Source organism: Muscardinus avellanarius (assembly GCF_963383645.1).
Source record: "Muscardinus avellanarius genome assembly, chromosome: 3".
Lineage (NCBI taxonomy): Eukaryota > Metazoa > Chordata > Mammalia > Rodentia > Gliridae > Muscardinus > Muscardinus avellanarius.
In genome coordinates, this window is record NC_137788.1 from 133,623,354 (window position 1) to 133,692,635 (window position 69,282).

Genomic DNA, 69,282 nt, shown 5'->3' on the forward strand with positions numbered 1-69,282 from the left:
TTCAGGATTTTCAAACTAAGTGAGATAATTACCTTTTTTCATATTTAACTTGATGTCTCTGTTTTAAAAACACGTATTATTGTCAGTGCCTCCTAATATTTACCATATAAGGCACCAGTGGTTCTATGCAGGTATGCATATATCTTTTCCTAACAAGAATCCATCTGTCTTCAGACATGCAGACCTTATTGGAGAAAGCATGCAAGTTTTGTGAAATTATGGTTTACCGAAACTCATCAAAAATTGTTTGTTTGTTTGTTTGTTTGTTTAAGTAGAAATTGGCCTATTTCTGAAAATTAGATTGAATTTCAGTCATGGTCCATCATACCTATTTTCTTGCTTTAAGAATAGATCTGAAAAAGAATGGAATATATTTATCAATACTGTTATAATTTAGAGGTTGCTGGGCGTGGTGGCGCACGCTTGTAATCCCAGCATTCGGGAGGCTGAGACCGGAGGATCGCGGTTCGTGGACAGCCTCAGCTACTTAGTGAGGCCCTCTGCAACTCAGTGAGACCCAGTTTCAAAATAAAAAATTTAAAAAAGGGCAGGGGGTGTAGCTCAGAGTCAAATGCCCCTGGGTTCCATCTCCAGACCTGCAAAAAAACCAAACAAACAAAAAAAAAAACAATTTAGAGGTTTGTCTTTGTTTTGTTTTTGTATTGGGGAGTGAACCCAGAGGCATTCTACCTCTGAGCTACATACCCAGCCCCTATTTTATTAATTAATTTATTTATTTATTCATTCATTTTGGTGGTACTGGGAAGGGAACCCAGGGGCATTCTGTCTCGAGCTATACTCCTAAACCTGTTTTATTCTTTTATTTGGAAACAAGATTTCACTAAGTTGCAGGTGACCTCACTGAGATGCTGAGGCTGGCTGCAAACTTGCAATTTTTCTGTCTCATCTTCCCAAGTACTGGGATTCCAAGCGTGTTCCACCACACCCAGCTTATTTTTTATTTTTGAAACTGGGTCTTCCTGAGTTACTGAGGGTCTCACTAAACTACTGAAGCTGGCCTTCAACCTGTGAGCCTCCCGTCTCAGCTTTCCAAGTGCTGGAATGACCACACTTAGTTTAACTTGGAGTCTTAAAGATGTCAGTCATGGGAAAAATAAGTATGTAACATAAATGATTTTATGTTTTAATCTTTCAGAAATAACAACAATTACTAGTAAATCTGAATTGAATCGTGTGTGTGTGTGTGTGTGTGTGTGTGTGTGTGTGTGTGTGTGTGTGTGTCTGGAGATTGAACCCAGGGGCATTCTGTCCCCAGCTACACCCAACCTGATTTTTATTTTGAAAACAGAGTCTCACTAGGTTGATGGGAGTTTTACTATTTCCTGAGGCTGTCCTCAAACCTTCAGTTCTCCTGTCTCAGCCTCCCAAGTACTGGGATTACAATCATGATACTTTTCCAACTTTGTGTGTTATATAGCTTTAGGTTTCCCTTTTCTTTCTTGTAAAGGTCATATGCACACATACTCTTTTTTTTTTTTTTTCCCAGTACTGGGGATGGAACCCAGGGACATTTTACCTCCAAGCTACACCCCCAGACTGAATTTTTATTCTTTATTTTGAAACAGGGTCTCACTAAGTTGCAGAGGGCCTCCCTAAGTAGCTGAGGCTGTCTGTGAACAGTGATCCTCCTGTCTCAGCCTCTTGAATGCTGGGATTACAAGCATGCGCTGCCAAGCCCTGCTACACATACTCTTTTAAAAGAAATATTGCAAAACACAAGAAGTAGCTTTTTTGGTGTATAGTTTTATATTTTCCCCATATAATTGTGACTATGCACAGTTAATCATTTTTATTCTTTGGTTTCATTTAATATTATAACCTAAGAGTTTGATCACCATTAATTTTATACATTTCTTATAAGTATCATTTTTAATGTCTAGATGATATTTTATCAAGGAAACAACAGTTATCTATTTTTATATGTATTGCTTCAGTTTATTCAAATAATAAGTGCTTATTGTAGGCAATTTGGAATGTACACAAAAAGTATAAAAAATAAATACACATAGAGTTACTGCCCAGAGATAACCTTTTCTTTGTGTGTACTGGAGATTTAACCCAGGGGCATTCTACCTCTGCACTCTGAGCTACACCCCCAACCCTATTTTTTATTTTTTATTTTGAAACAGACTCTTAAGTTGAAGAGGGCCTCACTTACTGAGGTTCCCACAAACCACAGTCTTCCCATCTCAGCCTCCCAAATACTGGGATTACAAGCATTCACCAGCACCTCCCAACCTTTTTTTTTTTTTTTGGTGGTACTGGGGTTCCTAGAAGCCCTTCTACCTTCGGGCTACACTCCCAGACCTATTTTATTTTTGGAAACAGGGTCTCTTAAGCCAGCACAGCTCTCTTCGAACCCTCGCGATCCTCCCTTCTCCACCTCCCAAGCACGGGGATTACAAGCGTGCGCCACCACGCCCATCTTTTTTTTAAATAGGACCTTACTAAGTTACTGAAACTGAAGGTTTTGCTAAGTTGCTGAGGCTGACTTCAAACCTGTGATACTTCTCTACTGAGATGAAGGGCATGCACCATCATACCCAGCCCCTTTCTCCTATGTTTTTTAAAACCTATAATGATGTCATTTTTCATGGCTAAATGATATTTCTGTACATTCGTATATCACAGTTTAGATAATTATGTTTCTCTTTAGCACCAAGTTTTGAGACATGCTGTAATTTTCCTGTTGTACTTTGTGGTCTGAGTGTTGGAACCGCATTATTTCTAATATGCCTTCATTAAAATGTGATAACCTACCTCGGTGTGGTGGTACACACCTGCAATCCCAGTACTTGGGAGGCTGAGACAAGAGAATCACAGGTTCAAAGCCAGCTTCACCAAATAAGAAATAAAAATTGGGACTGGTGGTATAACTTGGAGGTAGAATACCTCTAGGCTCAATCTCTAGCACCACAAAAATAAATAAATAAATAAATAAATAAATAAATAAATAAATAAATGTGATGACCTAAGGACAAACTTTCTTTTTGTAGCTTGTTTATGGAAATCTTAAAGTATTGTACAGACTGTGATGAAATACAGTTTAAGGAGGATGGCTCTTGGGCACCAATGAGATCGAAAAAGGAAGTCCAGGAAGTGTCTGCCTCTTACAATGGAGTTGACGGTAAGTGGTAGTTTTTGTTTTGTTTTGTAGTAGTGGGGATTGAACCCAGAGGCATTCTACCTCCGAGCCCTGTTTTATTCTTTATTTTGAAACAGGGTCTCATTAAGTTTCAGAGGGCCTCATTAAGTAGCTGAGGCTGGCCACAAACCTGTGATCCTCCAGTCCCAGCCTCCCAAGTACTAGGATTACAAACATGTGCCACCACTCCCAGCTTAGCCATGGTTTTCAATATTAAAATGCATATATTTATTTTTAAAAAACACTGAGCAATTTATAGATAGCTCAGTAATTACTTTTTTTTGTGTGTGTGTGGTACTGGAGATGGAACCCAGGGGTATTCTATCTCCGAGCTATACCCCCAGCCCTATTTTTTATTTTTGAAACAGTGTCTCACTGAGTTGCAAAGGGCCTCACTAAGTAGTGGAGTCTGTCCTCAAATGCCATCCTCCTGTCTCATCCTCCCAATTGCTAGGATTACAAGCGTGTGCCACCACACCTGGCTTATACTAAATTATTGATTAAATGTTTAGAAGTAGTAGAACTCCTTTTAAGTTCACATTTTGGACAGTTTTAAAATGTTTCCAGTATTAGGCTTTAAGTAGTATAATCTGATAAGTCATTTGTAAAGTCATACTTGTGGAATAGTATCTTTTTAAAAATTTTAACAGACTTGATATAGAGTAATAAATGCTCCTTATTTATGTATTTTGTATTTTTTGCTGGAAGTAATCTAGGAGGTCTTTTTTTTAATGTTAACATAATATTTCCTAAGTATGTGAGGTACTATACAGATAAACATAGATAATACATAGACTCCAAGCTCAAACTACTTTTATCCTGATGTGGACATCAGAGTTTTAACTGTCCTAATCTAGAATTATTTTTCAAAAATAATTCTTTAGCAGCCAATAATGAGTAGTAGTTTTAAAGTAGAACAGAACTGCTGTTGGGGTTCCACTCTCTGGCCGGCAGTGTGGAGTTGAAAGCGGTAGGTTACCCCACGAGGACTAAGAGAAGAAAAGAGTCGTCACAGGCTACTTTGCCTCGCGTGTCGTCGTCCCACACAGGGTGCTTGAGCTCTGCCTTGGAGCATCAGGTGGCTTCTCACAACCAGTCCTCCAGTAAAAACAAGAAAGTAGAGGTGATCGACCTGACCATAGACAGTTCTTCTGACGAAGACGAGGACGAGCCTTCTGCCAAGAGGACGTGTCCTTCCCTCTCTCCCACGTCACCACTGAATAATAAAGGGTAAGTGCTGAGGCCCTGCAAAACCATTGCCAAAGGATGGTAAGTGGGGTTTCAAGACCCGCCAAACAAAGTTGTTATGCTTGATTTTAAAATTTAGGTTGAGCCGGGCGTGGTGGCGCACGCTTGTAATCCCTGCGCTTGGGAGGCAGAGACAGGAGGATCGCGCAGGTTCGAAGCCAGCCTCGCGCGCTGGCTGAGGAGACCCTGTTTCCAAATAAAAATATAAAAATAGGTCTGGGAGAGTAGCCCGGAGGTAGAAGGGCTTCCAGGAACCCCAGTACCACCAAAAAAAAATAATAATAATAAAATTTAGGTTGAAATTTTCCAGTTATGTAATATTGTTGAGGGATAGGGTAGTATATTGAAAAGGGTCACATGCATATAGTATTCATCATATCAAAAGATATTCTGTTACATAAACGTGCATCATAATAATCATCAGAGCATATCAAAACACACATTACTCTTCGTGTCTAAGTCAGTAGTAGGGACTGAGAAAATCTGTATTCATAGTAATTTCTCAGGTGATCCTGATACCACACATAGGATTTAGAACATTTGCTGAAAACAGGAAAATGTGTACCATAAAATTAACCACAGTTGAGTGTTTCTCGTGAAAGCTGAGAAAGACCAGATGATTTAAACCTGCCTTGCGATGTGACTGGCAAGGAGAGAAGTCAGAGATGACTTGGGTTTCAGAACGCAGTAGTGTCTGCTTTGCAGACTTGTTCCCCACATTCCCATTAGCACATATCAGTCATAGGTACCTTGCTTATGCTTCAGTTCAGTTCGTGCAACACTGTTACTTACCATGTGGAAAATACCCCGTGCCAGCATGGATGATGAGCAGAAGAGTGAGTCCAGCCCAACCTTAAAGAGCGTCAGGGTTTCCCAGGGCTGGTAAAACAAGTAGCAAACTCTGGCTGTCTTAGACTGTGTCCCATAAACATGCCAGTGATTCTCAGCAGAAAGAGTTCATGTTTGGCTGAGGCGTGATTTTAGAACAGTCACAGGCTAGAAAAAAATGCGCCCCTGCTTAGGTGTATATCAAGAGAGTCATGTGGCCTTTTATAACTGAATAAGAGCTCTTCAAAAAGAATCCCCAAGAAGTAGTAGCACCTAGAGAAGGAATACAAGAGAGATAAAGAACGGCCATAAATGGCGCTGTTGGTTTCCAAGGTTCAAGGGGGAAAGCAGGCACAGACCCAGAGCAGGCATTTCAGTGCATGGTCACATTATTTTCACGGTCAATATTTTATGATGACAGTGAAAGATTTTAATCAAATACATATGCAGTTTGGTATTTTCATTCTAGAGTAGCTTATCTCAGCATGCAGACAGATACGAAGACTTGAAAAGCAGTGTCTTTATTCAACTCTGAAGGAAAAAATAATCAGGCTGCATGAAGCTGTCTAATTAGAACATGCACATATATACAGCCCTTACATTGTATTAAGCATTCTGTGGAATGTGGACATAATTTAATGTGTACAAGAGGGTGTGTTCGTTTATATACAAGTGCTATGATATCTTTTATAAGGGATGTAAGCATCCTTGGGTTTTGGTAGCTTCAGGAGGGTCCTAGAACCAGTCCCCTGCAGATACTGAGGGACAAATGTATCATTATATGTTTTCCTTAGTGTCATATCATTAAAATATTTAATAGAAATGACTGTAGTAGTACATACCTATAATCCCAGTTCTTGGAAGGCTGAGACAGGAGGATTGCAGATTTGAGGCCAGGCTCAGCTATGTAGTGAGTCTCTCAGCAACTTAGATGTCTCAAAAGAAAAATTAAAATAGGACTGGGGGTCCTATTTTCTGTCAATTTCCAAGAGATTATAAGATTATAAGAGAGAAGAAAGTAGCTGAAGCATTAGTCTTTGAAAACGTCTGGGTATACCAAATACCATGGGGAGATTTCCATATAAACTCAGTTGTTGAAGAGAACATGATTTACACTTTAGTGGCGCTTCCTCTTTCTAATTCCTGAATGGCTGTTTTTCTTTTAATTTATGATAATGCTTTAAAATATACTTCCAACTTTACACTGCACAGAAACAAACAATACGCTGTGTTTATGTTTCTATTTGACTGGTCATTACTGTAAGATGGCTGTCAGTACTGACACCACAGTAGGACTCTCCTGCTAAAGACGTTGAAAACTTTTCTTGTTTTTATCTGAAGGGGGGGAGAAGAGGAAAGAGGGAAGGGAGGGAAGGAGGGAGAGGAGGAGAGAGAGAAAGAGAGGAGAGGAAGAAGCTCAGAGGTAGAATACCCCCTGGGTTTCATCGTCAGTGCCACACACAAATAATCATCATCCTAATAAAACAGTGTATAAATATTTTTTATTTATTTTGACTTTGGTGGATTAAACCTAGGCGTTCTGCCTCTGAGCTACAATCCCAGTCCTTTTTATTTTTTGTTCTGAAACAGGGTCTCACTAGGTTACTTAAGATCTTACTACATTGCTGAGGTTGTCCTTGAACCTGCGATCCTGTTTCGGCCTCCCAAGTACTGGGATTACAGGCAGGCCCCACAGCACAGCATGTGTTTGGCCTAATTGCATTATTTTCTATGTTCTACTCATTAGACTATTAGTAGCAGTCATATGTATAGACATAAACTATACAATAGTTTTATTATGTATCTATGTATTTTTTACTTTAAAACTTTTGAGTGTTTAGAAACCTAACACTTTTTCTTTGAATATTTGCTTTGCTTATTTCCCAAAAAATAACTGTTTTTTGTTTGGAAAATTACATTAGATGCATTAACTACTTCCCGAGTTTCCCAGAGACTAATTGAACCCAGATACAGTATGGCAAATGCCAGAGCCTCCCTTCCTCTCCTCTCTTCCTCTCTCTCCTCCTCTCCCTCCTTCCCTCCCTTCCCTCTTTCCTCTTTTCCCCCCACCCCTCCTCCCTTCTCCCCCCCTTCAGATAAAAACAAGAAAAGTTTTCAATGTCTTTAGCAGGAGAGTACTACTGTGGTGTCAGTACTGACAGCCATCTTACAGTAATGACCAGTCAAATAGAAACATAAACACAGCGTATTGTTTGTTTCTGTGCAGTGTAAAGTTGGAAGTATATTTTAAAGCATTATCATAAAATTAAAAGAAAAGCAGCCATTCAGGAATTAGAAAGAGGCAAGCGCCACTAAAATGTAAATCATGTTCTCTTCAACAACTGAGTTTATATGAAAATTTCCCCATGGTATTTGGTATACCCAGACGTTTTCAAAGACTAATGTTTCAGCTACTTTCTTCTCTCTTATAATCTTATAATCTCTTGGAAATTGACAGAGGACATAGCTAATAGAACATAGTACTTTTTTTGTGTGTGGTGCTGGGGACTGAACCCAGGGGCCATTCCACCTCTGAGCTATTTTTTTTTTTTAAACAGGATCTCACTAAGTTGCAGAAGGCCTCACTAAGTAGCTGAGGCTGGCCTCCACCCTGCACTCCTCCTGTCTCAGCCTCCGAAGTACTAGGATTCCAAGCGTGTGCCACACGCCTGGCCATAGTTCTTTTATAGATGTGAGACATTTGAGTTCCCACTAGATGGAACACTTTTATGAGGCAGAACAGAGTGTTTTATGCTTCATCCCATTCAGAAAATTGTAGTAGGTGATTGTAAGTAACACATTTTTCCTGGAAATCTTTTGAAATATCCCCTACCACTGAAACTTTGCATCCTCTCATCCAGGTACTTCCCATGACATAGCAAAAGCAAAAGTTAGTCACTTTATTTCCTCATTTCTAATTATTTTCTATAATTTATATGCTTACTAGGTTCATACACAGTTGGTGTAACATATAACCCTTATGTTTTTACCTAGGAGTGTCATAATTCTTTCATATTCTGTTTAAAAATCAGTTAACTTCTTCCTTTTATTTTCCCTCTTTACTTCTCTTAATTTTTGGTAAAGAAAAAAATTTCAAGACTTAATATCCCACTTATTTGAATATTTCATTTTTTTCTAGAGTCCCTCTTTTTCTGTTTCTAATTACACTATCTTCCTTTTGAAAAAAACTCTCTCCTGCCCTTTTTTTTTTTTTTTTTTTTTTTTTTTTGGCGGGGGGGTGGTGGTACTGGGGATGGGACCCAGGGGCCTTCTACGTTCAGGCTACACTCCCAGATCTATTTTATATTTTATTTGGAAACCGGGTCTCTTAAACCAGCTGAGGCTGGCTTCGAACCTGCACGATCCTCCTGTCTCAGCCTCCCAAGCGTGGGGATTACAAGCGTGCGCCACCACGCCCGGCTCTGTTGCCTATTTACTTTGGAGCAATTCTCTACTCTGTTTCACTGCCTTCATTGGATTTAGCAGGTCTTTCATGCAACAGAATGCTGATGATTGCTGTATTGCTTTGCTTATTTTTCCTTTCCCGTTTAAAAGCTAGGGCTTATTGTGAGCTGCAGCTCCTTTATTTGTTAAACTTAAAAGTTAAACTGGCTCATGAAAATTAAGTCAACATTTCCTTTTTACAGCATTTTAAGTCTTCCACATCAAGCATCTCCAGTGTCCCGTACCCCAAGCCTTCCTGCTGTAGACACAAGCTACATTAACACCTCCCTCATCCAAGACTACAGGCATCCTTTCCACATGACACACATGCCTTATGACCTACAAGGTGAGTCACTGGTTCTGTATTGTCATAGTGTTACGAATGTCTTTGATCTGTGTAGCCCTCTTGTGGGTGAGGGTAAGGAAGAGTTGGGAGATTGTGAGAATAGGGAATTGAGAGAAAGAATATACTGTTGTCATAAAAACAGACCCAGTTCCTTGACTGTGGCTTCATCACTAGCCAGTGTTGGCCAGGCATGATGGCACATGCCTGTGATCCCAGAAGTTTGAGGCCAGCCTCAGCAACTTAGTGAGGTTCTCAGCAACTTACTGAGACTCTGTTTCCAAATAAAAATAAAATGGACCTCAGGATTTAGCTCAGAGATAGAATGCTGCTGGATTCAACCCTGAGCACTGAGAAAAAGAAGAAGAAGAAGAAAAAGCCAGTGTTCTACTAGTGGTAAAACTAATGCAATGATCTTTAGATTTTATTAACTTCAAAGTATTTCATAGTTTTGTGTGTGTGTGTCTGTGGGTGGGTCTGAGGATGGAACCCAGGGGCATTCAACCTCCAAGCTACACCCTCTGCCCTATTTTTTATTCTTTATTTTGAAACAGGGTTTCACTGAGTTGCGGAGGGCCTCACTCAGTAGCTGAGGCTGTCCGCGAACCGCGATCCTCAGGTCTCAGCCTCCCGAATGCTGGGATTACAAGCGTGCGCCACCATGCCCGGCTCATAGTTGTTTTTGATGACTTCCAGTAATTGAGACGTTTGAAGGCTTTAATTTTGGTTCTGCTGAACCTTTTTTTTTAGTCATTTACAAGCCAGGTGTGGTGGCATATACCTCTAAACTTGGGAGGTTGAGACAGGAGGATCACAGGACTAAGGAGAGCCTCAGAAAGTAGTGAGGCTCTCATCAACCTATTGATGCCATTTCAAAATAAAAATAAAATATCTTAAAAATAAAATAGTTTAGAGGTAGAATGTCCTCAGATTCAGTCCCCAGCACACCACACACACACACACACACACACACACACACACACACACACACACAATAAGAAGGGCTGGAGGTGTGGCTCCTTAGTAGAGTATCTGTAGGTTCAACCCCAGGACTCCCTTCTGTCTCACACACATACACACGTGTGTGCAAAAGAGGAGCCAGAGAGTGAGCCAGGGATTGACGCTCAGGACAGTGGTGGCCCATGGCCTTCGGTGGAGTCACAGGGGAGGAAATCCTTGCTGAGACTCAGAGATAGAGATACCGCAGATCTCTACCTACCTTCATAGAGAGATAGGAGAGAGAGGCGACACTCAGCTTAGCTCTTCATGTTTAAATAACATTCCAAATGTAATAGGATCTAAGAACTATGTTTTGTTTTTGTAGTATTGGGAAATTTGGAAAGGTGTTTTTTTCTTTTTGGTATTTTCCCAAACTAAAATAATTTTTTCTCCCACAGGATTAGATTTCTTCCCCTTCTTATCAGGAGACAATCAGGTATGTTATGTGAAAAAATATACTGTTATTTAATTGTATATTTAAGAATATAAAATATATCCAGGAAAAAGAATAAATGTCTTGAAACTCCAGAGTGAGCATACCTGTTGTTGCTATGGCTTTAAGAATTTTAATTAAAAGCCTTAGTTTTAGCAGTGTCTGAGCATGTGGTAAGAATAACGTCTGCTTGTTGGTTTCCAGTATTGTTTTAACAACAGAGAGCAGATTGACTGATAGGTTTCTTGCCCAAATACAGTCGTGCACCACATACTGGTGCTTCATGTGAGGACAAACCGCAGACACGACAGCGGTCTCATAAGATTACAATGAAGCTGAAAGATTTCTGCCACTTAATGACTTTATAGTCAGTGTCACATCATAACTACCACATTCCACGTGCTTGTGGTGATAATGGCGTAAACAAGTGTTAGTGTACCAGGGCAACAGATTGGTATAAAAGCATAGCACATATAATTCTGTAAGGCACATAATACCTGATAATGATAATAAATGACTGCACTAAATTCTACTGTAAAATAGCTTGCTGTGAGCCTGGCATGGTGGTGCACACTTGTAATCCCAGCATTTGGGAGGCTGAGACAGGAGGATCACAAGTTCTAGGCCTCAGCTACTTAGTGAGACTCCTTACAACTCAATGAGACCCTGTTTCAAAATAAACAATAAAACACAGGGCTAGGGGTGTAGCTAGGAGGTAGAATGCCCCTGGGTTCCATCCCCGGTACCCCACACACAAAAGTCTGAGGTGTTGTGTTGGTAGCATCTTGTTTACTGCATCTCTTGATTGTATCACTTTGTGCTTGATTAATTTCCTGATACTTTAATCATCATGACCCCTAGCCACACAGTACTACTTCTAGTCACATCAGGGACTGACCTAGAGGTGAAAGGAGAAGTGGTTGAGATGGCTGGGTGGGGTGTAGTTGAGTGCTAGAGCAGTTGCCTAGCATACACAGGCCCTGGGTTCAGTCTCCAGCACTGCAGCAGCAGCCAAAAAAGTAATGATGATGGCAGACATCAGAGATGGTGTTGCCGGCCAGCCAGGTGCACCCTTGGCACCATATCTGTGGGCTTGAAGAACAGGAACAGACAGACACAAGCTGGGAAACGGACCTGTTTATCAGGGACAGCAAGATTAACGGAAATGTGAGAAGGGCCAGTACCAGACATGTAGAAGCATCTAAGGACACTGACTGAGGACCAGACACCGACAAGCTCCCTCTCAGCACCGCAGCGATCGCTGCCAAAGTCAAAGCGCGTTTGCAAAGTAGAAAGGGAAGGCTGGCCCCAGTCGCCACATTGAGTTCACTGCCAGCCCAGCTCTGGGTGGTTTAAAGGCTTCGAGGATCACTGTTGATTACATCCTGTGAACGTGAGTAGTGTCTGAGTGCTGATGTGGAGCGGCCGAAGAACTTTGGAAGCTCTGGGTAAGCTAATTGTGGAAGGAAATTACTTGCCAGAGCAAATCTTTAGTGTGGATGAAGGCACCCTATCATGGAAGCGGGTGCCTGAGAGGACTTTCATCCGTAAGGAGGCTGAGTCACTGCAAGATGTGGTGGCATACCCTTGTAATCCAGTACTTTGGGAGACTGAGGCAGAAGGATCACAGGTTTAAGACTGGCCTCAGCAACTTAATGTAACCCTATTTCAAAATACAAAAATAAGCTGGGTATGGTGGTGCTCACTTGTAATCGCTGTACTTGGGAGGCTGAGACAGGAGGATCACAGGTTCAGAGACAGCCTCAACAAGTAGTGAGATTCTCATCAACCTAGTAAGACTTTGTTTCTAAATAAGAAAATCAGGCTGGAGGTGTTGCTCAAAGGTAGAATGCCTCTGGGTTCCACCCTAGTACCACAAAAAATAAATAAAAAGTAAAATAGGATCCAGGCATAATGGCATATGTGTGTAATTCCAGTACTGTTGGGAGGCTGAGGCAGGAGGATCGCGGGTTCATAGCCAGCTTCAGCAATTTAAAGTGAGGCCTTCCAATACTTAGGGAGATCCTGTCTCATTTATTTTTTAAGGGGGGGTATTGGGGATGGAACCCAGGGGCATTCTCCCTCCGAGTGACACCCCAGCCCTATATTTATTTATTTATTTATTTATTTATTTATTTATTTATTTATTTATTTGTACTGGGAATGGAACCCAAGGGCATTATGCCTTCAAGCTACACCCCCAAGCCTATTTTTTAGTCTTTTTTAATTTTTGCAACAGGGTCTCACTGAGTTGCATAGGGTCTCACTAAGTAGCTGAAGCTGTCCACACCACAATCTTCCTGTCTCAGCCTCCCAAATGCTGGGATTACAAGCGTGTGCCACCACGCCCAGCTCAAGATCCTGTTTTGAAATAAAAGATAAAATAGGGCTGGAGGTGTAGCTCAGAGGTACAATGTCCCTGAGCTCAATCTCCAGTACCACAAAAAAATAAAATAAAATAGGGCTGAGATGTAGTTCAGAAGCAGAACTCCTCTAGGGCTGGGATGTAGTTCAGATCAGTACCACCAAAGTGTTTCTGCCTCTGAACATCGCCTCTTTAATCCAACCAGTGGGTCAAGGAGTCGCGGCAGTTTTTATGGCCTGCTGCCTGAGGAGGGCCTTTGCCCAGGCTCGTGCTTGAGGAGGATACTGAGAAGATGCCGATGCCATTCTGAAAGAGTTATATTAGTAAGTCAAGAACCTTGCTGCAGATTGGGCTAGATTCACCAGAGAGAGAGGATGAATGGCATCTAGAAAAAGCAGTTCGTTGATGACCGCAAAGGGCTTGCTGCCAAGGATGAGGAAGTTAGAAAAACTCCCACGAGGCTGCAATGGGGCGGCAGCTCTAACCTGGGCGTCGGTGAGGTGAGCCCTGAGGAGCCGGCTAGTCAGCGGTGGACCCTGAGGAGCCGGCTAGTCAGCGGTGGACACTGAGGAGCCGGCTAATCCGGAGCTGGAACAGGAAGCATGGTTGAGGAGAGGCGAGACAAAAGGAGACTGGAAAAGGCAGAGTCCCAAGAAGATTCTCAGCAAAGAGTGTGGAAGCTTTTGCAGACCTCAGCAAAATTATTACAAAGTTTGAAGACATGAGCTGGATCTGGTGGCGTGTACACACCTGTAATCCCAGTACTTGGGAGGCTGAGACAGGAGGATCACAAGTTCAAGGCCAGCCTCGGCTACTTAGTGAAGCCCTCCACAACTTAGTGAGACCCTGTTTCAAAATAAAGAATTAAAAATAGGGCTGGGGGTGTAGCATGGAGGTAGAATGTGCCTAGGTTTAATCCCTAGTACTGTAAAACAAAAGCTTGAAAACATGAGCTAGATGAGGTGGCCTGTGCCTGTAATCCCAGCTACTCGGGAAGGTTGAGGCAGGAGGATTGCAAGTTCAAACCAGCCTCGCCTACTCAGCAAGACCCTGTCTTTAAAAACAAAAAGAGGCTGGAGGGCTGGGGTGTAGCTCAGTAATAGAGTGCCCCTGGGTCATTCTCCAGTACCTTTCAAAAAGGGGGGTGGATTTGAAAACATGAAGGTCACACTAGAAGGTCTTCATGATTAGAGAGGAGTATTCCATGGACATATTTCTCAAGAGTGAAACCTCAGCCAGGCATGGCGGCGCACACTTGTAATCCCAGCATTTGGGAGGCTGAGACAAGAGGATCCAGGGTCCGGGCCAGCCTTAGCTACTTAGTGAGGCCCTTTGCAACTTAATGAGACCATGTTTCAAAATAAAGAATAAAAAAAATAGGGCTGGGGGTGTGGCTCAGAGTTAGAATCCCCCTGAGTTCCAGCCCCAGTACCACACACAAAAAAAGATAATATAAAAAGTATAGTACACTGAAGTAAATTTATTATTGAAGAAAGAAGAGGGCTGTGTGTGTGTGTGTGTGTGTGTGTGTGTGTGTTACTGAGGATGGAACCTAGGTGCATTCTACCTCTGAGCTACACCCACAGCCCTATTTTTTATTCTTCATTTTGAAACCCAGTCTCACTTACTTGCAAAGGGCCTCACTAAGTAGCTGAGGCTGTCCACGAACCACGATTCTCTTGCCTCAGCCTCCCAAATGCTGGGATTACAAGTGCATGCTGCCATACCCAGCTAAAAGAGGGCTTTTTTAAAAATTATTTTTATTATTATTATTATTATTTTTTTTTTTTTTTTTTTTTTGCGGGTCTGGGGATGGAACCCAGGGGCATTCTATCTCTGAGGTTCCTGGAAGCCCTTCTACCTCTGGGCTACACTCCCAGACCTATTTTTTATAGTTTTTTATTTGGAAACAGGATCTCTTAAGCCAGCGAGGCTGGCTCTGAACCAGTGCGATCCTCCTGTCTCCGCCTCCCAAGCGCGGGGATTACAAGCGTGCGCCACCACGCCCGGCTTTATTCTTTATTTTGAAACAGGGTCTCGCTAAGTTGCAAAGGGCCTCACCAAGTAGCTGAGGCTGTTCGCAAACCATGATCCTCCAGTCTCAGCCTCCCAAATGCTGGGATTACCACCATGCCTGGCTAGAAGAGGGCTTTTTTAAAAAGACAAGTGTAGTGCAGCCCACGCCGTGTTAATAAAGGCTTTTTTTTTTTTTATCTTACACTGTATTCTTACTGTGCCTTTTCTATGTTTCAATTATGTTTAGAGACATAGTTTACCACTGTGTTACAGTTGCCTGTAATAGTCAGAACCAGTAATGTGTATACAGGTTCATAGCCTGCAAGTGGTGGACTTCAGCATGTAGGTTTGTGAACAGCAAGTACTGAGTAATGTCCACACAGTGGTGGAATTGCCTGGCCTCAGTTCTCATATGGACCTGCCTTACGTGAGCGTGTACCTCAAGTACAGGCGGTGGGCTGGTCTCTTTCTTGTTGCTTCTAAGCATGTTGAAAATAGAATCTTGAGAATTGCTTTCAACACAGATTAAAGCAAAAAAGTTAAATTTTTTCCAGTTTGAGATACAAAAAATGCCTCTCAAGATCAATAATTCAGTCATTACATGAATCATTTGACTTTGTAAAATGTCCTGTTAAGCATTACAGAAACAGCAGATAACTCCAGATGTATTAAATGTAGGACATTGTTTTTCTGAGAAGGAAGCATTGATTTATAAGCGTGGAACGTGTTTGTCTTGTCTCCTCCAGCATTACAACACCTCCCTGCTGGCCGCCGCCGCAGCGGCAGTTTCAGATGATCAAGACCTCCTCCACTCGTCGCGATTTTTCCCGTATACCTCCTCACAGATGTTCCTCGATCAGTTAAGCGCAGGAGGCAGCACTTCTCTGCCAACCACCAATGGAAGCAGCAGTGGCAGCAACAGCAGCCTCGTATCTTCCAACAGCCTGAGGGAGAGCCATAGCCACACCGTGGCGAACAGGAGCGGCGCAGACACGGCGTCCATCTTCAGCATCATACCAGACATCATCTCCTTGGACTGAGCCCCGCCCCGCTGCTCCCCACCCAGATTAAACGAACTTGGCAGAAAGAAGAGAACTTTGTGCTCTGTTTTTCCTTATTCTGTTTAGAAAAGTACACAAGCGTGGTTTTTTTTCCTTTTTTTAGGGAAAAAATTAAAAGAAATGTACAGAGAACAAAACTATATTTTCAGTTTTACTTTTGTATATAAATCTAAGACTGCCTGATAAAACACTTGTTTAAAAAAAAAAACGAAAGAAAAGAAAAAAGCACCCACAAACCACCTTCAGTTCATTTTTTTTTTTCTGGATTCTGAAGATTTTTCCTCATTTGTCCTATGGTTTGGGTTTTACTTTACTTCAGTGGCATTATTTTATTTGCAATAACAGAAAAAGAATTGCATGTGTGAAGTTTTAAATTGTGGGCTTTGTTGTGGGGAGGGGGTTGGGATAGTTTGATTTCCATTTTTTAAAAATGACAGACTTGGATTCTGTTTATGTGTGCATATTTTATCTAGCCTTAAGTTATAAATCTCATCTGTCCCACTGCATTCCCTGTGTGTTTTCAGGACATAGTTCATGGATGTGCGTGTTGTGTGTGTGTGTGTTCTGTGTGTGCGTGTTGTGTGTGTGTTCTGTGTGTGCGTGTTGTGTGTGTGTGTGTGTGTGTGTGTGTGTGTGTTCCTTTCTGTCATCACTGCTTCCTCCTCCCAAGTTTGCATTTAGTTCGTGTATCAGTTGCCTGCGTCTTGAAAGTGCTTTGAAGGTCTTGAACTCCCACGTGAGCATCTTTACCAACAATCCCAGTTGCATGTTCTTCGTATGTTTTCTCTGACTTGCTACGTCCCCCTGAGAATATGCTCTAGTGATGCCGAGTCAAGCTGTCTAGGTAAAGATTAGGCTTAGCAGACCTGTGAATAACACATGTTAGTCTAATTCTTGATTCTAGATCTAGACTGCCAGTGTTGTGTATTTAAAGCAAGTCTGTGCATACCTGCTTTTGGGGCCACAGGGTAACACGTTTTCATGTAAGATCTCTGTACCAAAGTAGGAAGTGAAAATGGCTTAGAAAGTCCTGTTGGTGCCTTGTGCAGCTGGCAGAGGAAGGATTGCATAGCCTCAGAAAGAAAGATAGATGGGTCTTTTATCCTAAAAATAAATTCTTTTTGGAAAATATAATGCACCACACATGTGGATCTAATGGAAATCTATTTCATAAACAGTTGAAATTCAAAATGGGTGTGAACCTTGGTCATTTTATTCTGTGGTTCTGAATGTACTTATTTTCTTAACCTGTCTCCTCTAGTTTGCTTCTTACATTTTGGTGACAAGCATGGCATAGGAAAATCATTTTTTAAAAACTTCATAGATGGGTCTGATCTACTCTTAGTAGTGGAACATGTAAATATATTGAAAATTTTTTCCGGAGATAGGTAAAGGTTAAAGGGAAGAAAAAATGGTTGTACTTGTGTTCAAAATCCTCATCAGAGAAGGCACGGCATTCTCAGGTGTGGAAAATATATTCATTTGATTGAGAGTTCAGGTTTAATGGAAAAGATAAAGGGCAAGATGTTTGCCAGCTTTCCAGACTAGATTTTTATATCACAGCTGTTAATATTCTGAGTTGATGAAGGACCACCTTTGTGTATAAACTTGCGGTTTTAAACCTTGCATTGGTAGAAAATGACCTACTTTAACCCAAGTAGAACTCAAAATGGGTGTATCTTTGGTTGTATGATAAAAATTAATGGTTCACATGACTGTGTGGCATTTAAAAATAATATCTGTTTTTACAGCATCTCTCTGTTACTAAATTGTTGACTTGAAAAAAATTGGTGTTGCTATGTATATGTGTGTGTGTATATATGTATTTATAAACAAGTGTGTGTGAGTAACAATTGAGTTACATAGTCTTCCCTACGCATGTGTATTCCACACATAAATGGCTGTTAAAATAGTCACAAAACTATTTGCAATAAAAAAACAAAAACAAATTCATTGTCAGTTAAAGCAGGAAATAGTTATGTTCTAAAATTGAATCCGGTGTTACGGTGATAAGAGCTCTCATAATTTAGGCTAATTTCAAATAGTATTATAATTTGTGTCTAAATTTGGATTGGGGTAGAAATTACTCAGATTGTGGGGCGTTGTTCCTGATTTTACATTGTGATAGAAAGCATATTTCTATTCAACTGCCTTAAGGTAAAACGAATAGCTTTCTTTATTCCTGGTTCTTCTCCCCTTTCTTTTTCTGTCATTCTATTAGTCTCAGAATCCTGCTCAGTAGCTGTGTGTGTGACGCTGATTACAAACTCTGATTGATTCAGCTGAAAATGCATAGCTCTGCTTTCCCCAGCCCGGTTTCAGAGGGAGTCCGTTCTCTGCGTCTGCTTCGTGCTGCTCTAAGGGAGGAGTAGGTAAAGGTGGGCGCGTGTGTCTGCCACGTGGCAGTTGTCTTTATTTTAGTCCATTCCACTCTGTGAGGAGTTCATTTCCTTTAGTTGTTGACTTTCTAAAATGTTGCATTAAGTGCCAGTTATCACTTTATTGGCCTCGTGGTCAATATCAATCAGGCTCTCATGATCTATAATAGTTACTAGTATAGTCATGCACTACATCTTTGTTCTAAATTTTAAAAGAAGAGTGTATAGTCATTCTGTCTTTTTTCCCTCACCTCACTCTCTCCAGTCCATGCCAGACATTGCCATGCTCTCTGTGTGCAAGAGGAGGTTCTCAGAATCTGAGCGAGTGGTCAGCAGCCCCCTTTGCTTTGATCTTTTATAATAGTGTGCATATGTTAGCGATTCTGTACAGTACTGTCTGTGTGCACGTGTGTGTAAATATATATGTATGTATATATATATATGCACACAAAAATAGCTGTTGGTCTAGCAGGGTTGAAGTTGCTTTTAATGACTGTGTGGGCATTATTGGACACTTTTTTTAAGAGGAATCTGAAATTTACCCATGCCACATTCAGTTGCATAATTTATTTTGAGCATTAAAATGTTTCTGTTACTCATTTGAACCATCACAGTTCTGTCATTATTGACTTAAGAAAGATTCACTTAAGCTTCTGAAAAATGACTTCTTGGCAGATTTCCCTTTGAGACAAGTGTGTGAAATTGGATAAAAGTATATCCCAGCTATAAGTTAATAAATATGAGAAGAACATTGTTTATAAAACAGTTTCAATTTTAAATACATAAAACTTTAAGGATCTTCAGGACTTTTTAAAGCACATTTACATTTATTTTAGTAAGAATTTTGTTTTATCAATACATGTTGAGTTCTGGTTGGTTTTTGTTTGTTTGTTTGTTTTTTAATTATACACAAAACTTGGATTTCATTAAGAGGGAGGGGAATCGCTGGTGGTCCCAGAGTGTGCTGCTGTTGTTTAACAAAGGGGGAAATGTATATAAACAGATATAAAAGTTACCATAAATTCCATGAACTTAAATCTGTGATTCATTGCCTTAAAACTTTCTCTCTTAGAATTTCCATACCGCATGCCAAACCAGTAAAATGGCTTTTAAAAATGTATAGTAGACCAATGTCAGTTTGTATAAAAGTACCAAGTGAAAATATTTATTACATGCATTGGAAAAAAATTGTTTACCTATTGAATGTTACCTGTTTATGTAGAGCTCTTTAGATGTAATAAAAGAAAAGCCTTCAGTTAATTTGTCTTCTGTAAAATAATATTGCTGGGTATACAAGGGGACAATTCCTAGGAGAAAATGGATAAGCGGTGTCTTTCCAAAGCCCCTTTCATCTGCAGATTTGGAAGCATGACAAGTACCTAATATGCTTGCAACATGTTTTGGGTAAGTAATTAATATACAAATACCATTTCCTTTTTTCTTGGAATATGGCTCTGTAAGGAGCCGCAACATCTGTTTCATTTTAAATCTGTTTAATATCTGCAGTTTGAGTGCTAAGAGCACTGTGCCCTTTTCTGTAAACAGCACTAGGTGCCGGGTGCGGCAGCGGGAATGTCGGGAATGAGCACGGCCCAGGTCGGGGCCGCCAGCCTCGCGGGCAGAGGGTTACAGGAACCCGCCCAGGTGCTGGACTCCCAGCCACCGCCAGCCTGGAGGTCGTGAGTGGTGAGGCCCGGGTCCCTATGGCCGCCCACTTGGCTCTGTGCTCTGGGAAGCTATAGGACCTGCTAGGTCAATGAAATTCATAAAACTTGCTGTAAAACAATACTCAGACGAGTGATTAAAAAAAAAAAAAAGCCTCACTTGTTACAGCCCAGAACTTCCTTTTCCTGTACCACCTGCATCACCGGTACCTACCTGTCCAATCCTTGGTGTTCCAGTCTGGCAGTGCAGGACCTGCTCCCTAATGTTTGTGACTGGATTTCAAAAGAATTGTGGCTCAGGGAGATACCGCGTGTAAATACAGCACTTTCTCTGGGAGGCCGCAGGTGGATCTGCCCTAATGAGGTTAAAGCATTCACCACCTCGCCCTCGCTCGCTCTGGCCTCTTCAGGGTCCTGAGAACAGCTCCAGAAAGTCTGGGTGGTTTGTTTGGTGGTACTGGGATGGAACCCAGAGGCTTTCTACCTCCGGGATACATTCTCAGCCCTATATTTTGTTTGGGAACAAGGGTCTCACTAAGTGGCTGAGGCTGGATGAGAACCTGCATGATTATCCTCTCTCAGCCTCCCAAGTACTGGGATTACAAGCGTGTGAAATTCTCTAATTCTGAATTCTTGGTTGATTTGTTTTTGGTACTGGGGATTGAACCCGAGGGCATTCATTCTTCCTCTGAGCTACACCCCAGCCCTATTTTACCTTTTATTTGGAAACAGAGTCTCAGATGCTGGGGCCTCACTAAGTTGCTGAGGCTGGCCTTGAACCTGTAATCCTGTTTCAGCCTCCCAAGTATTGCAACTGCAGGTGTCCAACACCACGCCTGGCTTATTCCTTAGTTGTTTGTTTTGGGTTTTTGTGGTACTGGGTATGGAACCCAGGGGCATTCTACCTCTGAGCAACACCCCCAGGCCTATTTTTATTCTTAATTTTAAAACAGGGTTTTACCGAGTTGCAAAGGGCCTCACTAAGTAGTAGTCCTCAAACCGCAATCCTCCTGTCTCAGTTTCCCAAATGCTGGGATTACAAGCGTGCGCCACCACACCGGGCTCTTCCTTAGTTCTTAAAGAAGGCCGTCGAGTCATACAAGCCTCAAACCCCACAAAATCTGGATTTGCTTCTGAACTCTGCAATCCCAGGTCCCCAGCAGGATCGTCAGAACTCAGCCTGGTAGATGTTCGGGCCATTGACTACTTGTCCACCCCCAAAACCCTTCTCACAGCTCTTGGAAATTCCTACTCAGTCCCCTTGGCACTTTTACTGTTGGGAAAACAGCCACCTCTCTAAGGACCTGGGTCTGGTCTGAAGTCACATGGCATCAGAGATGATGGTCCCCTGCAATTTCCCAGGGCCTGTGTCTTCTATAACCTCCAAAGACACATGCCTATATCCCCTCCCCCCCCCCTTTTTTTTGTACTGGGGGTGGAACCCAGGGTCATTCTACCTCTGAGCTATATCCCCAGCCCTATTTCTTATTTGCAGAGGCCCTCACTAAGTAGCTGAGGCTGGCCACAAACCTGTGATTCTCCTGTCTCAGCCTCCCCATTTATTATTTTACTTAGGTATTTATTCATTTATTATTTTGGTAGTGGAGGTTGAACCCAGAGGCATTCTACCTCTGAACTATATCCCCTGCTCTTTTTTCATTTTCTTAAATTTTGAAACAGTATCTCGCTAAGTTGCTGAAGCTATCCTAAACCTGCATCCTCTTAGCCTCCCAAGGACTGGGATTACAGGTGTGCCACCACACCCAGCAACTTTTTTATTTTGAAACAGGGTTTCCGAGCATGGTGGTGCATGCTTGTAATCCCAATACTTGGGAGATTGAGGCTGGTCTCAACTCTGGGCAATCCTGTGATTCTCCTATTTAAGCCTCCCAAATCCTGGGATTACAGGTGTGGGCCACCACCACACCAAATTTATTCTCTTTTTAATTTGGTTTAGCCTCTGAGGCGCCATTAGACAAGACCACAGCCAAACTTCCATACATAAAGAGATGGAAATATTTGTACTAGGAGCCATGTACCCCACTTATGCTAGTATGTTATTCCAGTGTATGTGTGTGTGCATGTATGTACATTGTGTGTGTGAATGTACATGTGTTTTTGTTAATTACTGGGAATTGGACCCAGGGGTATTCTACCTCCAAGCTACACACCCAGGTGTATTTTATTTATTTTGAAACAAGGTCTCTAAGCTGCTAAGGGTCTCACTAAATTGCTGAGACTTGCCTCAAACCTGTAATCCTCCTGTCTCTGCCTACCAAGGACTGGGATTATAAGTGTGTGCCAGCCGGGCATGGTGGTGCACACTTGTAATCCCAGCGTTCGGGAGGCTGAGACAGGAGGATCGCACAGGTTCGAAGCCAGCCTCAACTACTTAGGCTCTCAGCAAATGAGTAAGACCCTGTTTCCAAGTATATTATAAAATAGGGCTGGGGGTATAAGTCTGGAGGTAGAAACCCCCTGGGTTCCACCCCCAAGTACCGCAAAAAAAAAAAAAAAAATGTGTGCCACCGTGTCCAGCCTACTTCAGCTGTGCAGGGCTCTGCTGATGCCCCAGGGCATCATCTCAACAAGCGCCTGGACATCTCAAGTGTCAGGCAGCCTAGCCTGCTACTCGGGGTGTGCAACTCAGAGCTGCTTGCTCCAAAGGGCTCTGAAAGGGCTGGTTTGCAGGCTCGGGCAGGCTGGTTGCGGAGTCACACTCCTTAGTGACATCCCCCCCTCGTCCTGAGGAAGAGGCCGCGTTCAGTGGAGGCTGCGTGAGCACGCCATCCTAGTGCCTGGAACCTCGCTGTGCCCCAGGAGCCCAGGGTGCAGCTCGAGGGTCTGGGTGCATCAAGAAGCCAGCTCAGGCTGGGAGCTGGGGAGCCCGAGGGCGTGTGCCGGGCTTCCTGTGGCACAGGGTGGAAAGTGTGACCAGTCTCCCCACGGCTCAGCTGATGCAAAGTTTAGTGTGAGTGGCTTAAGGTGTGTGTGTGTGTGTGTGTGTGTGTGTGTGTGTGTCCCCTTTGCTTGTTACTCTTAGTACCAGCTTTGCTTGGAGGGGTGGAAGGTGTTTCTAGCACCCAAACAGAATTTGCTCTCCAGGAAGCCATGGTATTTTCCAGTCCAATCTTCACCCTTGCTCAACAGGTTCCAAGAGGTAAGACACAGGAATCCAGCTTTCCTCAGGACCTGGGGCTTTGGGCTAAACGGTGTGCCCTCCATCGCCTGGCCTTTCCACACCGTGAAGACTGGACTCGGGGTGATTAAACTCAATCTGGGTCTTTTATTAGAGCCGAGCTGGCAGGATGGCCATAATCATTCAGAGCCAGTTACCCTGCGACAGTTGGGTGATGTCTTACTGTGGTCTCCACCTCACTAGAGTGAAAGGAAAGGTGTCCTTTTCAATCAACAAGCCCGTCGCGGTCTTGGGGCGCAGGGGGGCTGTCCTGCACCCGCCGCTCAGTAGTCCTGCATGGGAAGGGTGATCTTCTGGATAAATTCGTCATACTTCACCATGCCATTTGGTTCGATATTTGCTTCCTTGAAAAGATCCTCCACTGCAATAAATCACATTAGTTTTTCAGTTTGGCTTTGGTGTTACCTGATACCGCATGGAGTTCTTTGAAGGTTGGGGCTCCTCCGCGGCTCTAGTGCCCAGGAACCAGGGAGTAAAGCAGAGAGAACAGACAGGTCAGTTTGCAGGCTTTCAGGAGGCTGTGCATGGGCAAGCACACTGGCCACTGTGCGCTTTCATGGAAAGACCTCTGACCTCTGGCCTCTATTTATAGAAGCCTCTGGCCTGGCTGTTCTGCCCACCCCCGGCCTCTGGCAGCGTGGGCATCCTGAGCAGCTGCATCCCGGGCTGCGCCGCCCCAGGCTGGGGCCTGGCTCTCACCTTCCCGCCTTCTCTCAGTCTCAGTTCTCACCACGCCTGCCCCCACACCAAGAGAGGACCTAGGGAGAGCTGCTGTCTGCTACCTTTACCTCAGAAAGGTGCAGGGCAGCCAGGCGCGGTAGCGCACGCTTGTAATCCCAGTACTTGGGAGGCTGAGACAGGAAGATTGCAAGTTCGAGGCCAGCCTCAGCTACTTCGTGAGGCCCTTTGCAACTCACTGAGATCCTGTTTCAAAATAAAGAAGATAAGTCGGGGGGGGGGGTAGCTCAGAGGTAGAATGCCCCTGGGTTCCATCCCCAGTACCAGTGCCACAAAAAATAAAAATAAAAATAAAAAATAGGGCTGGGGGTGTAGCTTGGAGGTAGAACACCCCCTAGGTTCAATTCCCCATACCAAAAAAAAAAAATAAAGAAGAAGTAGGAGGATAGCTCTGTGGTAGAGCACATGCCTAGCCTGCGTGAGACCCTGGGGTCCATCTCCAGCAGAGAAAAATAAATTAAACTAAAGTACAAATGCTTACAAAGCTGCCACTGTTCAACGTTGCTCCCTAAAACCCCACTTCATTGATTCTTCTTGTTCTGGATTCCTGGAACAAAATACTAGCTTGTCCCAGGCGCTGGCTAGCAGAGCCGTTTCGGCGCATCCTCTCGCACCATGACCCCTCAGGGCCCGCCCACCTTTGGACCATCCTCACCTGCGTCTACCTCCTGGGCCCTAGGCGCCTCCGCACAATCCTGGGCAGTGGGAAGGCGCGCTCGGCTTGTCCACTCAACGTCCTCGCAAGCCTAATTACTACGCTCGGCCTATGCTGACAGTGGTTATGAGTATTTTTAGAATGTTGGAGACTGTAATTTATCTTATTTCATGGGAAAGCGTCTACCCTTCCACCAGTGGGTGGAGGGGCCCAGCGCCCCCTGACGCCAGCCGCACCACCCTGGGCAGCCTGCAGGGGGCAGCCATCCCAGCGGTGTGCTGGCCTCTGATGCCAGTCTCACCTGGTGACCGACCACCAAGGTGCTGAAGCCAGCGGTCCCTGGCAGCCTTCTCCAGCTGTTCCAAGGACACTTCCTAATTTTAAAAAAATGCCTGTACTTGGCTGAGATGGGAGGGTCACAGATTCAGCAATTTAAGGAGACCTTATCTCAAAATTTTTTGTAAAATTAAAAGGGCTAAGGAAACCGGGCGTGGTGGCGCACGCTTGTAATCCCAGCATTTGGGAGGCTGAGACCAGAGGATCGCGGTTCGCAGACAGCCTCAGCTACTTAGTGAGGCCCTCTGCAACTCAGTGAGACCCTGTTTCAAAATAAAGAAGAAAAAATAAGGCTGAGGGTGTAACTTGAAGGTCGAATGCCCCTGTGTTCCATCCCCAGACCCGCAAATAAATAAATAAATAAATAAATAATAAATAAATAAATAAATGGGCTAAGAAGCCGGGTGTGGTGGTACACGCTTCTAATCCCAGCATTTGGGAGGCTGAGACTGGAGGATCACGGTTTGCGGACAGCCTCAGCTACTTAGTAAAGCCCTTACAACTTAGTGAGATCCTGTTTCAAAATAAAGAATAAAAAATAGGGCAGGGCATGTAGCTCGGAGGTGGAATACCCGCAAAAAAAACACTAAATAAATAAATAAATGGGCTAGGGGTGTTGCTCAGTGGCAAAGCACCCCCGACTTCAACCCCCAGTACCGCAATAAATAAATTAAATAAATAAAATAAATAAACCTGCTGTGCATGGTGGTGCACGCTTGTAATCCCAGCATTCAGGAGGTTGAGACAGGAAGATCGCAGTTTGTGGACAGCCTCAGCTACCTACTGAGGCCCTCCACAACTCAGTAAGACCCTGTTGCAAAATAAAGAATAAAAAATAGGCTGGGGGTGCAGCTCGGAGGTAGAATGACCCTGGGTTCCATCCCCAGTACCACAGAAATAAATAAATAAACCTGAACATTTCCTTTAATCACCTAGGATAATGGGTTCCTGCTTCTAGTTTCCTCCTTCCTATCTGCTACAGAAAGTAGGAGGAAACTGATGTCCCCCAGTGTGTCTGAAATATCTCTGCAGGTTCCACAGGAGGTGTGAGTCTGGGGGCCACAGTGTTGCTTTGGCCAGAGATTGCTGACCACAAGAGTCAATCAAGGCCCCGCCGCCCTCTCTGCTCACACTCCAGCTGGGGCCTGGAGGGCCGCAGCATCCCTGAACATGGGAAGTGAGGACAGCCCTTTCCCCTGTTCGCAAGAAAACAGCAACAATGAAAAATGGGATCCGCTGGCCGCCCGCCTGGGAGGCGGGGAACAGGGCTGGCCTGCCCGCATGCTGTTTTTAAATGTTTGTTCTAGCGTGGTGACGCACGCTTGTAATCCCCGCGCTTGGGAGGCGGAGACAGGAGAATCGCGCTGGTTCAGAGCCAGCCTCACTGGCTTAAGAGACCCTGTTTCCAAATTAAAAAAAAATATTAAAAAATAGGTCTGGGAGTGTAGCCCAGAGGTAGAAGGGCTTCCAGGTACCCCAGTACCACCAAAAAAAAATGCTTGTTCTGTGCCTTTGGGAGGGCAGAGAGAATCTGAGCAGGGTTTCTAGGGAGTGAGCTCTTGGAGAAATCCTCCGTTACCACCTGCTTGCCAGCAAGGAAACCGAGGGAGAGAAGCCCACCTGTGGTCCCCAGAGGAGCCAGGAATCAATTCAGCTGCAACCTCTAAGCCCGCCAGTGGTTTGCCGTAATTTGGCCAGTGGTCATCGAAGCCTTTTTTGGGCACCCACTTGTGGCCCAGCCCAGTCTTCGTGCTCCAGGCACAGGCAAGCTGGGCTGCTGAACTAGACACTGGGCCCCAGTAGACATGGACTCTGGGACGGGCTCCCCCGGCCTCGGGGTGCTATGGCCAGGGCTGCTGCTCCAGCTGTTCCCACAAAGGCCCCTCAGCGTCCTCCTCTCCTGGATCTCTTAGAGTTGCTAGCATCCCAACTAGGAAAGGGTACCCGCTGCCCGCCAGAGCCAGCTGTGCTGGGGAGAGGGGTCTCCTAGGTCCGCTCCTGATCGACTATGAACTGCTCCCCATCGGCGTGCACCCTGGTCAGCTCCCCAGGAACCTGTGCACTAACTGAAGACCCAGTGAGCGCTCAGGCCCAGGGCGAGGCTGGGCGGTGGCCACAGCTGCCCGTGGGACCCCAGCCGGGCTTTCTCCAGCTGACGCCCTGCCCGGGGCCCAGCCCGCCCTCAGCTGGTCAGTGTGAACCCGCTCAGGGCTTCTGGCACTGCCCCCGCTGCAGCGTCAGCACAACCTGGGAAACCGAGGGGCTTTGGTGTCACCCTGCCCGCCCATGTGGGGGACGGGGCCAGGCCGTTACCTTCCCTGTGGGTGAGCTTCTCCCCCAGTTTCATGAGTTTTGAGCGCAGATCAGACGCCAGGATGTAACCTTTCTTCTCCTTGTCCGCCATCAGCATGGCCAGAAGAATTTCTTTCTTTGGGTCCTCTTGTTTTATTTGCGTGTGCATAATGGTCAGGAAGGTGGAAAAATCCAGCTCTCCGTTTCTGTCTAGGAACCCCCCAGAAGCAGCAGAGTGAACGGGGGGGGGGGGCTGGGAGTCCAGCTCCAGGGCCCCTCACGCAGGAGCACGCTGACAGTGGCGGTGGCGGTGACGGTGGTCCCAGTGAGGACGCAGCCCCGGGGGGCGAGTTCCCACCACGATCAGTCACGGGACTGGACAGGCTTTATATCCCCCAACAGCAACCCCTCCACGGGGGAGGGGGATACTGAGGATTGGACCCAGGGCCATTCCACCTCTGAGATGCCCTTTGAGCCCTTTTTACATTTTGAATTTATTTTTAAATGTTATTTATGTTTGTGGTACTGAAGATTGAACCCAGGGCATTCTGCCTCTGAAGTACATCCCCAGCCCTACCCAAGGAGGAAGGTTCTCTAGAAAAAAAACGTGGGCTCTCCAGAGCCCGTTTTCCTACGGGTTCTGATCCTTTGGATGGGGTGTCTCTGTGAGATGGGTGAGGCAGGGCACACCCAGCCAGGGGCGCGGCTCCCCACCGCCAGCCAGGCCCACTCACCTATCCCGTGGGTCTGCAGGTGCCGCTGCGCCTCCCCCGGCGTCGGGCTGGCCCCCAGGCACCGCATGGCCACCAGGAGGTCAGCGGCCTTTATCTTCCCCCTCTGCTGCTTGTCGTACAGGGAGAAGCATTCCTTGTACTCTGGACAGTGCAGAAGGGAGAGCGGTGACCTCGTCCACTCTCCACCCTGCCCCCCACACAGCCCCCTCCCCAAAGGCTCAGCTCACCCCCACCCCTTCCTTGTGTGGTTCTAGGGCTCAAACCCCCGCCTGGAGCATGTTAAGCAAGTGCTCTACCACTGAGCTCCTCCCAGCGCCCCCCAGTAATCGTCCCCTTACTCTGGCTCCTCCCCAGGGTCTGTCTCCAGGTAGAGCAAAAGAAAACTGCCAGGTTACACTGAATTAATTATACTGGAGTATAAATGTCCCCAGTTGTGTGTGGGTTATACTTACACTAAAAAAGTATTTGTGAGCTGGGCGTGGTGGCGCACGCTTGTAATCCCAGCATTAGGGGGGCTGAGGCAGGAGGATTGCGATTCACAGACAGCCTCAGCTACTTAGTGAGGCCCTCTGCAACTCAGGGACAGCCTGCAGCACTCTTCCTCCTCCCAGCCTCATGAACCTGTCTTCTCCATCTTCCTAGGCCCTTGCTATCCTCCCACTGTGACCCTAGGGGAGGGGTTTTGTTCTACTGTGCCCCCCCCATCTCTAATGCCTGGAGCAGAGCTGGCCCAGAGAAAGAAACCACAAAAAATCTGCTTTAAAGCCGGGCGTGGTGGCGCACGCTTGTAATCCCCGCGCTTAGGAGGCTGAGACAGGAGGATCGCACAGGTTCGAAGCCAGCCTCAGCTACTGAGTGAGGCTCTCAACAGCTTGGTGAGACCCTGTTTCCAAATAAAGTATAAAATAGGTTTGGGAGCATAGCCCGGGGGTACAAAGCCCCTGGGTTCCATCCCCAGTACCACAAAAATAATAAATAAATAAATAAATAAATAAATAAATAAATAAAAATCCCCTTTAGGGTTTTCCCGCAGGAAACTGCAAATGCCCCGGACCAGAAGGAGACGCCCGCCCCCAGGTCCAGGATACGCTGGAGACCGGTCAGCAATCAGCTCTGGATGCGCGAGCTTGCTGATGACGCGCCTTGCAGACACGAACCGTGTGCTTCACTCACTCACAATAAAATACGCAAGACTTTTTTTGTGTGGCACTAGGAATGGAACCCAGGGGCATTCGACCTCCAAACTGCACCCCAGTCCCATTTTTTATTCTTTAATTTGAAACAGGGTCTCACTGAGTTGCAGAGGGCCTCACTCAGTAGCTGAGGCTGGCCGCGAACCATGACCTTCCTGTCTCAGCCTCCCAAATGCTGGGATGACAAGCGTGCGCCCCCACGCCCGGCTGCGATGCTTTTTATTATAAGCCAATTAATTATCACTAGTAGTGTTGCCAGCTCGTGTATTTGCCGCTCGCCTAGCGTTCAGGTGCAACTGGGATTTGACAAACGAGGCATCTCGCCAGCTTCACTTGTCAAATCATGTCAAAACCCCGTGATTCTTTTCCAGTGAGCTGGAATTGTACTGTCATCATATCTGCTAAGTGATCTACTGTGAAGCTGCTTCTCACCCTGGTACAAATATATTCATTAAATTGAAACTTATTTCAAATCTTCGTCATGACTGAACGAAGTGGGGCTGTCTTCTCGGCTTCCTGTAAGCTTGGAATATTGTTTGAACCTCTACATACACATACGCACAGCCCTTGAACCCCCAAGTGTGTATGTGCGGACACAGGGAATTGAACCGGGGACTTTCTGCCTCTGAGCTATACCCCACTACCAGCCCTTTTTATTTTTAATGTGTGTGTGTGTGTGTGTGTGTATGTGTGTGTGTGTGTGGTGCTGGGGATGGAACCCAGGGGCTTTCTACTTCTGGGCTATACTCCCAGACCTGTTTTTTTTAAATATATTTTATTAGAAACAGGGTCTCACTATGTAGCTGAGAACCTCACTAAGTAGCCGAGGCTGGCTTCAAGCCTGTGTGGTCCTCCTGTCTCAGCCTCCCAAGTACTGGGATTACAAGCGTGAGCCACCACGCCCGGCTTATTTTTAATTTTGATACACAGTCTCACTAAACTGCTGAGGTTGGCTTCAAACCTGTGATCCTCCTGTCTGAGTTTCCCAAGTACAGGTATGTGCCACCATGCCCAGCTGAGCCTATTTTTTCTTTTCCTTTTCCCTTTCCTTTCTCTTTCTTTCTTTCTTTCTTTCTTTCTTGCTTGCTTGCTTTCTTGCTTTCTTTCTTCCTTTTTGTGGTACTGGGGATGGAACCCAGGGTCATTCTACCTCTGAGTTATATCCTCAGCCCTATTTTTTAATCTTTATTTTGAAATAGGGTCTCACTGAGTTGTAAAGGGCCTCACTAAGTAGCTGAGGCTGTCTGTGAACAACTATCATCCTGTCTTAGCCTCCCGAATGCTGGAATTACAAGTGTGCACCACCACACCTGGCTTGAGCCTATGTTTTTAAGTTTTTTTAAAATTATTATTATTGTGTGTGTGGTACTGGGGATGGAACCCAGAGGTAGTCTACCTCGGGGCTATACCCCCAGACTTATTTTATATTTTATTTGAAAACAGGATATCACTAAGTTGCAGAGAGCCTCACTAAGTAGCTGAGGCTGACTGAGAACCTGAGATCCTCTTGTCTCAGCCTCCTGAGTCCTGGGATTACAAGCGTGCGCCACCACACCCAGGAGCCTATGTTATTTAATAATGGCTGTTTTTTGTTTGTTTGTTTTTGTTTTTTGGTGGTACTGGGGTTCCTGGAAGCCCTCCTACCTCCGGGCTACACTCCCTAACCTATTTTATACTTTTTATTTGAAAACAGAGTCTCTTAAGCCAGCGTGACTGGCTTCGAACCTGTGCGATCCTCCTGTCTCTGCCTCCCAAGCACGGGGATTACTAGCGTGTGCCACCATGCCTAGCAATAATGGCTGTCTTTTTAAAAAATCCAGCTTGGAAGATTCCTGAAAATGTCACGTCAAGTGTGTGACCGGCATGATCCCCTCTGCCTTGGCTCAGAGCAGCCTGCTGAGGTAGCGCTATTCTACTGCACAGATGAGGAGACAGAGCTCGGAGGGGCTGGAACCCCGGCTGCAGCCTCCAGTGCCCCTGCTTTTCCCACCGTCCCTGTCCAGTCTCTCATTCCTTAGACATTGGTGGGCACTTTCTTGGTGTCTGTAGACACTGGAGTACAAAGAGAAATCACCTTCTCCCATTCTGTGAGTCTCAGAGGCCCCTGGAGGGTGGGCAGTGAGCCCCATGCCCAGGTGTGGGTGGGCACACTGAGGCTGGGGCCGGACTTCAGCCTGAGCTGGCCATTATCACATTTATTTATTTACTTACTTTTATTGTAGTACTGGGGATGGAACCCAGGGGAATTCTACTTCTGAGCGACACCCCCTGCCCTGTTTTTCTTTCTTTCTTTCTTTCTTTCTTTCTTTCTTTCTTTCTTTCTTTCTTTCTTTCTTTCTTCTTTATTTATTTGGTGGTACTGGGGTTCCTGGAAACCCTTCTACCTCTGGGCTACACTCCCAGACCTATTTTCATACTTTTTTAAAAAATTTGGAAACAGGGTCTCTTAAGCCAGCACGGCTGGCTTCGAACCTGCGCGATCCTCCTGTCTCTGCCTCCCAAGCTCGGGGATTACAAGCATGCGCCACCACGCCCGGCATTTATTCTTTATTTTGAAGCAGGATCTCACTGAGTTGCAAAAGGCCTCACTAAGGAGCTGAGGCTGTCTGTGAACCACGATTGTCCTGTCTCAGCCTCCCAAATGCTGGGATTACAAGCGTGCACCACCATGCCCAGCTTCACCTTTAGAGCTGGGAAGAGAAGCCCTATCCTGGGCCTGGCGCTTTGAGTTCCCAGGTCTGCCTCCTTTGTTGTTAATCCTTGGTTTTGCGGTAGGGAGTCAGGGGTCCATCTGCAGCCTGCACCCCCACCTCCCTTCTAGACTGAGCTCTGGGTGCCCAGAACTCTGGAGTCCCTGCCTGGGTAACAGGAAGCCACTTCTAGTGTCCACAGAAGCCTGCCCTGGGCCCCCGCTGCCTGCAGTTTTCTCTCCAGTGTTCAGGGAGGGGCATCTGAGTAGACATCTGGAGGAGTGGGCACAGGGGTGGACTACCAGACCCATTCTGTCACTTGCGGGCACAGCCTCGAGGAATAGCGGTCGCATCCAGAGGCTCCAGCCCCCTGCAGGTTCTCAGGAGCCCTTGGCCAGGCTGAGGAGTTCTGTGTAACCCAACCCTCCACTCTTAACCTCATGGAAACAGCCCAGAGAATAAAGTGCTCATATCCAAACCAGGCCGAAGGGATCCCAGCTGACTCCCCTGCCTTATAGATGGAAAAACTGAGGCCCAGAGAGAAATAGCCTGCCCAAGGGCACAGGCCTGGACTCTTTTCTACCTTCCCCAAGTACAAAGCCCCCTCTTTTTCAGCTACAGCATTAATGGTCTCTCTCCAACCCTATCCTCCTTCTCCAGGGTCTGGAGGAGCCCTGGCCAGCCCTCTTCCGTGACCCGGCTTGCAAAGCGCACTGACAACATAAAGCTAGCCGTCCACCTGAGGCTCAGCCCCTCGGAGTGGCAGTGCCCCTGCAGCGCCGGCCCTGTGCTGTGGGTGGGCCCAGCTCACCCCCTACCTCTCTTCCCACTAACAAAAGAGCAGAGGGACAAATTGGCTAATGAGACCCATATTTTGCTGGGAGTTGCTAATTAAAGGGCAAACACAACCTACCATTAATCTGGTCCTGGGAAAGAAACTTGGCCTGTAGCAGGGAGAGGAAAACAGAGAGACACCATTAGAGGCCTCCCCACTCCCCACCCGGCCGAGACGTGGCAGGCAGAGTCCCACTCACCATTGCGGGGCTCTGGCTGCTCCTGGGGCTCTGGCTGCTCCTGGTACTGAGCTCTGTCTTCCTTTTCTTCTGGCTTTCAGTTGAAAGTCCGCCAGGCTGGGTGGAGGCCCCAGTAATAAAGCCTCAGCTGCCATGGAGACCGGGCTGCGCGCCACGGGGTCAGATTCCAGCTCCGTGCACAGACGCCTGGCCAGCCCCAGCAGGTTGATTTTGAGGAAATGGCTTGGAAAAGAACTTCCACAGGACTTGGGGTCCCCGTCTCTGGAGGCTGATGCTCTGTAGCAACTGGAAACACTCCAATATTTGTCCAGAAATCTCCGGATTCCACGAAGGGGTCAGTGGAGCAAGGAAAGGGGGCCTGGGGGGTGGCTGGCCGCCTCGGGGACCTTCTCTCTTTCCTGGGGCTCAGCTGGGACAGTGACGAGCTGCTTGTTGGTGTCGGGCACCGCACACCTGGCTCTGCGCAGGCTTGTCACCCTGCCCCTTGGGAGGGATGGAGCCCGCCAAGATGGCACAGCTGGGACAGCTGTGTGGGTCCTATCCCGGGGGCGTCTACAGCACCGGCTCCTCCTGCTCCGATGCCTCCAGCCACTGTGCTTCCCCGTGCCTCAGTTTCCTCACCAGGCTACAGTCTAGAGCTACTGGGAGAATCAAGTGGCCAGTTCGACGCCGGTCTTCAGCCTGCGCCTGCTCTGTTCCCTTCAGGGGACTTTGGGGAGGATGCTGGGAGCCCGCTGACCACAAAGGATGGGCGGCTCCTAGAGCCAGGGCTGGGGCTATTCACACCAGGGCCTCAGCCTCGTCGTGGACGACCCCCCCACCCCGGCCATGGCTGGCTTCTTTTCTGCAGCGCTCTCAACCCTGCCTTCTGCCAGCCTCGTCAAAGGACCAGTGGGTGCTGGTGAGGGGCTGCAAGTGCCCCGAGGAGGGGAGGACGCTCGCTTGACCGTAGGAGGGCACGGGACACCTGGCCTGTCTGTGGCCAGTCCCTCCCTCCTCCCATGTGGGCAGTCCTTTCCCCTCAGTTCCCTCCCGCATCACTTCTAAACCCTTTCTTTTTTGGAGTAGGCATTGTACCTAGGGGCATTCTGCCTCTTAAATACACCCCTAGCCTTTTATGTGTGTGTGTGGTCCTGGGGATGGAACCCAGGATCATTCTACCTCCGAGCTACACCCCCAGTCCTATTTTTTAGTCTTTATATTTTTTGAAACAGGATCTCCCTGAGTTGCAAAGGGCCTAAGTAGCTGGGGCTGTCCGTGAACCATGATCCTCCGGTCTCCGCCTCCCAAATGCTGGGATTACAAGCCTGCGCCACCACGCCTGGCCCACCCCTAGCCTTTTTACTTTTTATTTTGATACAGGACCTTGCTGAGGCTGGCCTTGAAATTGCTATCCTCTTCTTTCAGGCTCCTAAGTACTGGGCGTACAGGCACGACCACATCTGGGTCTTCATACAGGTTTCTAGACCCAGAGAATTTTGTCTGGAGGGCTCTTGACTCGTCCCTGGGGGCTGAGGAGGCCAGGCTGTGGGGCAGAGGTGCAGCAGGCAGGAGGCCTGCTCCGATCAGCCAGAGGGAGTAGAGAGAAGCCATCTGGGCTTTGAAAGGTGGGCGCCGAGCTGGGCCTGGAGAGCAAGGGGGTGCAGGAGCATCCAGGCCAATGCGCTCCCTGGAATCACCTTTGACAAGAGGTTAGGGCAGGTGGGCCTTCTCCTTGAGCTTAGGCTAGTGTGTGCCCAGTGGCATCCTGACACCCTCCCACTCCCTCTCACATCTGCAGGTGTCCCCAAGGGCTGTCACAGATGACCAGGAACACGGCATCAGTGTGGCGGCTGCGGGAGGGCTCACTGCGCAAAGCCTCGCCAAGCTGGGCTGGGGCTGCAGCTCAGTGGTAGGGCACTTGCCTGGCATACACAAGCCCTGGGTTCAATCCCCAGTACTTCAAAATAGTAATAAACAGCTGGGTGTGGTGGTGCACGCTTGTAAATCCCAGCACCTGGGAGGCTGAGACAGGAGGATGGAGGTTCACAGAGCCTCAGCTACTTAGTGAGACCTTGTTTCAAAATAAAGAATAAAAAATAGGGCTGGGGGCATAGCTTGGAGGTAAAATGCCCTTGGGTTCCATCTCTAGTACTGCAAAAATAAACAAACAGTTAAGCTGCACAGCACACAGTGTATGCTCCACCTTCAGGCAAAATGAAAATAAAAGAGAAACCAACAGAAAACACCTCCAATACCACTTGGGGGCTAAGTCTATTCACTTTATTCTTGAATGCTGGCACCTCCCCTGGGCACGACTTCCCCCTGCCCCACTCTCTGGACTCCCTTGGGTGGGGCTCAGGGACCAGGGAAGTCCCTCCTCCCTCCACCGCCCCACCCAGGCCCACTGTCCAATAGGAGCCACGCACAGCCCGGCACCACCCAGTCCTTCATACCCCATGCAGTTCTGGAGCCAAGATGTCCCCAGGAAGGCCTCTGCCCCACAGTCAGGGCTAACAGAGTAGCTGGCCCTTGGGCCCCAGGAGTCCCAGCCCCGTGGGTCTAGAACGGAGGGCTTGAAAGCAGACGCCTCAGCTCTGCTGGGCTGAATGGCATCCCCAGGACTCCTGGTCATGTCCATGGCACCTGAGCGACCTTATTAGGAAACAGGGTCCCTGCAGATATAATTAAGATAGTCACCTGGGGTGGGGACCTCAGACCGTACAGGGAGAGGCTAGGGGATCACAAGCCGAGGAAGGTAGGCTGTCTGCGCCCCACCAGGAGCTGAAACAGACCAAGGGCCTCTTAGAGCCTGCGGGCACAGCGCTGCCAGCTGGACTCCGCCTCCAAAGCCGAGGGCAAACTTCTTTTATTGTTCTTGTGATGCTGGGGATTGTACCCAGCAGCACCGTCTCTGAGCTACACCTGTCCTTTTTGTTTTGAAACCAGGTCTCACTAGGTTGTGGAGTCTATGTTGCTGATGCTGGCCTTGAACCTGCGGTCCTCCTGTCTTAGCCTCCCAAGTACTGGGAGTGTGTAACGTTGCACCTGGCTTCACGTCTAATTTTTCTTTCTTTTTAAAACTATTTTCTCTCTGCGCTTGGGAGGCTGAGACAGAAGGATCGCACGGGTTCGAAGCCAGCCTCAGCTACTTAGTGAGGCTTTCAGCAACTTAGCGAGACCCTGTTTCCAAATAAAATATAAAAAAAGGTCTGGGAGTATAGCCCGGAGGTAGAAAGCCTCTGAGTTCTACCCCCAGTACCACCAAAAAAAAAAAAAAAAAAAAACACAAAAAACCTATTTTCATATCGAATGAGGTCACACATGCCCTACACAACTTGGCCTGCCCCAGCTTAGGAGACCCACTGAGTCCTCCTGTACAGAACAGTCCTGGACAGCAGTGTCCTTGAGGGTGGGGAGGAAGCCAGGGTGGCCAGGTGGGGAGCCATGTGGGCGTGCACTGTGCTGTAACCCCCTGACCCCCTGCATGGCCAGGTTCCCCCGACGAGGCACTGGCTGCGTCCCGGCACTCAGTGTTGGCTGCTGACATGGAGGGTGTAGAAGGCCCAGGGCTCAGGGACGTAGATGACACCGGGGTACTTCTTCCTGAGTACGGGGTTGTTCCACAGCCAGGCCACCCAGAGCGCCACGAGCGAGAGGGTGAGGGCGAAGGAGTAGAAGAGGAAGAGGCCATTGCTGTCCAGGAAGAGGCGCCTGCGCTTCTGGTGCAGGACCAGGGCCAGCATGGCGAAGAAGGTGAAGATGAAGAGGATGAAGATCTGGCCCTCGGTGACCAGGTACCTGGAGAGGCAGGATGAGGTGAGGCGGGTGCCATGGCAACACCATCCTGCCCGCACCTGTCCCGGACCCAGGTGCTGGTAATCAGAGTAGCTAGAATTGGTTAGCTCAGAATCCTAGTTAGTTGTGTGTGTGTGTGGGGGGGGGATACTGTGGATTGGACCCAGGGACATTTTACTCCTGAGCTGCACCCCTAGCCCTTATTTATTTATTTATTTATTTATTTATTTATTTATTTATTTATATTTGAAACAGGGTCTCACTGAGTTGAAAAGGGCCTAAGTAGCTAAGGCTGTCTGCAAACCACGATCCTCCTGTCTCAGCCTCCCAAATGCAGGGATTACAGACATGCGCCACCATCCCCAGCTTCCTAGTTACTATTTTTTAAAGTGTTAAGTTAGTTGCCAATCATATATATATTATATATTTTATTTATTTATTTATTTATTTTGCAGTACTAGGGGTTGAACTCTGGGACATTCTACCTCCGAGCTACAACCCCAGCCTTACTTTTTAGTCTTTATTTTGAAATAGGGCCTAAGTTGTGGAGGGCCTCACTAAGTAGCCGAGGCTGGCCACAAACCTGTGATCCTCCTGTCTCAGCCTCCCAAGTAGGGATTACAGGTGTGCAACACCATGCCCGGCTTACTTTTGTGTGTGTGTGTGTGTGTGTGTGTGTTTAGTGGTACTGGGGTTCCTGGAAACCCTTCTACTTTTGGGCTACACTCTCAGACCTATTTTTTACATTTTTATTTGGAAACAGGGTCTCTTAAGCCAGCACGGCTGGCTTCGAACCTGCGCGATCCTCCTGTCTCGGCCTCCCAAGCGCTGGGATTACAAGCGTGCGCCATCACGCCCGGCCTTTACTTTTTGTTTTGAAAAAGGTCTCACTATGTTGCTGTGAGTCTTCCTATATTACTGAGGCTGCCCTTGAATCTGCAGCCCCAATCTTCCTGTCTCAGCCTCCCCAGTACTGGGATTTCAAGCATGCGCCACCATGCCTGGCTCCAAACGTTCTAATCCCGTCCTCAGGGAGGATACAGATCAGTCCTGGTAAAGCCTCCCAGCCTGGCAGAAAGGCCCTGGAGGTAACCTGGAGCGGGCTCAGGGAGGAAGGGGGCCCTTTCCATGGTTGGGGCTTCTAACCAGAGGAGGTCTAGTCCTGCCTGGTCCTTTTGCGATTCCACAGGACCTGGAGGCAGGGGGCTTGTCTCTAGGGCAGAAGTGACAGAGGAGGGCGAGAGCCTGGCCCAGGCCTGGGTCCTCCATCACAGGAGGGCAGAACTGAGGCCAGGCAGACGTCCTGCAGCTGTGGACTTCCTCCCGCCCTGTCCTTGTCCGTTCCCTGGTGCTTTAGAGTTCACAAAGCCCCTCTCTTCTCAGTGCTCACCAGGTCCCAGGAGACCGGCAAGGAGCATCTCTACCTCACAGGGGACACGGGGCCCTGCGGGCTCTGCAGGGCTTGGGGCTGGAGGTAGGCTCTGCTGGCCCAAGGCTGGCCCTGGGGATTGGGGAGGGGGCAGAAGACAGAGAGACTGTCCGACCTCATCCCTACCCACCGCCCTGCCACGCTTAGACCTGGGCTTCCTGGGCCAGAAGCTACCATGGGGTCCTGTCACAGTCCCCAAGACCCAGGAGGAAGCAGGGACGGGGAGGGCTGGTCTCACCGGGGCACTCTCTGAGGTGTGGGTTTTCAGGGTGGTGGCTTAGATGCCCCTGCCCCCCGGAGCTGAGGAGCACTCACCAGTAGTACAGGCCGCTGGGTACCACCAGGAGCCGGGCAGGCCCTGGCATGGAGCTCCCGGCTTCCGAAGCCGTGAAACAGCCGCTGAAGTACATGAAGAGGATGAGGAAGAAGGGGATGTACCTGGACAGGGAGGTCCGCCTTAGAGGCCGGCCCGCGGCCTCCACTCATGGCCCTCCCCAGCCCTGTACCAGGTCCCTGCACCGTCCTAGAGAGAACCTCCCGGAGAGAACCTCCTAGAACACCTGGCTCAGGGAGGGGCGCTCCTCTGCACCCAGCCCTCCCCACGCTGAGGTCAAGGGTGGGGCAGGAACAAGAAGGTGAGGCCAAAGCCGGGCGGGCGTGGTGGCGCACGCTTGTAATCCCTGTGCTTGGGAGGCTGAGACAGGAGGATCACACAGGCTCGAAGCCAGCCTCAGCTACTTAGTGAGGCTCTCCGCAACTTAGTGAGACCCTATTTCCAAATAAAAATATATATATAAAAAAATAGGTCTGGGAGTATAGCCCAGAGGTAGAAGGCCTCTGGGTTCCACCCTCAGTACCACCACCACAAAAAAAAAAGAGGTGAGGCCATGCAGGGGGGGGGTTGCTGCCTGGGCCACCTCACTGCTCCACACAGAGGGCGGGGCTCACGGTCCTACCCCAGCAGCCCAGCCTCACACTGCCCTGGAAACTGGGGTACCCAGCTGTGCTGAGGATAGAGAGCACACTGCCCGGCTCCTCACCACTCAGCCAGCCCCCCAACACCTCATCCAGGAGCAGAGCCTCTTCCCCACGAGGCTTTCCCCCACCTGTACACTCGCACCCCTTTTCTCTCCTGTCCTATCTTGTCTCCCCAGCCCCTTATTGCTCTTCTCCTGCTAGTTCCCCGGGACTCTGACCTCCCCCTCTGTTCCCCAGCCTCCCATGGGAAGGGAGAGCGGGCAGGAGGCCTGTCCAGGGACCCCCAGTCCTGCTGAGCCCCATGGATCAACCCCCACACCTTGAAACAGACCAGGCCGCACCAGTGTCAGGCAATCCCCCCCTTGGCCTGTTAATCCTATGTAGGATGGGAGGCTGCAGATGAACCCCTCAGCTTGGGTCCTGAATCTGCGGAGGCTGAGCCCACATTTCTAAGACTTTCCCTGATCACGGGGAAGGGGGACAGGGGAACAGGAGACCCCCTGACAGTGCTGAGGTGGGGAGCATGAACTGCACCCCAACCTGGTCCTGCTGGCTCTCCTACAGTCCCAAAGCCGCGGATTAGGGCAGGGGCCCCTTCCCTGCCCCACCCCGCGGCACCCCTGCGGGTGGTTTATCAGGCCTGGGCGGGGGAGGCACCAGCCTCAGCCAGAACAGGACCGCAGCGGCTCGCTGCCACCTAGTGGTCTCGGCGGGAACTGCAGGCCTGGAGGAGGCAGGGGACCAGCAGCTGGAGGCTCCGGGAGCAGGGCGCCTTTCCAGAAGGCCACTCCCCGCAGGGCAGGGCGCCCAGGGCAGCCGAGCTGTGTCCGTGTCCTGCCCGGCACTCACCACATGCAGTGGCCCAGGTACTCGTCATAGTAGTACAGCAGCTCGAAGGAGTCAACCTGAGGGGGCATGGCGGGCGGGTGAGAGGGGCAGTGCCTGGGCGGAGCCCAGCAGCGCCCTGGCCGCTGCCCACCGCCAGCTCCCCCTCGGCCGCCTCACCAGCGTCTCGGGCTTGAGGTTCTTCATGATGGGGTTCTCGCGGACCGACAGGTGGTGCTGGTAGCCGCTGAAGAGCAGGCGGTGATTGACCGAGTCGCCCACCAGGTGGATGCTGGCGCCCATGATGAAGGTGATGATGCTGACGTAGACCACGGAGCGCGGCAGGGTGCGGGGGGACCGCTCGAGGAGCTGAGGGTCAGAGCGGGCACAGGGCGCCCTCGCCTCCCTCCCTCACAGCCGGAAGAACTCCCAGGCCCTCACGCGACCCCAGCACAGGCAGCATCCCCTTCCCCAGGGGAGGATCAGACCTACCAGTCACGTGAGAGCCACCTGCTGGAGGTGACACCCAGGCCTTCAATGCCCAGTCCAGGCACCAGGCCCAGACCTCCCACCCCCAGATCACGACCCCCCCAAGGCTGGCCAGCCTGCTCAAGAGTTCTGGTTTTTTAATTAAGAATATATTTATTTAAATTTTTGGTGCCGGGGATTAGACATCCTATCTCTGAGCTACACCCCCAGCCCTATATTATTTTTGATTTCGAAACAGGGTCTCACTAAGTTGCAGAGGCCTCACTACTAAGATGCTGAGGCTGGCAGCGAACCTGCAATCCTCCTGTCTCAGCCTCCCAAGTACTGGGATTACAAGAGTGCATCGCCACACCTGGTTTGGGGTTCGATTTTTGAGTAAATGGTCCATGACAAGCAGGAAGAAAGTTTTGGGAGTCAGAAATGAGGGACGGGAGTTTTGACACTATAGAAACTATATCCTGAGACTACAGTCCTCCTACTTTTGGAGATGTGAATTGTTGTTCTTATTATTATTGTGGGTGGTGTGAGAGAGAGAGACAGACAGACAGACAGACAGACACAGTGAGAGCCTGGGGATTGAACCCATGACTTCATGTATGCTAGGCAAGCACTCAACCACTGAGCTATTTTCTTTTTTTCCTATCTCTCTCTCTCTTTCCTTCTTTCGTACTGGGGACTGAACCCACAGGCATTGCATCTCTGAGCTATACCTCAATTTTTTTTTTTTTTTTTTTGGCAGTACTAAGGATGGAATCCAGGGGCCTTCTATCTTCAAGCAGCTCCCAGCCCTATTTTTTATTCTTTATTTTGAAACAGGGTCTCACTGAGCTGCAAAGGGCCTCACTAAGTAGCTGAGGCTGGCCACGAACTGCAATCCTCCTATCTCAGCCTCCCAAATGCTGGGATTACAAGTGTGCGCCACCACGCCCGGCTTCCCCATACCCTTTTTATTTTTTGTTTTGAAACAAGGTCTTGCGAAGTTGTTAGGGACTGCTAAATTGCTGAGGCTGGCCTCAAACCTGCAATACTTCTGTCTCAAGAACTGGTGTTGTGTGTGTGTCACCACACTCTGGTTTTTGAGACTCTAACTTGCAATCCTCCTATCTTAGCCTCCCAAATAACTAGGATTAAAGGCATATACCACCACACCTGTTTGAAGTCTTTTTTTTTTTTTTTTTTTTTTTTGGTGGTACTGGGGTTCCTGGAAGCCCGTCTATCTCCGGGCTACACTCCCAGACCTATTTTATTTTTGGAAACAGGGTCTCCTAAACCAGCGCGACTGGCTTCGAACCTGCGCAATCCTCCTGTCTCTGCCTCCCAAGCGCGGGGATTACAAGCGTGCGCCACCACGCCCGGCCTGAAGTCTTTTTAAAAAACAAAATGATGAGCCAGGCATGGTGGCACACGCTTGTAATTCCCGCGCTTGGGATGCGGAGACAGGAGGATCGCACAGGTTTGAAGCCAGCAGCGCTGGCTTAAGAGACTCTGTTTCCAAATAAAAATATAAAAATAAGTCTGGGAGTATAGTCCAGAGGTAGAAGGGTTTCCAGGAACCCCAGTACCACAAAAAAAGAGCCAGGCATGGTGGTGCACTCTTGTAATCCCAGCATTTGGGAACCTGAGACAGTAGGATTCGGACAGCCTCAGCTACTTAGTGAGGTCCTTTGCAACTCGGTGAGACCCTGTTTCAAAATAAAGAATAAAAAATAGGGCAGGGGGTGTAACTCGGAGGTTGAACGCCCCTGGGTTCCATCCCCAGACACGAAAAACAAAACAAAACAAAAAAACATTGTAGGTTGGAGGTAGAATGACCCTGGGATCCATCCCCAGTATTAAAAAAAAAAAAAAAAAAACTGATGAGCATACTAGACGTGGTAATATGATCACCCCTCTGTATCCAGACTCCACATCTGCAGATCCAATTAAGATACAAGATAGTGGAAAAAAATAATTGTGTCTGTATTGAACATGCATGAACTTTTTTTCTTTTCTGTCATTATTCCCTAAACAATAGAGTGTAACAAGTATTGGCCTATTATCATTTATTTATTGTGTGTTAGGGATGGGATCCAGGGCCTCATGCATGCTATGCAAACGCTCCACCTCAAAACTACACTCCCAGCCCAACTTATTATAAGTATCTAAAGATGATGGTATCTAAAGATGATGTTAAGTATCTGGGAGGATGTGTGCAGATTATATGAAAATACTGTGCCATTTTATGTAAGGGACTTGAGCATCTACAAATTTTGGTATCCACAGGAGTCCTGAAACCAAGCCTCTGTGGGGCCCGAGGGACCACTGGTTCTAAGACCCCTTGTCCGGCCAGGTGCAGAGCCGGCCCTGGACTCCCAGTGCCATCTCACTCGTCCGGATGGGGGTCGGGTTTGGCCTCTGGCCTGACCTTCCTTCCCAACTGGCCCCCCCAGCACACCCCACTCACTCATTCTGCCTCAGTGTCCCCAGTGCTTTATGGTTTGGCAGGCTCAGCCTGGTCTGCGGCTCCTTCTGCCTGACCACATCTCCCACTTCACCTACCGGCAGTGGGCTGGCGCCCCTCCTGGGGGCTGTCTCCACCCAAGGCCAGGGGAGCCCCACCTCCTGGGCCCCAGCCTTTACCCCCTCCCTGTGGGCAGAGGGAAATCTGACTGGGTGCCTGGCATCTGTCACCAGGTCTCTACCTGGCAGGGGCAGAGGGCAGGGCCGAGACCGTACCTTGAGCAGAAGGAAGGGCGTGATGATGTTGTAGGCCATGTGGAAGTAGTCCCCGACGCTGGGCTTGTTCAGAGGAAACCACTGGAGAGGGAAGACCAGCTGGGGAGGGAGGGGAGGAGGAGCTCAGCAGGCGGCATGGGCCCTAGGGCGCAGACCCACACTTAATGCCTCTGTGACCTCTAGGGACCCTCTTGGCAGCCTCAGGATGACAGGACAAGCTGAGTCCCACAGAAGGTAAATGGCCATGTCCCCAGCTGACTACACAGCACAGAGAAATCCAGGGCTCGGGCCCTCTCCATGTGGGTACCAAATAAATGTCCCTGGATTCTAAGGGGCTCCTGCGCCACCAAAATCCTGGTGACCCTGGCAAGTCCTTCCCCTCTCTGGCCTCAGTTTCCCCACCTGTAACACAGTAGAGATGGCCCGGATGGTGTAGCTGGTCCCTGAGCGCTCTGGCACTCCAGGTCTTGATGGTGACATAAAGCTCCTGACCACTAGGCCACAGGGGAAACTGTCTAACCTGGGCAGATGGCAGCTCCCGACCAAGTCAGGAAAGTGGAAAAATAAATGCCATCTATCAAGGACCTTCTACTCCTCTTTCTCTGCCTCCCCAAGAGGAGGTGGCCAGGGGCAGCTCCTTCCATCTAGAACCCCTGGACACTGAGATCTCAGTTCCCCTCTGCACCCTGTGTCTGTGTCTTCACTTATATCAAGATATATGTTGCCGGGCGTGGTGGCGCACGCTTGTAATCCCCGCGCTTGGGAGGTGGAAACAGAAGGATCACGCAGGTTCGAAGCCAGCCTCGCTGGCTTAAGAGACCCTGTTTCCAAATAAAAATATAAAATAGGTCTGGGAGTGTAGCCCGGAGGTAGAAGGGTTTCCAGGAACCCCAGTACCACCAAAAAAAAAAAAAAGATATATGTTTATTAAAATATTCTTTGTTAGCTGTGCTTGGTAGCAATGCCTGTAATCCCTGTACTTGTGAGGTTGACACAGGAGGCTTACAGGTTCAAGGTCAGCTTCAGCAAGTAGTATTAACCTAGTGAAACCCTGTTAATAAAAATAAATAAAAATAAAATTGGAGCTGGGCATGGTGGCGCACACTTGTAATCCCAGCATTCCAGAGGCTGAGACTGGAGGATCGCGGTTCACAGACAGCCTCAGCTACTTAGTGAGGCCCTCTGCAACTTAGTGAGACCCTGTTTCCAAATAAAGAATAAAAAATTGGGCAGGGGTTGTAGCTCGGAGGTAAAATGCCTCTGGGTTCCATCCCCAGACCCGCAAAAATAAATAAATAAAATAAAATAAAATTGGGCTGGGGTATAACTCAAAGATAGATAGAATGTCTTTGGATCCAATCCCCAGTAACACAACACACACACAGACACACAGACACACACACACACACACAGACACACACACACACACACACACACACACACACACACACACACACTTTGTAATAGCGAAATATCAGAACTAGCTGATATTTCAATCAATAGGCTACTTGAATAGATCATGATACATTTTTACTATGGAAGGTTAAGTTGCCATTAATAGAAATGTCACTTTCTATATACTGACATGGAGAGATATCCATAATATGTTCTAAAGGACAACAATCAAGTTGTAGAATAAGATATAAAATAAATTCTCATTTAGGTTAGGGGGACAAAAAGGATGTATATATGTTTGTATGAGCAGAGAAAGGAGTGGAGTATGTGCCCCAAACTTTCAGGGGTGGGACTGGAGAGCGCTGGGGAAAGTCTAACACATTTTCTTTGTGGTACCGGGGATTAAACCAGAGGCATTCTACCTCTGAGCTACAACTCCAGACATATTTTATTTTTTTGAAACAGGGTCTCAGTAAGCTGTGGAGTGTCTCACTAAGTAGCTGAGGTTGGCTGCGAACCTGTGATTCTCTTGTCTCAACTTCCCAAGTGCTAGGATTACAGGTGTGTACTACTGTGCCTGGGTCTAACACGTCTATATTTAATAACTCCTATATATTACTTTACAACCTACATTCCTTCACTTTTAGTTACTGTGGATTTGGAACTATTATGAAAAACTCTAACGTGTACATGAGCTTTTTTGTTTTGGTGGTCCTGGGGTTCCTGGAAGCCCTTCTACCTCCGGGCTACACTCCCAGACCTATTTTTACATTTTTATTTGGAAACAGGGTCTCCTAAGCCAGTGCGCGCGGCTGGCTTCGAACCTGCGCGATCCTCCTGTCTCCGCCTCCCAAGCGCAGGGATTACAAGCGTGCGCCACCACGCCCGGCTGTACATGAGTTTTTCAAATGTGTACGTGCTCAACAAGCCCCATTTGGGGTTGTGGTGGCCAAAGGCAACTCAGCAACACAGGGAAGTGATGTGGGCCCTGTTAGGCCAGCCAGGCCTCCCCTCTCCCTCACAGAAACAGGTTGAGGGGAAAGTCCTTTGGCCCCAGTACGTGGGACCTCCATGCTGGAAGAAGGCTCAGTGTAGCTAGTCCGACTAATCTTCATGATGAGAAAAATGAAGCCCGGCGGACAGTGACTTGCCTAAGGTCACCCACAACCTGGCCAGATGTCCTGACGCCTGTCTCAATCCCTCCTCTTCCACATATTTAAAAATCAACATGTGCCGGGCGTGGTGGCGCACGCTTGTAATCCCCGCGCTTGGGAGGTGGAGACAGGAGGATCGCGTAGGTTCAAAGCCAGTCACGCTGGCTTAAGAGACCCTGTTTCCAAATAAAAATATAAAAAATAGGTGTCTGGAAGTGTAGCCTGGAGGTAGAAGGGCTTCCAGGAACCCCAGTACCACCAAAAAATAAAAATAAATAAATTAAAAATGAATTTAAAAAATCAACATGTAGCCGGCCGTGGTGGTGAACACTTGTAATCCCCACGCTTGGGAGGCTGAGACAGGAGGATCGCGCAGGTTCGAAGCCAGCCTCAGTTACTCAGTGAGGCTCTCAGCAACTTAGTGAGACCCTGTTTCCAAATATAATATAAAATAGGTCTGGGATTGTAGCCCAGAGGTAGAAAAGCCCCTGTGTTCCACCCCCAGTACCATGAAAAAATAAATAAATAAAAATAAATAAAAATCAACATGTAAACCTTACAACAAGTCTGTAGAAAGAAAAGGCAGCATCCACCAAACTCCCTGACACCAAAGTTCTGCTTGATCCCGTGCGAGGGTTCAGGCCAGGTGTACCAGGTCCTGACTTGCAAGCGATCGGAGTGCGTGGCACTTAGGCACCTCTTTTCTCTTAAATATTCCAGGTTGCTCTACAGCACTCATTTCTGTTTAATATCCCTGTCCCGTTCTCCATACTGGACACAGCAAAGCTGATTCCCCAGTCCCTGCTGCTGGACACGGAAGTCACTTGCAAGCTGTGGCTATTCTAAGCAACACTGCATGAACATCTGTGGGTAGAGAAGCTGCTGCCCTCTTGCTGGAGGCGCCGTCAGGGCGGAGTCTTGGAGGGGGTGGCGGTGCTACATCAGGGGGCAGGAACGTACCGGGGTCCTGGCTGTGTATCTGACAGCTGAGCCATGCCGGGAAGGTGGGCTCTGGACCAGAGGGCGAGGGTTCAGAGGCTGGCTCCTCTGCCTGCTAGTTGAGTGACCCTGAGCCAGTCACGAACTCTCTCTGTCTTCAAGTTTCCCCAGCTATAAAACTGGGGCTAGTAGTAGTGTTGATCTGAGAATTAAATACATTTAAACATGTAAGAGTTCAGAACAGTGTGGAGCATGTTAGCTGCTACATTGTGTGTGTGTGTGTGTGTGTGTGTGTGTGTGTGTGTGTGTGTAACTGTTACTAGGGATTGAATCCATGAGCACTTTATTTTTATTTTTTTTACTTTTTTGTGGTACTGGGCATGGAACCCTGGGGCCTTCTACCTCTGGGCTACGCCCCCAGCCCTATTTTATATTTTATTTGGAAACAGGGTCTCACTAAGTTGCTGAGGGCCTCACTAAGTAGCTAAGGCTGGCTTTGAACCTGCGTGATCCTCCTGTCCCAGCCTCCCAAGTACTGGGATTACAAGTGTGCGCCACCATGCCCGGCCCATGGGCACTTTACTACTGAGCTTCATCCCCAGACCTTTTTAGTTGTTTTTCTTCTGAAATAAAGTCTTGCTAGGCCCGGCGTGGTGGCGCACGCTTGTAATCCCCGCACTTGGGAGGCGGAGACAGGAGGATCGCGCAGGTTCGAAGCCAGCCGTGCTGGCGTAAGAGACCCTGTTTCCAAATAAAAAAAATATAAAATAGGTCTGGGAGCATAGCCCGGAGGAAAAAGGGCTTCCAGGAACCCCAGTACCACCAAAAAAAAAAAAAAAAAAAAAAAAAAAAGTCTTGCTAAAGCTGCCCTAGCCAGCCTCAAATTTGCAATCCTCCTGCTTCATCCTCCAGAGTGGCTGGGATTCCAGGTGTGTGCCACCAAGCCTGGAGTCAGCTGTTATTCTTACCTTAATGTTATTATTATTGATTCAATAAAAAGGTACTGAGCACTCCTATTCTAGGTACTAGTTATAACCTTGCCAAACTGTTTTCCAAAAGGACTTTGGTACTTTGCATTGTTGCCAGCAGGTGTGAGGTGCTGGTTGGGCACTGGATGATGGTACCTTACCGTCCACTCCCACTCAAACAACTAGGTACACGGGGCACCTCACTAGGTATTGTTCTGCCTGCCTATGTGCCTATCTATAACGAGCGAGGGATCTGGTGCTCTTACACGTGCCAGTCTCTTTTGTGGAGGCCACCACTGTACGCCGATATGTGAAAGATCTTGGGGCGAAGGGACAGTTTCACCAGATGGCACTAAAAAAGACCTGAGGCTCAGCGTCATTGAAAATATGAAAAGCAGTCAATAAGCTTTGCTACGGCATCTCATGCAGACCTTGAGCCAAAGTTCGGTCAGGGGACTGCAGGAGCCTAAGTCCCCCATGAAGTATGAATAGCATCTCCTTCTTCAAAAAAATTATTTTAAGATCATTTGGATTAATATGGGTAATTGGAATTTTATGTATAATAAGCATTATAACTAAAATTGATGGGCAGTGACATGTGAGAGACTGAGTCAGCAAGGATCTTTTTTTCCCAAGGATAAAGTTTAGGCCAAAGATTAAGTTCAAGCTGACCTTAGTTTGGGCCAATATATAAGATTAAGTTCCAGCTGGCCTTGTGATGAGACAAAGCATACTTTCTATGATTTATTAGATGTCTGGCACCCTGCCCTGGAGTCTGTTAAAGACTTTTTCTGTCCTTGAAGTTTCTGCTTGCATGCCTGTGGTTTTGCCTACTCTGCCAAGAAAAGAAAGTATAAAGATTGTAACAAATCCTGAATAAAGTTGGAGAAGCTTGCATCTGGTCTCCTGTGTCAGAGTCTTCTCTCACTCACCCTCGACTCTCTCTCACCAACACACGACCCCCGGCTCCTGCTAGGGCTGGACCCCAGCAAAGCGTCATCTCCAGAAAAGCAATACTTCCCAAGTAAAGGGGAAAAGATGGTGGACCCACTCTGCTTCCTCTCTCATACCCTTGCCGGCTTGGTGATTCGGTTAAACCTGAGTTAGCTGCTTCGAGACCTTGGCGGTAGGGTGCTCAGGGGCTCTGCACGGCCACGGAGCGAGCGGACGCAGGAACAAGCCCGGAGCTCCCCGCTTACTGGAGGGGAGAGACTCGGCTAAGGTCCCCCAGCCGGTGCAAGTCACGCCACATGTCCCCCATGCTGGCCAGGGCTCTGTCCATGGCTACACACTCACCATGGCAATCGGGCGGCCGAAGTCCAGCAGCCAGTTCTGCAGCGTGAAGTAGAGCCAGAGGTCCAGGTGGAAGGGAGCCGTGTGGTCAGCCTCCTCGGCCTTCACGGAGCCGTGCCTGGGCGGGAAGGAAGGAGACAAGAGAGGTCAGCTCTTCTCTCCTCCTCTGTGTAATCCTGCCAGTGGTGGCCTAGGGGCTGGAAGGCAAGAGGACACAGGCCTCAAGTTCAGGGGAAGAGCTTGCTGTGAGTACTGGGGTCCAGTCCCGTCATGAAAGGGAAGGTGATTTTCAATTGCCCTGAACGTCACCTCCTGTGGGTCAGGAAGGGCCAGTCAGGCATAACTGCTGAGCTGCCTCCCCTACAAGACAATGGGAAACAGAGGCAAAGGGTGGAAACATGGCCGCAAGACATGAGACACCTTGGTGTTGACTGAGCCTTGCTAACGCCACACACTATTGTTGGCTATTCACCTGCGCCATCTCACTTACTTTGTTTTTTCTTTTTGGTGCTGGGAATTTAAACTCAAGACTTCATTCTAAGCTGAGCATAGTGGCGCACGCTTGTGATCCCAGCATTCGGGAGGCTGAGACAGGAGGATCGCGGTTCAAGGACAGCCTCAGCTACTTAGTGAGGCCCTCTGCAACTCAGTGAGACTCTGTTTCAAAATAAAGAATAAAAAATAGGGCTGTGGGTGCAGCTCAGCAGTTAGGGAGTGGGGTGGGGAGGCTGAGAGGGTACTGGGGATGGAACCCAGGGGCATTCTACCTCTGAGCTACACCACCAGCCCTTTTTTATTTTTAAATAGGCACTAAGTTGTCAAGGCTGGCCTTGAACTTGCAATCCTCCCATCTCAGCTTTGCAAGTACTAGGATTACAAGAGTGTACTACTACGCCCAGCTCAGAGCTTATACTTTAAACCTCTATACCATGCTTGTAATCCCCGCGCTTGGGAGGCTGAGAAAGGAGGATCGCACGCTTTCAAAGCCAGCCTCAGCTACTTAGTGAGGCTTTCAGCAACTTAGTGAGACCCTGTTTTCAAATAAATTATTTAAAAAAAAAAAGTCTGGGAGTATAGCCCAGAGGTAGAAAGCCTCTGGGTTCCACCCCCAGTACCACCAAAAAAATAAATAAATAAAATAAACCTCTATCCCATTATTGTGTCCATAGTGATTGGTCCACAGGATGGTCACATGATCTAAGCTGGGCCAATCAGAGCCCTTCAATGATATCTGCCACTCCCCTTGATTCTATGAGGCGTAAGCAAGCACTGGGCTGTTGGACTTTCTCTTCTCACCAGTCCACTGGTGAGCCAGCAAGGAGAAGCGGGCGCGAGAGATAGAGCAGGCGGTGGAGCGCCACCTGACACCACATCTGCAGCTCTCTGTCCCTCTCAGAGAAGCTGGCTCCCTGATGTTCACAGGTGCGCTGAAGCTCAAGGCCAGCCCGCTGCCTCTGCCTTCTCTCAGGAGCTTCTCCCAAAGCCCCACTGGCCCCTACAGCGACCCTTCATCACCAACACAGAGTGGCCGTGACGTCATTGTGGGGCTGGAACTCTGCTCCCCATCTCCACCCTTGAGAAGAGGGATGAACCTTAAGGTTCAGCTCACTCACCTCCCTGTCACACTCCAAATCCGTTCCCCGGGTTCCCTGCCATTACTCACATGCTTCCAGTTCCCAGCAGCCCACTCCCTCCCACGGTGACAGAGGTGAGTTTGAGCACCCATTTATGGCCAGAGCAAGGGCTGAGTGACGTGGACCCATGCTGTGCCGAGTTCTCAGCTCAGTACCTGGTTCAGGACCAGTAATCAATGGCTGATTTATTTATTTATTTAAAAAAATTTTTTTTGTGGGTCTGGGGATGAAACTCACGGCCATTTGACCCCCGAGCCACACCCCCTACCCTATTTTCTATTCTTTATTTTGAAACTGGGTCTCACTAAGTTACAGAGGGCCTCTCTAAGTAGCTGAGGCTGTCTGTGAACCTGGTCTCAGCCTCCCGAATGCTAGAATTACAAGTGTGCGCCACCTCCAATGACTGATTTAAAACAATCACAATTACCAGTTACTCCTGGCTTCTTTTTTGTGCTGGGGATTGAAACCAAGGGCATTCTACCTCTGAGCTACACCCCAACCCTATATTTTATTTTATTTTTTTGCGGGTCTGGGGTTGGAACCCAGGGGCATTCGACCTCCGAGCTACACCCCCTGCCCTATTTTTTCTTTATTTTGAAACCGGGTCTGAGTTGCAGAGGGCCTAAGTAGCTGAGGCTGTCTGCGAACCGTGATCCTCCGGTCTCCGCTTCCCAGATGCTGGGATTACAAGCATGCGCCACCACGCCCGGCATGTATATTTTATTTTGAAACAGGGTTTTACTAAGTTGCTGAGGGCCATGCTAAATTGCTGGAGCTGGCTTTGAACATGCGATCCTCCTGTCTCAGTTTCCCAATTACTGGGATGACAGGTGTACACCACTATGAGACTCTCAGCAACTTAGCCAGACCCTGTTTCAAAATAAAAAATAAGCCAGGTGAGCTGGGCGTGGTGGCGCACGCTTGTAATCCCCGCGCTTGGGAGGTGGAGACAGGAGGATCGCGCTGGTTCGAAGCCAGCTGCGCTGGCTTATGAGACCCTGTTTCAAAATGTTAAAAAAAAAAAAAAATAGGTCTGGGAGTGTAGCCCGGAGGTAGCTGGGCTTCCAGGAACCCCAGTACCACCAAAAAAAAAAAAAAGCCAGGTGTGGTGGCACATGCCTATAATCCTAGTACTTGGCGAGGCTCAGAGGATAATCTCAGCAAGTAGTCTCATCATCATCATCTCTAGTCTCATCAGCCTAGCCAGACCCGGTTTCAAAATAAAAATAAAATAGGGCTGGAAGGCCGGGCATGGTGGCGCATGCTTGTAATCCCTGCGCTTGGGAGGCTGAGAAAGGAGGATCGTGTACGTTCGAAACCAGCCTCAGCTGGCTTAAGAGACCCAGTTTCCAAATAAAATATAAAATAGGTCTGGGAGTATAGTCTGGAGGTAGAAGGCTCCTGGATTACATCCCCAGTACCACCACCAAAAAAAAAAAAAAAAAAAAAAAAGGGCTGGAAGAAAACCAGCATCTGACTGGTTTTCTTCTGCTGGGACTCTAAGCACAGCCGGTGGATCACAGAGGAGAAGGGCATCCTCTCCCTGAGCCGTCCTGGGTACGAGCAACCCAAAGCCTGCCCCGGTTCCTGACCGCACAGACTCCACGCAGAGCCCCAGCCTGTGCAGTGTGGGGCCTCAAACCCCAGCAACTCTGCTGAGGACAACAGAGAAAGCACCATTGCAGGAACCTGAAACAGGCTGGCCTTTGCCCTCCTCCACAGCTCTCCAAGCCTACCACAGGGGGAAAGCGACACCACGACAGCTGTGGACCGCGTGCTGCTCAGCAGAGATGCTCAAGGCAGTCAGCAGCACCTGCAAAGCTGGGCAGCACAAAAGGAAGAGGTCTGGAGAAGTCAAGCTGATCCCTGCGAACGGGGACTAGAGAGGGGCTGGTTCTGTTTCTATATAAAGAAAGGTAAACTGGGCACGGTGGTGCACACCTGTAATCCCAGTACTTGTGAGGCTGAGACAGGGGGATCACAGGTTCGAGGCCAGCCTCACCAACTTAGTGACACCCTCAGCAACTTAGTAAGACCCTATTTAAAAAAGAAAAAAACTTAAAAAGGACTGTGGGTATAGCCTGGAGAATGCCCCTGGGTTCAAGTCCCCAAGAAAGTAAGAATGGTGAAAAGTTTAAATAAAACAACAACAAAGAGGAAGTTCTGGCATATAATGAGAGGGAGAAAAAAGAAAGTAATTAGAAATTCCAGGAAGCTGGGCATGGGGGCACACACTTGTAATCCCAGCATTTGGGAGGCTGAGACAGGAGGATCAAAGACAGCCTCAGCTACTTAGTGAGGCCCTTTGCAACTCAGTGAGACCCTGTTTCAAAATAAATAAAAAATAGGGCTGGAGGTGTAGCTCAGAGGTAGAATGCCCCTGGGTTCCATCCCCAGCACCAAAATAAAATAAAATAAAATAATAAAAAAGAAATTCCAGGAAAAACAAATGCAATGTAAGAAAGCAAATGTAATTATATTAACCATCACCTGGCTCCACAGGGGATAACACTACATAGTTTAAATAATATAAACATTGCATATTGGTTTTCAGTGTTTAGAATCAACCAACAGACAAAATGTAAAGATAATTATGACCGCCTTAGTGCCCGGCAAGTGCTGGGTACACCAGAGGTGCTTGATGCATACCTGCTGGACACACCAAGGTTTCTGGTCAGTAAAACAGTATGAGATCTAGTCTGTCCAGGCTCCATAACCCATCTGAGCCTGTTTCCTCCTCAATCAAATGATGACCAGCTGAGGGGAGACTTAGGTGAGCAAGTGGGTCACGAAGTACAGGCAGGAGTCATTTACTGATGGAGGCTATGCTCTAAGGGCCATGTGTTAGTCATTTCCCCCTTGTACAAACATTAAGAGTGCACTCAGACATCACTAGCTGATAGAATTTTATATGATGACCATTGTAGATGCAGTTGATGACGGAAATGTCGCGTGCTGCGTGACTGCATATGCTCAAGCGAAAAAGGAAAGTCTGACACTTGTAATCCCAGAACTTGGGAGGCTGAGACAGGAGGATGAGGGTTCGGGGCCAGCCTCAGCTACTTAGTGAGGCCTTCTGTAATTTAGTGAGACCCTGTTTCAAAAAATAAACAAAAGCCAGGCGTGATGGCTTACACTTGTAATCCCAGTGCTTGGGAGGCTGAGACAGGAGGATCGCACAGGTTCAAAGCCAGCCTCAGCTACTTGGTGAGGTTCTCAGCAATTTAGTGAGACCCCGTTTCCAAATAAAGTATAAAACAGGTCTGGGAGTGTAGTCCAGAGGTAGAAGGCCCCTGGGTACCATCCCCAGTAACACACACACACACACACACACACACACACACACACAAATAATAAAAGAACAACCAAAAACATCGGGCTGGGGGTGTAGCTCGGAGGGAGAATACCCCTGGGCCAGTCCCTAGCAATACACACACACACATACACACACACACACACACACACACCCCACACACACAAAGAAAGAAAAAGGAAAGTCTATAGTTCCTCCCTAACATTCCTCAACAGCAAAAGGGCGAGCAAGCTAGCCTCAGCCCAGTCCCCCAAACTTCTCCCATCATCCCAAATCATACCTGAGCTTCTTAAAATTGACCCAGAGCACAGAAGTGCTCTACAACCTTCCATGACTCCTCAGTGCCCGGACGATAAAAACTGCATTCTTGACCTGTTCTTTGGGATTGGAACTAAGGTGCGAACATGAGGTGCCCACAGCCCATCGTGTGAACCAGTACTCAGCACTCAACTTCAGGGTTATGCCCTGCCCCTGCCTGGAGCAAGGGCCTTCGCAAGATTTGCACTCTAGTCTCAGCCCTGGTGCATTTGAAGCCCTTTACAATCTGTGCCTCGTGTGGTCATTTCTTATAACCCAGAAAATTCCAGCGCAGTATAACCCCTGCCTTGAACAGCCCTTCTTCTCCAGGAAGACGCCTCTCCTCCAGGACTGGCCCTCGCCCGAGGCCGATGACCCTCCCGGGTCCTCCCTGGGCTCACCAGAGGTGCTTAATGAACGGAATGAGGTAGAATGGAGGGAAACATTAAAAGGGGGTTCCTGTGCCTCCAGCTCGGATCCAAAAAGCGCCCCCCCCCCCCCCCGTGAGAGAAGAGTTCTGCATTCTTTGGATGGGCGTTTTCAAGCTCTTCGGCTGCCGCTTCTGTTACGCCCTCACTTTCGGGGGCTCCCCAGGGCAAGGAGTGGGCCTCCTGATTAAGAGCAGGATGCAATCCCATTCAGGGCTGGACGGGCCCCGAACTCGCCAAAGCGCCCGAACTTGCCGCAGAGTCGGGGCCGCCGTCCCCACCGGGACCTCCCTGACCCTGGAGAAGTCTCCCGGGCCGCTGGCCCCAGGCTCGGAGGACCCCCGGGCGGCGCGGGCCGGGAGGTGCAGCCTCAGTCTCGGCCCCGGCCAGCCGCGCGATCGGGGCTCGGCAGCCCCAGGCCGAGCCCGCCCGCCGCCCCTCGCCGGCCCGCGCCCACCTGGCCTGCAGGAAGGAGGCGCCCGGGCCGCCCGCCGCTCCCGGCTGCTGCCGCCTCCGCGCCGTGGCCTCCATGGCTGCCTTCGGCGGCCGGCGGGAGCCAGAAGCGCGCGGCGGAGGAGTCGGCGCCGCTGCACGGAGCGCGCGGGGCGGGGCCCGATGTGGGCGTGGTTATGTTGAGGGCGTGGTCGGGGCGGGCCAAACTCCTGGGGGAAAGGAGGCGCGGCTTGGGGGCGGGGCCACCGGGTGCGCGCGCAGCGCGTGTGGTCACGTGGCCGCTGGGCTTTGCTGCTGTGTCCTGCGTTTCCTCGGGAGAGTAGCTTTCCCTAGGTGGCTGCGTCCCGGATGTCGGGTTGGGGCCTGGTGGGAAGCGAGGGGAAAGACCACGCTTGCCGGGCGTGGTGGCACACGCTTGTAATCCTAGTGTTTGGGAGGCTGAGACAGGAGGATCACACAGGTTCGAAGCCAGCTTCAGCTACTTAGTGAGGCAGGGGGTGTAGCTCAGAGGTCGAATGCCCCTGGGTTCCATTCCCAGATCTGGGAAAAAAAAAAAAAAAAAAAAAGACTAAGCTGACTCGGCTGTCCCATAAGGAACAGGCCGGGGACGGTTTCCCTTGCAAGGGGGTGGAGGGCCAAGAAGGCCTGGGGTTTCCTGTCCCTGCTGTGCTGAGCGCTTTCCTTCCTGTGGTGAAAGGTGTCTGTTGTTAAAATGTCAACACTGTGGCCCCGGAGAGGGGTCAGGGAGGACCCAGAGGAGCAGCCAGGGTGGGGAGGCTGGGCCTGCACCGGCCTGTCTCTTGGGCTCCGAGGCTTTGTCAGAATCACTTCCCCTCTCTCTCTCATTCAGACAGGCATTATTAACTCCTGTGGGCGCTCACTGTGCAGCACAGGTTCCGGTTCCGTCGGCTTACGTCTGGGTTGTCAGTGAGGTGATGGAGGAAGTGCCCAGCGTTGTGAGGACGGAGACAAGAGTCAGGGCTTCCGGGAGGACTCTTAGCTGTGACCACACTTCTGGGCTGACTGGGCCCCCTCTCCAGAGGGCATGAGGGGTTGGAGGGCAGACTAGACGCCCTTTATCCTGAGAACAATGGGAGCCGCCCAAGGGCTCTGGGCAGGGGTGGAGAGGCCTGACCTGGAGGGCAGCGGGAGGTGCCAGGTCGTGACTGGTGGTTGCTTGGGGTGAAGCCCAGAGCTTGGTGTGGCCGGGCTTCGCGGGCGGGCAGCGGGAGGTGGGTTGGAGCAAATCAGTGCGGATTCCTCCTAAGTTTGAGGTGAGTCAAGAGGCTGTTGGGCTCATGAGTCTGAACTTCAGGGTGACCTTGGGAGCCCGGCAATAGACTTCGGGGTCGCAGGAATATAGATGACATCCGAAAGTAAGGGGGTGTCCTGTAGGAAAGACAGCGGAGGCCAAGCCTGAGAGGATTCTGCAGGCGGGCTGTGTGGGCTTCAGTGCTCGTGTAAACTGCTCAGCCCCTCCCAGCCTGTCCTCTCCTCTCTAACAAAGGGAAGCCCAGCCGGTACCTACCGCACAGGAGTTGTGATGCAGAGAAGAACACAGAGAGAGCCTGGCAGACATCCTGGTCCCCTGATTGGTTGGTTACAGTAGTCTCTGCACCTGAAGTTTTCCCTCCATGATGTAATGGGTTTGAACTCTGCCTATTTACACACTATTTCTTGAAGCCCTTCTACCTCCGGGCTACACTCCCAGACCTATTTTATATTTTTATTTGGAAACAGGGTCTCTTAAGCCAGCAAGGCTGGCTTCGAACCTGCATGATCCTCCTGTCTCCACCTCCCCAGCGCGGGGATTACAAGAGTGCGCCACCACACCCGCTATGCCCGGCCTCCACACTATTTCTTTCCTGTCTTTTTTTTTTTTTTTTTTTTTTTTGGTACCGCCATCCTCCGGTCTCAGCCTCCCAAATGCTGGGATTACAAGCGTGCGCCACCACGCCCAGCTTTTATTGTTTATTTTGAAACAGGGTCTCGCTAAGTTGCAGAGGGCCTCACTAAGTACCTGAGGCTGGCCCCCAACCTATGATCCTCCTGTCTCAGTCTCCCAAGTACTGGGATCACAAGCGTGCGCCACCATGCCCGGCTTCCAAGTCATTTTCTAATGAGTGCCATCCTAGACTCCTGCAGCCACAGGCCACACCTCAGTCCCCACCCCAGCCCCATGGGGTGACACACCTGCTACTTCCTCTCATTTGACCTGTACTGTGTCATAGGCAAAATTGTCTCAGTTTTGTAGCAGAGAAAACCAGTGTCCTGAATTTCAGTAGTGTGCCCAAGGTCAGCCAATGACAGCTCTCATTCTGGGGCCCCAGTTTAATTCTGATGAATCTGATGAACAGATTGATCCTGGTATAAACTAGAGAAGGATTGAGGCGTCGTGCTCTGACCCCAATCTCTCCTTCTGCAGGCTTTGCTGGGCTCCCAGAGGGAGGGGCATGAAGTGCCCAGGATGTGATCATGGATTGAATAACCCTCAGGGGTGGGTTTCCAGCCATCGGTGGAGCAGGCTATATGGAGGGAGCCTCTGACCCATTTAATCTTCCAATCCCTTAAATATGGACAAATCTGCCTTTGCTGGCACCAGCAGCTGTGCTGAACAGAGGGGTGTCCAAGCTGATGGGTCCAGGCCTCTTCCAGTCTGCTGGCATTAGCAGCCCCTTTTCCCCACCTCACCAGGTCCCTTTATTATTTATTTACTTACTTTTTGTGATACTGGAGGTGGAACCCAGGGGCTTTCTATCCCCGGCTACACTCCCAGACCTATTTTATACTTTATTTGGAAACAGGGTCTCACTAAGTTGCTGAGAGCCTCACTAAGTAGCTGAGGCTGGCTTTGAACCTGTGCGATCTTGTCTCAGCCTCCCAAGCACTGAGATTACAAGCGTGTACCACCACTCCCGGCTCATCAGGTCCCTTTAAAAGTACCATCTCCGTTAGTTCTCACATTTCAGGAAGATCTGGACACGCAGGGTAAAGTTGGTGCCACCTCTTGGGCACTGAGGGGGGGCACATTCTCAGGCTCTTGCTGTGACGCTCTGGGGACGTGGTCCCAGAGAGCAAGGCATTCAGCTCTCTGAGGTGCAGTTCAGTGACAAGCATCAAGGACTTTCCACTGAGAAGTCCTTTGAAATTATCCATCAACTTGAACAGTTTCTCCCTCCCCATCAACCGTAGCCATGCCTGGCACTTTTTTTTTTTTTTTTTTTTTTTTTTTTTTTTTTTTGGTGGTACTGGGGTTCCTGGAAGCCCTTCTACCTCTGGGCTACACTCCCAGACCTATTTTATATTTTTGAAACAGGGTATCTTAAGCCAGCGCGGCTGGCTCCGAACCTGCGCGATCCTCCTGTCTCCGCCTCCCAAGCGCGGGGATTACAAGTGTGCGCCACCACGCCCGGCTGCCTGGTACTTTTTGATGCACTGAGACCCAGCCACACCTGTGGCTCAGGTTCTTGCCACGTTTTGCTTTTCAGCGGTAACAACTGGCTTCACAAGGCCCAGGTCAACCGATAAACCCCCTAGCCCAAAATTTTATATATATATATTGCAGGTATGGGAATGGAACCCAGCGCCATTAGACCTCTGAGCCGCACTCCCTGCCCTATTTTTTATTCTTTATTTTGAAACCAGGTCTCACTGAGTTGCAGAGGGCCTCACTAAGAAGCTGAGGCTGTCCGCGAACCTCGATCCTTTGGTCTCAACCTCCCGAATGCTGGGATTACAAGCGTGCGCCACCACACCCAGCCAGCTCATAATTTTAGTCTCAGAAATTCAGAAGGGTTGGACACTCCGAGGAGTGAGCCCTGAACCAAGAGATAAGGGCTGCTCAACTATTTCTTCTCTCTTCTTCTTTCTGGACAAACCAGCCTCCACTTCCCAAGCTCACAGCTTCTTCAAAGAAGACCTCGCAAGATCTAGTATTAATTGAGACCAAGTGGTGAGCCATCAGCAGATCACTATTTATTTATTTGCAGCACTAGGAATGGAACCTAAGGGCATTCTACCTCCAAGCTCCACACCAGCCCTATTTCTTTTTTTGTTTGTTTGTTTGTTTGTTTGCTTGCAGTACAGAAGATTGAACCCAGGGGCATATTACCTCTGGGCTACATCCCCAGCCAAATTTATTTTTTATTTTGAAACAGGGTCTCACTAATCTGTGAGGGCCTCACTAAGTAGCTGAGGCTGGTTGCGAACCCAAATCCACCTGTCTCAGCCTCCTAAGTACTGTACTCCCAAGGACAACGTGCGCCACCACGCCTGGCTTATTCTTTATTTTGAAGCAGGGTCTTACTGAGTTGCAAAGGACCTCATTCACTAGCTGAGGCTGGCCTTGAACTACGATCCTCCTGTCTCAGCCTCCCAAATGCTGGGATTACAAGCGTGTGCCACCACGCCCGGCTGGACACCCTTTGAGCTGAAGTTATCCTCAAGAAAGCTGGGGGGGGGGGGGTCACACCACCATAGGGAAAGAGAAAAAGATGCTCGCTTGCCTTAAAATGCTTTAAGATTCCTCTGGTTGTGGCTACTAAAAAGAACTGGGCAGTTTTATTGCAGGAAGATGCTGAGGGGTCCCAAGGACTCTAAGCGGCAGGATGCAGCGGGCCTGGGGAACAGACGAGAACCCAGCTTAGGAAGCCCAGGAAGTCACCGGCCCGACGTAGTTCCGCTCCATCCTCTCTACCTGTAGACTGGCTTTCTTTGCTTCCCAGGAAACGTGGCATCAAGTGGCCTCAGCCAGCAGCTCCTGATTTTTTTTCTCTTCCACCTCTGATTGTATGAGTTTGTTTTTCATTCTTACAGTGAAATACCAGAGGCAGGTTAACTTTATAGAGGAGCTTGATTAGCTCACGGCTTCGCAGGCTGCACGTCCAAGATCAGGCGGCCCCCTTGGTTTGCTTCTGGTGAGGGCCTAAAGGGGGGTGTATCTGAGAACAGGAGACCACATCAAACGGGAAGCCAGAGGGCGACCCAAGGGTCAGGATGCTTCTTATAGCAGCTGGCACTTGTGTGAGCCTGGGGTCTCCCTAGAGCTACCATAATCCCTTCTGAGGGCAGCTCCCCCATCGCCTAAGGGCCACCCACTAGGATCAATCTGTTAAAGGTCCACAGCATCTCCCAACATCTCCACACTGAGGACCAAGCTTCCAACATCCCAGCCCTTGTGGAACACACTCAAACCACATCCACACCAGCACACTTGAAGAAGCAGAATAAGCCTGGACTCTTCTGGGCCTGGTTCTAAATTCCCATGGATCAAGCTGAGCTGTAAGTGGCGATACATGCTTGTAATCCCTGTACGTGGAAGGCTGAGACAGGAGGATCACAGGATCAAGGACAAGTAGTGAGGCTCTCATCAACCTAGCAAAACCCTGTTTCCAAAGAAGAAATAAAATCGGGCTGGGGGTGGGGATGTAGCTCAGAGGTAGAATGTCCTTGAGTTCACACACACACACACACACACACACACACACACACACACACTCTCTCTCTCTCTCTCTCTCTCTCTCTCTCTCTCTCACATGGAGGGATTTTTTTTTTAAGAGATAAGTAAGATTTTGCTATGTTGTCTAGGCTGATCCTGAAATATTGTTTTCAAGCAATCCTCCTGCCTCAGGCTCCAGTGCTGGGCAAACAGGAACGTACCATCATGCCCAGTTCGAATTTTGACAAATACGTATTTTCACAAAACCACCCTTGTAGTCATGATAAGAACAACTCCATCACCTCAAAAATTCCTCTGTGCCTCTCTGCAGTCAGCTCTGTACCCACCCCAGCTCCTGAGCACCACGACCTTTCTGTCATTACAGTTTTGCCTTTTCTGAAGTTTCACGTACATGGAATCATACACCTTTTTCTCTCCGGGTTTTTTCACTCACCATCATGATTTTGAGAGTCGTTCACGTTGTTTTATATCAAGGGCTCAGTTTTTTATTATTGAGGAGAATTCTGTTGTTTGGACATATCACAGTTTGCGAATCCATATACCAGTGATGTACCCTTGGGTTGCTTCTAGTTTGGGGCGATTATGCTAAAGCTGCTAGGAACATGTCATGCACAAGTCTTTGTATGGACAGATGTTTCACATCCCTTGGGTAAATACCTAGAAATGAGATTGCTGGGTCATATGGTAAAAATTGTTTAATTTTATAAGAGACTGAAAACTCTTTTCCAAAATAACTACCCTTTCAAGTGACTTATCATCTGTTTTTGTTTTGTAGTGCTAAGGATTGAACCCAGAGGTGCTTGACTACTGAGCTAGATCCCAAGCTTATTTCCTTTTTTATTTTGAGACAGGGTCTAAGTTGCCCAGGCTGGCCTCGAAGTTACAGTCCTCCTGCCTCAGTCTCCCCGAGTCTGTAGGATTACAGGCATGGACCACCATGCCCAGCTGTAATCTGTCATCTTACTGAGTTTTTTTGTTTTTTGTTTCTGGAGATTGAACCCACTCTACTTCTGAGCTACACCCCAGTCCTTTTTATTTTTTTATTTGGAAAAAGGATCTTGCTAAGTTGTTGAGGCTGGCTCTGCACCTGTGATCTGTCATCTTAACAACTCCTGATGCTCTGTCTCAAAGTAGGAGTTGAGAAAGGTTACTTTCTGGACTTGTAGCAGTGGGTAACCATAGCAATGCTGTCTTTTTTTTTTTTTTTTTTTGCAGGTCTGGGGATGGAACCCAGGGGCATTCTACCTCCGAGCTACACCCCCTGCCCCAGTTTTTATTCTTTATTTTGAAACAGGCTCTCACTGAGTTACAGAGGAACTCACTAAGTAGCTGAGGCTGTCTGCGAACCACGATCCTCCAGTCTCAGCCTCCCAAAAGCTGGGATCACAAGCATGCGCCACCACGCCCGGCAGCAGTGCTGTCTTGAGGGTGAGTCACTTGAGAGTCGAACTCCTATGACCTGGAGGTTCCTCCTCCCTGAAGTTCCAGAGGAAAGCTCTGGGCCATCCTATCCACCCCATTTCTCTCTCTCTCTCTCTCTCTCTCTCTCTCTCTCTCTCTCTCTCTCTCTCTCTCTCTCTCTCTCTTATGCTCCTTGCCCTTTCCCGGCCATCCTGTGCTGGGCCCCGGGTTGAGTGCCAAAAGCAGAATCAGGTCAAGGCAGTCTATACATAATGTATGGATTGTCTGGGACTTAAGTTTCCACCCAAAGCAAGAAACCCTTGCTGTCTGACTTTAAATTAACTATTTATTTGTTTGGCTACAGGATCCCCCATTGAACACCAGGCAAGTCATGATTCGTAATGGACCCAGCGGACAAAGCTGGGTCCCTTTTCCCAGGTAGACAATTAGTCAGAGGCAGCTCTCAGTAACCCTATGTCAGTGAGCACTTGTGGCGCTGCACCAGGATAAGACACACACAGAGTCGATATTTCTTGCTGGGCTCTCCTAACCATTCACGGGGATTGTCATAATTCCTTGGCAGATGAGTAACTAGGAACTTGCTGATGTGAATAGCCTGCCCCAGGCTGCCTAGCAGAAAGTGGAGTGGGCTCCCAGACCTTTCTGCAAGACTGTTCCTTCCTTGGACAATCAAGATGAACACGCAAGAAACAAGGCAATCCAGTTTTCTGCCTGCCCAGGGTATTCCTGAAAATAGTTGGAAAAGAAAAAAAAAAAGCTGACTATGGTATAAAACTGCTTTTCTCATATGAACATTTTTAAAGTTGAGGGGTTTGATCCTGATTAAGGTCTGAACACAAGTGATGAAAATCTCATATAAGAAAAGTTATTAGCTGGGCGTGGTGGCGCACGCTTGTGATCCCAGCATTTGGGAGGCTGAGACAGGAGGATCCAGGTTCGAGGACAGCTTCAGCTATTTAGTGAGGCCCTCTGCAACTCAGTGAGACCCTGTTTCAAAATAAAGTAAAAAATAGGGCTGGGAGTGTAGTTTGGAGTTAGAATGTCCCTGGGTTCCATCCCTAGTACCACACACACACACACACACACACACACACAAAAAGGAAAGAAAAGAAAAAAAAAGTTATAAAGCCGGGCGTGGTGGCACATGCTTGTAAATTCCGCATTTGGGAGGCTGAGACAGGAGGATCTGGGTTTGCAGACAGCCTCGACAACTTGGTGAGGACCTTTGCAACTCAGCGAGACCCTGTTTCAAAATAAAAAATAAAAAATAGGGCTGGGGGTGTTGCTTGGAGTTAGAATGCTCCTGGGTTCCATCCCTAGTACTGGAAAAAAGAAAATAGGGCTGCGGGTGTAGGCTGGAGGTAGAAGGCCCCTAGGTTCCATTTCCTGTATCACAAAAAATAAATATATAATAAAATAATAAAATAGGGCTGGAGGTGTTGCCTGGAGGTAGACTGCCCCTGGGTTCCATCTCCAGTACCACAAAAAAAAAGAAAGAAATTAAATTTTGAAAAAAATACATCTAATACATAACTGGACAAGCTTGAAGTAAGGAACTCTCCAAGCTTCCCCACCGCTAAACTCAAACAGCAAATCCTGGAGCAGAGACCAGTGGAGGACAAAGAAGAAGGTGGCTACCCTGGGGACAAATGCCATGCCAGCTGCTACTGGCAAGCCCGCCCCGGGCCAGTGGACCAAGAATCCGCCTTAGTCGGGTCTCTCTGGGGAACTGCGGATGGCCCCTGTCCGGTTCTGAGGTCCCCCATCGTCCAGAGAAGCCAGGAACTACATTTCCCAGAATCCTCTGCAACACAGGGCGCCAGCAAAGCGTCCCAAAGAGGCCCAGGTGAGCGCCTTGGCTGACTTTCAGGCCGGCGTGCAGTCGCCGAAGCTGGGGCGTGCTTCTAAGGAAGCCCCCTGCCCTGGCGCTGCAGCCCGAGCTCCTGCGTGGGATTTTCTCTGAGGCACTAGAGATTAGGGCGGCCTCGGCGCCAGCCCCGGGAACCGTGCACTTGGGCGCTGTAGACCGAAGGTGCAGTAGTTAGATTCCTTCACCTTTGCGCCCTTAAGCTTCCAAGGGCTGTATAAACCCTGATTTCCCTGTATCCAGTATTAGGGACTTGATATGCCAATGGCCAATTTCTTGGCTCTTAGCTCCAAATTCACCTCTGAATACATTCTGTAAGAATGGCCAAAGTTACTGTGAGCAGGACTTAAGTCTTTTAGCAGGGGTCCTGCTGGGGGAAGAAGGGGCTTTTTATGTTGACACTTTGGTAACAGGATGAGATGGGAAAGGGGTAAACAGGTAGATACATTAATAGGTAGTGTTCTAGTTCTTAAGATGGAAGAGGAGGGACGTTAGTTTTCATTTTGTGTTGCTTCTCCTCCTCCTCCTCCTCCTCCTCCTCTCCTTTTTCTTTCTTTCTCTTCTTCTTTTTCTTCTTCTTTTTCCTCCTCCTCCTCCTTTTAAAAAAATTATTCTTTTATTTTTTGATGCTAGGGGGTTGAACCCAGGGGCATTCTACCTCTGAGCTGCACCCTCAGCCCTATTTTATTTTGAAACAGGGTCTCACTCAGTTGCAGAGGGCCTCACTAAGTAGCTGAGGCTGGCCGTGAACCTGCGATCCTCCTGTCTCAGCCTCCCAGGTACTGGGATTACAAGTGTGCACCACCTCATGTTTGGCACACTTATTCTTTTAATGTGTCAACTATTACATGTTCAGCATTGTGCTAGGGGACGGGGATACTGGAGGTTGAACCCAGAGGCTTTCTACCTCTGAGCTATGCCCTAGCCCTATTTTATTTTGTCTTTTTAAACAGGGTTTCAAAGTTGCTACGGTTAAGTTATTGAGGGCCCCCCTAAGTTGTTGAGGCTGGCCTCGAACCTTTCATCTCCTGCCCCAGCCTCCCAAATACTAGGATTTCTATCTTGTGCCTCCACACTGGGACAGGCTGAGCGTTTTTTAAAGGACTTGTAGTTTCTTTCTTTCACCACAGTGTGGCAGGCCAGGACGTTCAGTAAAATAATTTCAACAGGGAAAGGCTGGCAAAAATCGGACCCAATAGCATTGTTCAAATACCAGTCTATTTCCCCAGAGAGATATCTGTGTGTTCTCAGTACTAAAATGCACAGCCCAGCTCGGGCCCACATTACTGCACCGTGGATTTTGCAGCCAGTTATGTGGATGGGTTTGGGCTGAATTTGTTCTTTTTCTTCTTCCCTTCCTTTTTTCTCTGGTTATGTAACCGTGTGTGTGTGTGTGTGTGTGTGTGTGTGTGTGTGTGTGTGTGTGTGTGTGTGTGTGTGTACGTGCCGCGAGCACGCGTGTGCTGTGTGGTGCTAGGAATTGAACCCAGGGGCATTCTACCTTCCAGCTACAATTCTAAATAAATATATATCCTTATAATATTAACTAATCCTGTGATCCTCCTGTTTCAGCCTCCCAGATATTGTGCCATCACATCTAGCTTGTTGACTTTTTTTTTCTTTTTCAGTATTAGGGATTGAGTCCAAGGGCATTCTACCTCCGAGCTACAGCCCACCCCTATTTTTTATTCCTTATTTTGAAACAGGGTCTCACTAAGTTGTAGAGGGCCTCACTAAGTAGTTGGGGCTGGCCACGAACCTGCGATCCTCCTGTCTCAGCCTTCCAAGTTCTGGGATTACAAATCTGGGCCAGTATGCCCGTCTTGTTGATTCTTATATATTGGAATTTTCTTTTCTTTCTTTTTTTTTTTTTCTTTTGTGATACTGGGAATGGAACCCAAGGGCATTCTACCTCTGATCTACACCCTTAGCCCTATTTTTATTCATTATTTTGAAACAGGGTCTCACTGAGTTGCAAAAGGCCTCACCAAGTAGCTGAGGCTGGCTGAGAACCGTGATCCTCCTGTCTCAGCATCCCAAATGCTGGGATTGTTTTTTTTTATTTTTATTTTTTTGGTGGTACTGGGGTTCCTGGAAGCCCTTCTACCTCCGGGCTACACTCCCAGACCTATTTTTACATTTTCCTTTTTGGAAACAGGGTCTCCTAAGCCAGCGCGCGTGGCTGGCTTCGAACCTGCGCGATCCTCCTGTCTCCGCCTCCCAAGCGCGGGGATTACAAGCGTGCGCCACCACGCCCGGCTCAAATGCTGGGATTATAAGTGTGCTCCACCATGAACAGTTTTTGTGAGACCCTATACTAAAATAAAAAAAATAAAAAGGGCAGGGATGTAGCTCAAAGGTAGAATGTCCTGGGTCCAATCTCTAGTACTAAGAACAAATAATCACAAAAACTGGTGCAAAATAACTTGTTCACATGATGTGATCAATGCGTTATTAACAGATGTCATTTCGGCAGCCAATATTAGGCCATCAGGTGGCGCCAGCACAGGCAGCAACCCGCCACCCATTTCCATCCATTTTCATTCTCCAGACCTGCCCTGTCCACTACTACAGCATTGCCTATGTGTGGTCATCGTGCTCTTGAAATGAGATGTACTGTAAGTGTACAATGCACACTAGATTTTGAAGGCTTGGTGTGGAAAAAAAGTCAAATGGATTGTAATAGCCTTTAATATTGATCACATGTTGAAATATTTTAGTTATTGGGTTAAATTAAAAAAAATTTTTTTGCAGTATTGGGGATGGAATCCATGGTTATTTGTTGTTGTTGTTGTTGTAGTACTGGGGATGGAACCCAGGGGCCTTCTACCTCCGGGCTATACTCCCAGACCTATTTTATATTTTATTTGGAAACAGGATCCCGCTAAGTTGCTGAGAGCCTCACTAAGTAGCTGAGGCTGGCTTCAAACCTGTGCAATCTTCCTGTCTCAGCCTCCCAAGTGCGGGGCTTACAAGCATGCACCATCATGCCCAGCTTACCCATGATTATTTTAACCATGTTCGGATTAAATAAAATATTTTATGAAAATTAATTTCATCTGGCCAGGCATGGTGGTGCATACTTGTAATCCCAGCATTCTGGAGGCTGAGATGGGAGGATGGTGGTTCACCAACAGCCTCAGCTACTTGGTAAGGCCCTTTGCAACCCAGTAAAACCCTGTTTCAAAATAAAGAATAAAAAATAGGGCAGGGTGTGTAGCTCGGAGGTCGAATGCCTCTGGGTTTCACCCCCCCCCCAAAAAAAAGTGCTCATTCTTGGTCCAATGCTCTGCTGTTGTTGCCTTGAGATCCTTTATCTTAGATTTTGAGGGTTTGTTTGTTTTTGTGGTACTGGGGATGGAATCCAGAGGCCTTCTACTTCCAGCTACACTCCCAGACCTATTTTATATTTTATTTGGAAACAGGGTCTCTTAAGCCAGCTGAGGCTGGCTTCGAACCTGCACAATCCTCCTGTCTCAGCCTCCCAAGCGCGGGGATTACAAGCGTGCGCCACCACGACCAGCTTTGATTTTGAGTTTCGTAAGTGAGATCTCAAAGGACAATGCAGCTTGTGTGGGGCGCTGTTTCCCACCCAGGGGACGGCTCCCTGCCCGCTGATGTCCCCCGCCTGCCTGTCCATGTTACTACAGTCATTTTCTGCTCCCGGCTGAGTCCTGGGGAAGTCAGGGTGTGGGGCTCGGGCGCGGTGTGGCCATCCATCGCTCTCCTGGGCTGCAGCGCGGGGTCCCTCGCCCTCGCCATCCGTGCGCCCTGCGCGACCCGCTTGAAGTCTCTTCTTGTCGCCGCGGGTTTGGGCGGCAGGCCCGGGGAAGGAGACTCCAGGCCGGGCCGCAGGGCCGCGCCGCCAGGGGGCGCACCGTGGCTGGGCCCGGCTGGCGGAGCGCGGACTCACAGCCACGGTGGACCGCCCGCGCGGGGGTGTCTGGTCAGGGCACTTTTCCTCCCTCGCAGTAACCCAGCCTTTCTAACACAGGGCTCTACAGGGCTTCTCAAGGCCTCTGGGGACAGACCTTAGGAGATGCTTGTGCTAGTGAAACCCGAGGATATTTGCATTTCTTTTTCTGTTGTTCTATGGATGGAACCCAGAGGCGCTCTACCAATGAGCTAAACCCCCAACCTTTTTGAATTATTATTTATTTGGCTCTGGGTATGGAGCCCAAAGACATTCTACGTCTGAGCTACACCCCCAGCCCTATTTCAGTTTTCATTTTAAGCAGGTCTCATTAAGTTGCTGAGGCTGGCCTTCAACCTGTGATCCTCCTTGTCTTAGGCTCCCAAGTACTGGGATTACAAGCATGAACCACCACGCCCGGTTTTTATTTTTTCTTTTGGGACAGAGTCTCCTTAAATCGCTCAGGTTGGCCTTGGATTTGTGATGCTCCTGCCTCGGCCCCCCTCATACTTGAATTACAGCCACCTCTGCTGACTTGGTATATGTGTCTTAAACTGGGATTGCACAATATGAAAACAAATGGTAAAGATCATGTTAGTAATCTTAAATTTTAATTTGTCATTACTTAGACATTAAGTAGTAAAAAGCACAATTACAAGTCGAGAGAGAGAAAGACACACACACACAGAGGGATCTGGCTGGTGGAGAGAGAGCTGCCTCCCTTCTCTGCCTGTTGAACAAGGGCCTTGCATCTTCATTTTGCACCAGGCCTACCACTCTTGCAGCCAGTCTCACTTCCAGAATCTATGTTTAAAGCATCCCAGGCCCTGGCTGCCCCTTCTATGCCAGGCTCGTTACCTCCAGCATCACAAACCCAACAACTCTGGTTCCAGTGTGACCTGCAGTGCAGTGAGCTTGACCTTTCCTCTGTCCTTCACCTCCTACCTGAGGAAGGGTAGAAGACATACAAGAAATAGGTAGGAAGGAAGCGGGGCGTGGATGGTGGCCCACGCTTGTAATCCCAGGACTTGGGAGGCTGAGACAGGAGGACGTTCAGCAACTTAGTGAGACCCTGTTTTCAAATAAAATATAAAATAGGTCCTTGGGTGTGGTCTGGAGGTAGAAGGCCCTGGGTTCCATTTGAGTAACACACACACACACACACACACACACACACACACACACACACACTGAGGATGAACCCAGAGGCTCTCTACTACTTGAGCTACATCCCCAACCCTTTTTATTTTTGGAATAGAGTCTTGCTGAGTTGCTAAGGGCTGCACTAAATCGCTGAGGCTGGCTTCAAACCTGGGATCCTCCTGTCTTGGCCTCCTAAATATTACAGCCTGTATTCGGCACCTGGCTGAAATAAATTAAAAAATAAAATAAAAAATTGTGTGTGTGTGTGTGGGGGGGATACTGGAGATGGAAGCCAGGGGCATTCTATCTCTAAGCTACACCTCCAGCCCTATTCTATTATTTTATTTTGAAACAGAGTCTCACTGAGTTGTAGAGGGCCTCACTAAGTAGCTGAGGCTGGCTTTGAACCTGTGATCCTCCTGTGTCAGCCTCCCGAGTACTGGGATTACAAGCTTGAGCTACCATGTCCAGCTAGAGATAATATATCTCGAGAAACCTATAGTAGGGGACTTTCCAGTATGGAGACCATGCCAAGGATCCAGAAAATGACCAGACCACCATAAACTTGTGGTCACT

General features: G+C 48.5%; 3 protein-coding genes across 3 annotated transcripts in view; 1 reads left to right on the forward strand and 2 right to left on the reverse strand.

Moving 5' to 3' along the window:
* PIAS1 (protein inhibitor of activated STAT 1) overlaps nt 1-15,882 on the forward strand; it is a gene marked incomplete at both ends in the record, with an annotated part of 80,524 nt that extends 64,642 nt beyond the window's left edge. The window contains 5 exons of the mRNA XM_080691647.1: nt 3,018-3,148; nt 4,216-4,396; nt 8,890-9,032; nt 10,427-10,464; nt 15,589-15,882. Coding sequence (XP_080547773.1) covers nt 3,018-3,148; nt 4,216-4,396; nt 8,890-9,032; nt 10,427-10,464; nt 15,589-15,882 — 787 coding nt within the window. The remainder of the gene's footprint in view (nt 1-3,017; nt 3,149-4,215; nt 4,397-8,889; nt 9,033-10,426; nt 10,465-15,588) is intronic.
* A 7,525-nt stretch (nt 15,883-23,407) lies between these two features.
* Nucleotides 23,408-32,950, reverse strand: CALML4 (calmodulin like 4; the record flags this gene model as incomplete). The annotated part of the gene is given in 6 exon segments (XM_080692846.1): nt 23,408-23,505; nt 27,187-27,375; nt 27,900-28,040; nt 32,696-32,726; nt 32,817-32,882; nt 32,885-32,950. Coding segments are annotated over 6 exon segments (591 nt in total).
* Nucleotides 32,951-36,325: 3,375 nt separating this feature from the next.
* CLN6 (CLN6 transmembrane ER protein) lies at nt 36,326-54,981 on the reverse strand (the record flags this gene model as incomplete). The annotated part of the gene is made up of 7 exons (XM_080693337.1): nt 36,326-36,596; nt 38,338-38,460; nt 39,850-39,905; nt 40,006-40,194; nt 43,030-43,128; nt 48,782-48,896; nt 54,908-54,981. The coding sequence occupies 7 exons, from the start codon at nt 54,979-54,981 to the stop codon at nt 36,326-36,328; spliced, it is 927 nt and encodes a 308-aa protein (XP_080549463.1).
* Nucleotides 54,982-69,282: the final 14,301 nt, after the last annotated feature.